At 44.1% G+C, this 71252-nt stretch overlaps 2 protein-coding genes across 5 annotated transcripts in view; one reads left to right on the top strand and one right to left on the bottom strand.

The window, feature by feature from the left end:
- FCGR3A (Fc gamma receptor IIIa) overlaps positions 1-5605 on the bottom strand; it is a gene marked incomplete at its 5' end in the record, with an annotated part of 8603 nt that extends 2998 nt beyond the window's left edge. The window contains 4 exons of the mRNA XM_082832948.1: positions 889-1143; positions 4038-4295; positions 4843-4863; positions 5557-5605. Coding sequence (XP_082689074.1) covers positions 889-1143; positions 4038-4295; positions 4843-4863; positions 5557-5605 — 583 coding nt within the window. The remainder of the gene's footprint in view (positions 1-888; positions 1144-4037; positions 4296-4842; positions 4864-5556) is intronic.
- Positions 5606-46580: 40975 nt separating this feature from the next.
- LOC309958499 (low affinity immunoglobulin gamma Fc region receptor II-like) lies at positions 46581-62987 on the top strand. Of its 4 annotated transcripts, XM_082834416.1 has the most exons (7): positions 46581-46757; positions 50820-50840; positions 52634-52891; positions 57136-57390; positions 57999-58118; positions 62332-62369; positions 62485-62987. In XM_082834416.1, exons 1-7 carry the CDS (start codon positions 46646-46648, stop codon positions 62572-62574), a joined length of 894 nt encoding a protein of 297 aa, XP_082690542.1. In that variant the 5' UTR covers positions 46581-46645; the 3' UTR covers positions 62575-62987. The 4 variants fall into 4 exon arrangements, with proteins under 4 accessions (XP_082690542.1, XP_082690543.1, XP_082690541.1 ...); XM_082834417.1 differs by lacking the exon at positions 57999-58118; XM_082834415.1 differs by having other exon boundaries at positions 62332-62559.
- Positions 62988-71252: the final 8265 nt, after the last annotated feature.

Here is a 71252-nt window from a genome sequence, read left to right as displayed (position 1 = left end):
AATCGCAGAAGATGTGTGGCTATCTTGCTGTCTTACTACATGTAAATTGCTTACAACAAACGTCTTAGTCTGATTACAGGTGGAAGTTTTGTGAAATTAGGAAGTCCAGGAGCACGGTGGCAGGGGATCTCTGACCCTGGAGGATGGTACTACAGAGACTGGAGATGTTTTCTAAGTGACTTAGTGGAATTCAAAATTCTGTCACAGGACATTGGCGCCTGTCCAATCCTTTCATTTTAACTGGTGGTTCAGTATACAGGCTTCGAATCTTTGCTGTGCCCTTGGAGACACATTAATTACCCCCCTCCCTTTTTTCCACCCAGTTACTTCATCTGTAGAGTCAATGTTACCGATCTCTTAATGTTGTTGTGAGGGGTTACTATGATCATCAGACTAGTTGCATGTGAAGAAGCACTCAGCACAGTGTCCAGCACATTGAAAGATGCCCAATAAAGGTCAGCATGTCTTTGTTACAGAAATGGAAACTGAGGTTCAGAGAGTCTAACTGGCCACAGTTACATGGTTTATTAGCAGCAGAGCCAGAACACAGGTTATGGGTCTTTCTGTGAGAAAGTGAGGCGCTACTGCCAGCTTCGCTTTTGGCTATGACTTGAGGCTTGGAGGGGAAAGGAGAACAGGTAATGATGGGCCAGCATGATAGAGACAGATAACATTATGGATATAGTTAGAATGAGGTAAGGACAGGCATATTTATGGGGGAGGAAATGTGACTTCCGCACCTGCTGTCACATTGCAGAGTGAATGACCCTTGTAAAGACGTCTGTGGGACGGTCAGCAATCTCCTCCCAACTCATCTTCCCAGTGTGAAGGCAGAGTCCCCACACATGGTGTGCTGGGCCCTTTAGATGCACTCTGCACATCTCTTACCTTGAACAGTGATGTTCACAGCCTCTGAAGACTCGTTTTTACTCCCGATAATCCCCCTGCAGAAGTAGGAGCCACTGTGTTCAAGTTTTGCTTCTGGAATGTAGAAGTCAGAATTCTGATAAGAAAACTGCTTGCCTCGGCCATTCTGGAAAAATTGAACCTTTTGTACAGTAGTTTTCTTCCAACTGTGACACTTCAGCTGAATGGGCTCCCCCACATGGACCACCGACCGAGAGGCCTGGAGCAACAGCCAGCCTGAAAGACACAAAGAGAACACAGGCCCAGGAGGCCTCAGCATTCAGTGCAAAGCTTTTGTGAAGGGGATGCTCACCACCCAGATCCTGGGGGATGATGGAAAGCCAGACTGGGAGCCATCCTTACATAGCTTTCTTTGGGAAAAAGCCAACTGGGCCCTGCAAGAGAGCTCAAGTCACACCAAGAACTTTTGTCTAATGGTGGAGAGGGAGAGACACACACATGGTCAAAACATAAGGTTAGAGCATAGGGTCTAAGTGATGAGGCAGGTGAGAAGCAATTTGCAGTGTCCTTAATGGCTACACTTGGATTTGCTATGGCAGGTAATAAGGAGCCATTGTAAGTTCTAGATCAAAGAGTAAACATTGTATTAGAAAATGATGATTTGCCCAATTAAAGGAAAGGTAGACTTCAGAAGGAATGGACAGTTGTAGGAATATTGGAAGACTGTTGCAGACAGTCAGGAAGAAGGTTACTGAGTGGCCACAGGAGTGGCTGCAGAAATCATGAGGGAGACCTCAATATAAAAGTCAGGGATGGGGGACTTCCCGGGTGGCGCAGTGGTTAACAGTCCGCCTGCCAATGCAGGGGACATGGGTTTGATCCCTGGTCCAGAAAGACCCCACATGCCACGGAGCAACTAACCCCGTGCGCCACAACTACTGAGCCTACGCTCTAGAGCCTGCAAGCCACAACTACTGAAGCCCGGGTGCCACAACGACTGAAGCCCGTTTGCCTAGAGCCTGTGCTCTGCAACAAGAGAAGCCACTGCAATGAGAAGTCTGTGCACTGCAACAAAGAGTGGCCTCCGCTTGCCACAACTAGAGAAAGCCTGCGTGCAGCCAAAAAAGAAAAAAATTAAGTTAAATCTTAAAAAAAAAAAAAAAGTCAGGGAGGGGAAACAAAAGCATGCGTGGTAGTGCTGATGGTAATTGGTGGTTCCTGAAGGGCCACAGCGTCTCAGCAAGGCCATCTTCATTACTGAGCACAGCCTCTGAGAGAGAGAATGTTATGTCACCAAGATACTTGTTTTCACAACTGCCTTGCCAAGTAACCAGGCTCCACACACACAGAGAGAACTTGAAATTGTGGTCAGGAAGTTGGTCTGAATAACGAAAAATGATATTGCATAGAAATTTTAAAATGACATGAGAAAACATTCATCAGACAATGTTAAGTTAAAAAGACAGAATACAAAAAGTATGTATGCTCAGAAAAAAAGAAAAAACATGGACTTAAATATTAACAGGGGTTACCTATGTAATCTTATATGTATATGTATGGTCTGGTTTCTTTGGGGGGGAACATTCTTGTTCCATTCTGGCTGTCATGGACTCAGTGAATGTCCATATGTACATTCGTTAAACTAATATTTTATTGAGCACTTACTATGTTGTGCAGACTGGGGATACCCAGATGACTAAGACACATCAAAGAACCTGTGATCCAGACATAGAAATAATTACAATACAGTGTGATAAGTGCTACAACAGGCTAAGAACAAAGGACTGAAGGACCAAAGAGAATGGAGCAAAGAAATTCTGCCCAAAGAAAGTAAGGAAAGCTTCTCAGAGAAGGAGATAAGTGAAATGGGTCCTAAAGAATGATCAGGAGTTTGCCTGCTGAAGTTAATGCTCTTGGTCACAGTTTAAAACAGTTCTCACTGATTAGACTTCTAAAGTCAGTTTCTAGAGCCAAGTTTAAGACAAGCTAATAACTACCAGATATGATTTGTCTATTGCTTCCTGTTGGTAATTCCCCATTTTATTTGATCATAGGTGGCCATCTATCTCTCACCTAGCTAGATAATAGACATTCCTCTTTGTAACTCTGTAGACTGAGAACAATGTCAGCTAAGTGACACAGTCAGGCAAAGAAGCCAAGAAAAGCAGCTTCAGATTCCATGGAATTCTGTTGCAGGTCCACCTTCATTAGGCCCTCCTTCCCCTCCAGACTTGTTCCACTCACATACAATATACAGATGGGGCAGCCATGAAAATAGAGTCAGGCTTAACAAGGTGACGCTGCAGGTACCGGGCTATGTGGTGTGATTTCAGGGACACCAGGAGAGATCTCTTGCCTCCAAAATACTTCTTCTACTTGCATCTAATGAGTGGATTCTGTTAATACACAAAGACTGATTCCATGATGAATATGCAGCCTGAATGTGTACATATATCTCTATTAGGAGAGCTATCACATGGCCAAATTTATGCTGAAGTGTATATTTTGAGTGTGGCATTGATGGGAAGAGAGAGAGAGAGATTGTGGTGAATTAGGGATGGCTTGTGGGGTAGCTTAGGGCATTGTGTGTCTGAGAGTGAGGAGACTGTGGTCCTAAAATGGATTCATTAATTTATTCAGTAACTATTATTGAGCATCAGTGTCATGCCCTGACCTTCAGATGACACCATTCATGCTGTATGTATTCTATGTGAATATTGATTCCTGGAACTGTGCAGTGTAGCAGCCCTGTAGTATATGCCAGGCTTTGACTTTTTTTTTTTTTTTGCGGTACGCGGGCCTCTCACTGCTGTGGCCTCTCCCGTCGTGGAGCACAGGCTCCGGACGCGCAGGCTCAGCAGCCATGGCTCACGGGCCCAGCCGCTCCGCGGCATGTGGGATCCTCCCCGACCGGGGCACGAACCTGTGTCCCCTGCATCGGCAGGCGAACTCCCAACCACTGAGCCACCAGGGAAGCCCCAGGTTTTGAATTTTTACCTAAGGCCTACTTATAGCTAGGACTACAATCTGATATAATTCAGTAGGACTACAGATCATCTCATCTTAGTTTTAAGCCCCAGGAACATCATCTTCTGGTGCTTCCCAAGTCTTTCAGGGCCTCGTGTTTTACCATTTATTGGTGATTTCCCTTTTCCCCTTCACCTACTCACCCATGTAGACTTTTAGCTGCACCGGGTCGCTGAGTGTGGAGAGGCCTGTCTGACACTTGTAGTCTCCACTATCCTCAACTTTGGCAGCTGTGATGAAGTAGCTGGAGGCCTGGTTTGGGATGAGAGTCCCATTGTGCCACCACTGTGTGGAATTGTCTCCAAGAGGGTAGTCCCCCTGGCACTTTAGAGTCACGTGGTCATCCTTGAGCACCCGGTCCCATTGAGGGTCTAGGAGCACCACAGCCTTTGGGAGTTCTGCTGAGGAGTCAAGAGAATGTAGATAAGGGCAGGAAATGAGCCAGCCCTACACTGGCATTCCCAGGGAGGCTCAAAACCCATTGCGAACCGAGAGTTGGCAACTCAGCCTCAGCATAGCACTCAGTCTGAGCATATTGGCTTGGAGAGGCTTGGCTTCCTTCTTTTTGCCTCTCACTGTTGTGGCCTCTCCCGTTGCGGAGCACAGGCTCCGGACGCGCAGGCTCAGCGGCCATGGCTCACGGGCCCAGCCGCTCTGCGGCACGTGGGATCTTCCCGGACCGGGGCACGAACCAGTGTCCCCTGCATCGGCAGGCGGACTCTCAACCACTGCGCCACCGGGGAAGCCCTGGCCTCCTTCTTGGTCTCTCTTTATCTTGAGCAAAATTGGCCAGAGAAGCATAGGGCCAAGCCCTACTGTGTTGGGGGAATTACCCCTGCCAGCCCCACATCAGCAACTTCCTATGCAAAGAACATTTCCTAATACCCTGTGGCTATTGCACATTTACATTCCTCACTTGACCCATCCAAGACGACGAAGCAAACTCACCAGCTTGCGTGCCCGCTGAAACTGTAAGAAAAAAGAGTGAAACAGATATTGAGTAGCAGCAGAGATCAGGGTGACTGGAGTGTGGAGTGAGTTTAAACTCCCCTGCCCACCTCTGCCCTGGGAGGCCTGTGTTCCCAAGAATCAAGATAAATATAGTGGATAGCTCTCCCATTGCCTGTCCTCTGGTCTCCGATGTCTGTGCCTCCTACTCCCTTGTCCACCCAAACCCCTGTTTTCAACACCATTCCCTTACTCTGTGGTCCCCGTTCGAACTCCCAGATTAAGGGTGCAGATCAAATATCCCTGAATCAAACCATAAAAACAACCTCACCCCAAGTCCCCTGGAAAGGGAGGAAATTAAAAGACTTAGAGAAGAGCACTGGAATGTGAGAATGGAAGAGACAGACCTTCAGGACCATCTAGTCCATACTCTTCAGTTTATAGATAGACAAACTGAGACCCAGAGGGGTGAAGTAACGGAGACCTCACGTCCCCCTTCACCTCCTGATTATGCCCAAATCAGGGCCAGCAATTCTCCACATCTCTAACGCTTGAAGCTTAAATCCTAGAAGTCCTAGAAGCTAAATCTAGATCTATAGACATGGTAAGGGGTCCTATCCCTTGGTAGGGGTCTCATCCCTTGCCTGAAAAGGGATGTCTGCTGAACCCAGGGCATCTTGAGCTCAACTCCCAGGCAGGGTGATTCTGACTTACCTAGAAACAGCAGAGCCGTTGGTGGTAGCAGCTGCCACATGTTGTGCATTGGAGTAGACAAGTCACCACAGATATCAGAGCCCTAAGGGGACCTAGTTGACTTGAAGAGAGGAAATAAACAGCCCTTCTCCCCACCCCTCAAGCCTATTACTCATCAGTTTCCTCTTCTGGAAATGTGATTTGATTCCTGAATCTGAACGCTGACAAATGAAACCCAACCTCTCTGGTTGGGATCCACCCTGACACGAACAGGACAACAGGACCCTGGGAATGAGACTCAATAAGGAGGACATTCCCTCAGGGGGTCTCTTGTTCTACCTCAAAACTTCTCACTCTCCTGCTTGGCCCAGACCCATCTCCACCCAGCCGGGGCCTGCTACAGAAAGCAGTCATTTAAATCATCAGATCATTAGAAGTGTCCCTCACCCCAATATTATCTCTACCAACATTTTCTTTTAAAATTGGAAATGCAGGCTCCGTCCTATAGTACTTCAGATGCTTATCTGGGAAACCTAAAACAGGAAGAGTACCTTCAGGGCTTTCTGTGATCTCCGAGGTGAAAGGTGGCTACCCCTCAGCGCTCTCTGTCGTTCATTGCTACTGAAATGGCTTTCTGCAACGTGATGTGGTGCAAGGCATTCACTTCAGTTTTCCTTCTTTGAGGTTTTATTTTCTTGTTGACTCGTTTCCTGTCTGTGGCCTTCAAATGGAGGGAGGAATTGCCAGCTGCTGAGAGGGTGGGCTAGGCAGGAAGGAGAGGAGGGAGAGCACAGGAGGACAGCAGAAGGATGGGAAACGTTCTGCAGGTTTTCCTGAGCAATCCTCCAGCTGAGTGTGTTGGGGTGGTATGTGTTAATTTTACAGTGATAGGTTAAAGTGCAAATTTTTAAAAGAAGGACAGATGGTCTTGGCCTAGTTTAGGCTGGAGTGTTTGTCTCCACGCTTGCTTTTTCTTTTCTCCCTCATCCTTTTCTTTACTCCCTCCCTTCTTCTCTTCCCTAATGTTGAAATGACAGCCACAGCACACGGTTCTGAGATTACAGAGTTCATCAGTTATCATTCCCCGGGATTTATAGCTTCTTAAGGGGAAACTACCAGATGAGCATCTGAAGTGCTTTAGGGATTAGGACAGTACTTCTGAAATTCTGTGTCTGCACGAAGAAGCCAGTGGCTAATTCTGTCTGGGGGAGGAGTCCACGTGGAAGACAGAACACTTTAATTAGATCACAGAAGATAATTATGTGTTCAGCAGGAAGGCTTTTGAGGGAAATAGTCGTTTCAGGCAAAAGGAACCGCATCAGCAGAGACTTGGAGTGAAATAGGCTGGCATGTTTACAGAGCTGGGTATAGCTCCACAGGATTCGTGAGTACTGCAGGAGAGAAGCGCAGGCTCTTAAAGGGTTATGAGGGCTGTGTTTCAGGTGAGTGTGGGATGGAATTCCGACTCCACTGTTTATTTAACCTGTCGAGGTCTCAGTTTCCATATCTCTAAACTTGGGCTAACAAAAATGGTACTAACCCCAAGGAGCTGTTGTGAGGTTTAAATGAAATAATGCATATAGAGTTGTTGGTTCCACCTCTGGAACCATACCGGTTGATGACTATTAGAAGTGCAACACAGGAGGTTGAGGCCTTCTCTCTTTTTCTGACTTAAGTTGTGACACTCCCATCCCCTGTACTCCTTCAGGAGCTTGTGCTTCTCCTTTGTAGTCCTCATCACATTTGTGGACTATAAGTTCTTTGAGGGTAGGGAATCTGTTCCTCTTGTTCATCATTGTATCCCCAGCATATTGCACAGTGCCTGGAATAGTCTAGTCATTCAATTAATATTTATTGGGTGATCATAAAGGACTTTGTATGTCACGTTGAACAACTTGTATGTTCTGGAACTGCTATCACAGTAGTTTTTACAGAATGTAAAACTGCTCATCAAGGTTTTAAGCTGGGAAATGACACAGTCCAAGAAACAGGTTGGAGGGGAGAAAGATTGAAGGTGGAGGGAAAATTTGGGAAGTTATTTTAACAGTTTAGCTGAAAGATAGGAGATTCTCTGATAAAAAAGTGAAAATGCAATGGAAGCATCTAGGAGAGATGTTAAGAAAGTAGAACGGACGGGATGTGGCTGAGTGATTGGCAATAAGGAATGATGGAGAAGGAGGGACTAGGTGATGCTCAGCTTTCTGATTTGGATGATCAGGAGGATGGTGACACATTTCCTGGACATAAGAACTAGAGGAAGAGGAGCAGGCTTTGGGAGAGGGAGATAATGATCTCAGCTTTTGACACTGAGTTGGAGGTTGGTGGTGATTTTAGGTGGAGATGCCAAGTAGGCAGTTGGACTTATGGCTCTGGAACTCAGAAGGGTCTGGACAGAAGAAGATTTAGGAGACACCAACATGGTTGATGTTTTAAACTTTTTTTTTTTTTTTTTGTGGTACGTGGGCCTCTCACTGTTGTGGCCTCTCCCGTTGCGGAGCACAGGCTCCGGACGCGCAGGCTCAGCGGCCATGGCTCACGGGCCCAGCCGCTCCGCGGCATATGGAATCTTCCCGGACCGGGGCACGAACCCGTGTCCCCTGCATCAGCAGGCGGACTCTCAACCACTGCGCCACCAGGGAAGCCCTGTTTTAAACTTTTGATAAAAGCTTTAGGCCCTCTCCCAAGAAAAAATGCACACATACACATCATTTTCCCTATAATCTAAGAAGCTGCCTGTGAAGCCCATCCAAAGATCCTAGGTTAAGATGAAGTATAAATATCATCTCTCTGATTCTAAGAGTATTGAGTGAGAAAAAAGGGGAACAGTGAGGGGAAGGAAGGCGAAAACAGTGAGGGGAGAGATGGGGAGGGGGAGAGGAAACCTGACACTCAGCAACTTTGACAGGGTGTGTAAAGGAAGAATAGCTGACAAAGGAGATTGGGTAGGAGGGGCTAAAGAAGCGAGGAGAACAGGACAGCCCAGGGAGGATGGATCTTCAAGGAGGGAGAAGTTAACAGTATAAAATGCTGTAGAAAAGTTCAAGAAAGAGTTCTTTCAATGTGGCAATCTGGGAACAATTCATGACCTTTCCCTGAGCAATGTCAGGGGCTGGGGTTGGGGGACAGGAACTTGATAACTTTTGGTTGAAGATTGAGTAGAAATGAAATAGTGTTTTAATGAGTTACTACTCCTTTTAAGAATCTCTGTTATGCTTTCATAACAGAGAAAGCATAACAGAGGGGATCCACTCCTTTCCCCCTTCTTATCAGCACCTCAGTATCCCTGGGGGAAGCCCCCACTGTGAGTAGTCCATAGAAAGTGGTAATTGCTTCTTACTACAGAAGCCAAAGGAGTCAGATCTCCCCTTCCGTCACCTTGGGCCCGTGTTATGGGCTAAATTGTGTCTCTCCTAAATTTATATGTTGAAGTCCTAATCCCCAGTACCTCAGAATGTGGCCATATTTTGAGATAGGGACTTTAAAGTTAAAATGAGGTCATTATGGTGGACTCTAACCCAGTATGACTGGTACAGTTATAACAAGAGGAGATTAGGACATAGACATACACAGAAGGAAGACCACGTGAAGACACAAGAAGATGGCTATTGCGGACTTCCCTGGTGGCGCAGTGGTTAAAAATCCACCTGCCAATGCAGGGGACACGGGGTCGAGCCCTGGTCGGGGAAGATCCCACATGTCTCGGAGCAACTGAGCCCGTGCACCACAAGTACTGAGCCTGTTCTAGAGCCCGCGAGCCACAACTACTGAGCCCATGTGCCACAACTACTGAAACCCATGTGCTTAGAGCCTGTGCTCTACAACGAGAGAAGCCACCACAATAAGAAGCCCGCGTACTGCAACAAAGAGTAGCCCCTGCTCGCTGCAACTAGAGAAAGTCCACGTGCAGCAACAAAGACCCAATGCAGCCAAAAAAAAAAGAAAAAAAGAAGATGGCTATCAGGACTTCCCTGGTGGTCCACTGGTTAAAAATCCATCTTGCAATGCAAGGGACGCCAGTTCAATCCCTGGTCAGGGAACTAAGATTCCACATGCTGCAGGGCAACTAAGCCAGTGTGCCACAACTAGAGAGCCTGAGTGCCGCAACTACAGAGCCCATGTGCTCTGGAGCCCGTGCGCTGCAGCGAAAGATCTTGTGTGCCGCAACTAAGACCCAATGAAGCCAAAAAATAAATATTTTTTAAAAAGATGGCTATCTATAAGCCAAGGAGAGAGGCCACAGGAAAATAAAACCCTGACAACACCTTGATCTCTGATTTCTAGCACCCAGAACTGTGGGAAAATAAATTTCTGTGGTTTAAGCTCTCCAGTCTGTGGTACTTTGTTATGGCAGGCTGAGTTGACTAATACAGAAAGTCAAAGAGCAGGCATGTGATCTAGGCTTGGCCAGTTTGTCTCTGGGATGTTGAATTCTGAATAGTTGAGACTTATTCACTCATAAGCAAGATTCACTTAGAAGAGAGGGAGATGGTTGGGTCCCATTCACCCCAACAGTGGGATAGGCTGATCTACCTCCCGCTTCCCCCACCACGATAAATTCCTTTCTTTCAACTGAATATATCCAGAATCTGATACAGTTGCTTATTATCAAGAGCCCTGAGTGATACAGTAAGAAAGGAGAATTAGAAGATGGTACTTATGAACTTCCCTGTTGGCACAGTGGCTAAGAATCCACCTGCCAATGCAGGGGACCCAGGTTTGAGCCCTGGTCCACGAAGATCTCACATTCCGCGGAGCAATTAAGCCCGTGCGCCACAACTACTGAAGCCTGCGTGCCTACAGCCTGTGCTCAGCTACAAGAGAAGCCACCGCAATGAGAAGCCTGCACACCGCAATGAAGAGTAGCCCTGCTCGCCGCAACTAGAGAAAGCCTGCATGCAGCAATGAAAACCCAACACAGCCAAAAATAAATAAATTAAAAAAAAAAAAGAAGATGGTAACTAGAGGGGGTCAAGGAAAAAAAGGGAGATTTTGTTTTGTTTTAAGTAAAGATTTGAACTTGTTTACGGGTCTTTGGGAAGAAGTCAGCAGAGTGGGAGAAGTTGGATGCGTGATAAGGAGGGAATACCTGATGAAGCAGATCCTAAAGACATGAGAATAGAACATGGGTGGAGAGCTGGTTCTGAACTGGGTATGGAACACCTCTCCCTCTGAGCTAGAAGCAGGAGGTGAGAAAGATGCACATGCAAATCTATTTTCAGATACTGAGTAACAACGTTAAAGTAGTTTGTATCTGCTAGCCTTGATTTTTTTGGGTAAGGGGTCGGTCATCTGTTGAGAAAGAGGGGGTGAAGGTGATGATAGTAGGGGGCTTAAGGATACCAGAGAAGGTTCAGAATGACCATTACAGTGAATAGGAGAAGGAGTTGACAGTTTACATGTAAAAGGATTGCCAAGCAATGCCAAGGGCCCAGCAGAGGTTGAAGTTTATGGATTTGTAGCTAGGCCAATCCTCAGTGTTGGTAACTTTTCTTCAGTAGTATTCAGGCCAACGGCTGTCTGACTAGCTTGCTGAGAGCAGTCCTGAGCAGGAATGCAGGTAGGTTATGCCACCTGTAGAACCTCCAAAGTGGTGCAGTTGGATTGCGGAAATACTAGAATGAAGGCAGGTAGAAAGAAGTTCAGTGAAGTCATCCAAGACACAGTCAGGAGAGGGAGTGTGCGAGGCAGGCTGGCCTGGTCATCTTTGGCGTAGCCCAGGACGAGAATTCCAGCTATCAACTGCTGTGTAACAAGCCATCCCAAAATTTAAAATAGTAATCATGATGGTGTAAAATAACTATTTTATTGTTCTCATGGATTAAATGGGTCAGGAATTCAGACAGGGCATGATAGGGATGGCTTATATCTGCTCCACTATATCTGGGGCCTCCCCTGGGAAGAATCAAACAGCTAGGGGCTAGCATCATCCGTAGGCTTTTTCTTAAAACTATGGGGGAAAACTGAGAAAGACAAAGGCGCTCGGAAAGTAAAAAATACTAAGAAAGATACCCAGGTTCACAGACACTGAATCTCAAACACAGATGGAAAATGCACACAGAATAAGACACACACACAGAGGTCTGGAAACAGATGTGAATATAGAAACACATAAAAGCAGTCGAGCTGAGAGAACAACTCCAAAAATAGGAAGAGACAGACACAAGGGAAGAAAACTACAAGGAAATGAAATAGATTTTGTGGTGTAACCTTAAACCACTGCCTGTACTTTAGCAGTGGTCACTGAAATAATATAGCCTATTGACGTGGAAGAGCTTTACAGAAATTTGATGTTATATGCAAATGCCCTACCTTGTTATCTCACATCAGAACACACTTAGACTCCTCCCAAACTTGCAGAATTTTAAGTTGGTGATGTGTTATGGTAAAGATACTGGTTGAGGAGGAAGGAAATCCAGGTTTTGGTTTCAGTCTGAGTCTAGCTGTCAAGCCACTTCTCTTTCCTAAAGTTCTATTTCCTCATCTGTAAGTGAGGTAATTGAGCTAGAGTAAGTCTAGTTCTTTCCATTTTAATATTCTATCATTTTGAATGCTGGCTTCCACTTGTAATTTCTAGGCATTGCAGAAAGTGAGGCAGGAAAGTTAGGGCCGAGCCCAAGGACAGCCTCCTCATGTATACGCATTAGGGAGAAGGCAAAGACACTTCCTTGTTTTGCACTTAATGAGGCCATGATGCATGGAGGAATGACTTCTAAAACAGGAGCATTGTAGCATCTGAATGAGAAACTCTCACCATGAAAACCGAGGAGCATGCGCAAAAAAAATGCACAGGTTGCCTGAAGACCCTATAGGAGCTTCCACCTGTGGGGCTCCATCGACTAGTACGGAAAAATTTAAGGGAAAACAACTCTTAGAGTGCATGTACGGTGGCTTCAGGTGACAAGTGCACAGGACCAGGAGCTGATGCAACCTGGTGCATCCAGGCCACACTTCAACCCTCCCCTCAATGAATATTCCACCGTTAATCAAAAAGACCCCCACCCATTCAAAAACCTAAAAATAAGATTAAAAAGGAGATCAAAAATTCTGCGGGGCTGGCCCACCTGGGACACACTCTTCTTTTCCGAGTGTGTAACTTTCGCTTCTGCCCTAAATAAACTGCTTCTTTGTTCTCCTTGCTCCTCAGTCTCTGTGTGTTTTTCTTTGTGTTACGTGTTCCTTGCCCACATTCTTTTGGATGAGCTGAACAAGAGCCTGGACTTTTTGATAAAACTTTTTCGGTATCAAAAGTAGTAAACTTTGTCTTTTGAAAATCCTAATGAAGGCCACTGGGCTATTTTTGAGAGCCCAGGGAATTTTCTAACAGAGCTAGCAAATTAATAGCTCTAAGATTTAAAAGTTAATTATAAAAATTGAACTCATGCTTTCTCTTCCATGCAAACCAGAAAAACCTACTAGAAGAATAAAAGTGACACTGAAAAGAAACCTTAATTTTGAAAGGGAAATGGAAATACTGTTTTGTTTTGGTTTTTCATTAGTGCTATCCCTTCATCAGTGGGAATGTGAGCAGAGCTCAGAACCATTCCTAGAGATTCAGTCCTTGTTCCTCTCACCTATATTTTGTGTTGGTGCTTTAAACAATTTTTTTGGAAACTACACACATTATCTATAATATATTCTTTCTGTTTCTATATTCTTCTAATTCAGAAGTAAATAAAGTAAAAATGACAGTGATACCTCTCTCCCCCAATTTCACTCCGCTCTTCAAGGATAACCACTGAGAAATTTGTTGTCCTTCCAGAACTTTCCCTGTACATTCATATTCATGTAAACACACATCTACCCTACATATTTATATTTTGTTCATTTTCGTTGTTATTGTTTACATATCACATGACATAATTATTCTGCAACTTGCTTTCTTACAATTCCACATACACATAGGCACACAAATGCACACACCACTCAATATTTTCCCTTTTTTTTTTTTGGCCGTGCAGCTTGTGGGATCTTAGTTCCTAGACCAGGGATTGAACCCGGGCCCCGGCAGTGAAAGCTTGGAGTCCTAACCACTGTGAGACAGGCTGGGACCTGGGACATTTTGCTGCAGTGCTGCAAGGCTTGCACCTGGACACACCTCTCCTCAAGCAACAAAATACAAAGAAACTGTATGGGACTAAAAATAACTGTGCAGGCACAGTTGGCACAAATTCTGGACCCAAAAGATACAAAGAGACCAAAAAATCCAACTGCAACTTTTGAAGAGCTTGGAGCAAAAACAGGGTGTCCTGAGCAAAAGCAGGTACTGAGCATGCTCCCTGCACACAACCCCACCTAAGAGGTGGGCAAAACACCTAAGCCACCCCTCTGTTCCGACCCCCTGGACACACCCCTACCCTTACCCCACATAAGGAACAAGCTTGCCTCCTCCCTCAGGGAGTGACCAAACAAGGGAACTTGTTTGTTCCCGCTACCCGCTGCTGCAGCAGGGGCCCCAATAAAGCCTTGCCTGAATTTCTTGTCTGGTCTCTAGTCAATTTCTATTGATTGGGAAAGGTCAAGAACCCTGGTTGGTAACATATTTTGTGGCACGCAGTGAGGGGGCGGGGGAGAGGATCTGGGCCCCTCCAGGACCACGAACACAGCTTCCCCGTGGGTGACAAGTGGCCACCTGAACATCTTGTTTCAGCGTCACCGCATTTGGTAAGTCTGCCTTCCTGGCCCCCTGGGGGCCTCATTACCCTCCTTCAGGCAACGCTTTCCCCCTCCCCTTTGTCCTTTTCCCCCCTCACCATTTTCCCTTTTCCCTCTCCTGATATCTCTCTACTCCTCTCTCTGTCCTCTCCTCTCTCTGTCCTCTCTTACTTCTGTCCTATCCTTCTGAGAGAGTGGACATAGGACAGCCAGTGTCACTCCTCTCAGCTTGTGAGACCGTGCTCCCTCTGACCAGCAACGGGGGACAAGCAGAGATGGGAGAGGCTCGCCTCATACCATGCAGACCTTGGTCCAGCGGCCTCTCCCTGACCGGAGATTTATGAGCGTAATAGAGGTTGAAACCTCATCTCATGTAGTGGTCCGATTGTCCCAATATTCTCCCCTTTATTTTCCTGCCGCCAAGAGAAGTCCCACTGGGAACGGGCTCAAGTGGTAGATTTCTATATACTGGGGTACGTGTGGGTGAGAGTCCCACCTGTGGGTTGGGGACCCACAGACTGATCTCGGAGGGACATCGGTGAGCGGTCCTGAAGAGACATCTTAGTTCCCTGCCCAGGAATTGAATCTGAGTAGCCTGGATGAAAACCAGGAATCCTAACTGCTAGGCCACCGGGGGCTAGAGGTTAGAAGTGAAGTGGCCCTGGCTCTTTCGCCAATTTGAAAGCAAGAATGTTTCAAGGAGGCAAAAACTGTAAAAACAGGTACAAAGTTTATTATCAGACACACAGCACAAGGAATGGGAGAGCACACAGAGAAGCAGTTTGTTTAAGACAGAAGCAAGGCAGAAATACACGCCCAGAGAGAAAGGGTGTGGGCGTCCTCTCTAAGGAGGAGCGCAGTAAAGAGGTGATTTAAATCCCTTGTATAGGACAGTTCTTCTGGGTCTCTGTTTACCTTTGGCCAATTATCTGGTTTCTTTTTTCACACCTGATTGGTCCCAGGACCCTCCCCAACACACGTGTGCAACGTTTTGCTAAGATGGATCCCACCGCAGAGGCGTGTGGGTGCATGTCCACACTTATTATGGGGTGGTGTCCCCTCCCTTTTTGACCCCCAAGGAGCCTTCCTGCGCATGTGCAGACAGGGAGGTTTTTCTTGACCTCAGGAGTGGGCACCTCATCTCTTTACTTCAGCAGAGCTCAGCTCTGCCACTGGCTTTGTCCTTGGAGTGTCTGGGTGAGAACAAAGCTTCAGTTTTACTCCACGTGACAAACGCCAGCTGTCCGGCCCAGGTGCCCATCCATCTCGTACAAGACAACGTACAAATTGTATGCATGGGTGAGAGTCCCACCTGTGGGTTGCAGTCCTGCAGACGACGTACAACTGGCTGGTTTCTGGGCTTGATCACCCCAGTGGGCGGTGGGCAGTGTACAGGGTGCTGCCTCCTTCACTGGCCCTTTCTGGAAGCGCAGGGGTTGGTGCCTGAAGAGACACCAGCAGGGGGCAGGTTTCTGTCTCTTTCTCTTTTTCAGTCTTTTCTGTCCCTCCTCCCTTTACCTCTCCCTTGGTCCTCACACCTGCACCCCATCCTCTTTATCTTGAAAACTTCTTGTTTGTGTCTTTTAGGTTTTTTCTTTTAAAAAAATATTTATTTATTTATTCATTTATTTACTGGCTGCGTTGGGTCTTCGCTGCTGCACGCGGGCTTCCTCTAGTTGCGGCGAGCAGGGGCTATTCTTCGTTGTGGTGCGTGGGCTTCTCACTGCGGTGGCTTCTCTTGTTGCGGAGGGCAGGCTCTAGGCGCACGGGCTTCAGTAGTTGTGGCACGCAGGCTCAGTAGTTGTGGCTCGCGGGCTCCAGAGTGCAGGCTGAGTAGTTGTGGTGCATGGGCTTATTTGCTCCGTGGCATGTGGGATCCTCCCGGACCGGGGCACGAACCCGTGTCCCCTGTATCGGCAGGCGGACCCTCATCTGCTGCGCCACCAGGGAAGCCCTGGCAGGTGGATTCTTAACCGCTGCACCAGCAGGGAAGTCTGAGCTGGTTATTTCTGAATGGAAAGAATAAGGGACAAAATATGGGTACAGAAAGTTATAGAAGGTTTGCAGAAGGGGAACATTGAGAAAAGAATTTTGAATGTAGTCAGAGTCTTGTAAGGTTGCATTAAATTTAATTAGGTAAATGGATTTTACTGAGAGTAGGCTGATACAGGACCGGATTTGGTTTTTCTCTCTCATAAGAGAACAAAGTTTTCCTGGGATACTTTTGATATCAGATTGTGTGAGTTTCTCTGCCTTTAAGTGATCTGTGTTTACTTTTGATATCGTTTTCCCCACATCAGCTCAAGGAATAATGGTTTCACAGCGACCTGTGATTCTTTCTGACCAGGTGTTTTAAAAGTTTTTCAAGTTTTTGACAGACTTCCCAAATATCAAATTCTAATTGAAATTCTCTTGACTTCCAGTTAACTTTGGGGCGCTTCAGGGGACCCCTGGAACATCCCAAAGAGAGATCCTAAACGAATTGGGTTAATCTGTAAGGAGAGGTTTGGCAGGTTCTCAGAGAACCCTGACAAGTTTAGGGATGAATTTATCACGCTGGGGTTGACATTCTCTCTCACCTGGCAGGACATCACAGATGTTCTGGCCCAGTGTTGCACCCTGGATGAAAAGGAGCGTATACTGAGAAAGGCCAGGGAACACGCAGATGGCCTGCTGGCCACCAATCCACGCCACCAAATTTATCGGGTGGGGATGCAATCCCAGAACATGACCCACGCTGGGACTATGAAGAATGTGTAGGCCAGGCTAGGATGAGACATTATATTACTTGTCTGTCAGAAGGAATGAGAAGGTGTATGGTGCAGCCTGTAAATTATGATAAGGTCCGAGAGGAAAAAGATGAAGACCCGGCAGTCTTCCTGAGCTGGGTGACAGAGGCATTCAGGAAGTACACCGATACAGACCCTAAGACCGCAGAAGGGAGGACATTATTGGCCATGCATTTTATCACCCAGGTTACTCCTGATATCCGGAGAAAATGCAAAAGCTTGAGGCTGGGCCCCAAACCCCGTTGTCAACCTTGGTAGAGCAGGCCTTCATGGTCTATAACAACTGAGGCTTAATGGAGGTGGCCAATAAGGATAAGAGGCTAATAAAACGCAGCTTTGGCTGCTCTGATTCACCCACCACCTCGAGGGGACCCTGGAGGGCTGAGAAGGCTGGACAGACCACCAAGAAGCTGCCTGGCCCGAACCAGTGTGACTTTTATCAGAAGGGGGGCACTGGAAAGGGGGAACGTCCTGAGCACCCTCCTGTGGGATGCCCGAGAGGCAACCCCAGCAGGTCCCAGTTCCTTGCGAATCTCTCGGATGAGAGATGCCTGCACGCTGACTGATAAGGCCTGAGCGCCTGCCAGCCTCCAGATCCCACTCGATCCATCCTCATTACTCCAGCGGAGCCTCGGGTCACCCTCCACGTGGCAGGTAGGAGAAATGAATTTCCTGTAGGCACTGGAGGCACCTGCTCTGTTCTGACTTGGCCAGCCTGCCCCCTCTCCAACCGTGACTGTACTGTGACAGGAGTTGATGGACAGCCAAAGGTAAGGTGATTTACGTCTCTCCTTGCCTGCAGAATCAGGTCCGTTATTATTACTCACTCCTTTTTGTATATGCCAGAATGCCCTGTCCCTCTCCTGGGGAGAAATTTGTTATATAAGTTAGGAGCTACTATATTCTTAGGACAGGGTGAAGCCCAAGGACGTAAATAATTCAAACAGAGAATGTGTCTATTAGTAGCCCCAGATGACCCACCTGTTGGTCATCAAAATATTCCCCAAGACATCCCCCAAGGAATTAGAGAAGGGGTAGATCCTACAGTTTGGTATACCTCGGTGCCAGGAAGGGGAAAATGTGTTCCCCCTATAAAAATAAGGTTAAACCTGGGGAAAATACCCCTGGAAGAGACAATATCCTTGTCCTTTAAAGCCTGAGGCCCTGAGGGGAATCCAACCGCTGCTCAGCAGGTTCCTAAAACACGGACCCTTTAGGCCCTGCCAATCCCCTTGCAGCACCCTGATCCTCCCTGTTCAGAAGCCTAACGGAGGGTATTGGTTCGTGCAAGAATTATGAGCAGTGAATGAGGCAGTCACCTCTATTCACCCACTGGTGCCAAATCCATATACCCGCCTCACCCAAGTGCCAGGGAGCGCTCAGTATTTCTCTGTTTGGGACCTCAAGGATGCATTTTTCTGTATTCTCCTACATCCAGACTCTCAATACCTTCTTGCCTTTGAATGGAGGGACCCTGACACCCCGGAGGCTACCCAGTATACCCGGACAGTGCTTCCGCAGGGTTTTCGGGACAGCCCCCATCTTTTTGGAAATGTGTTAGCAAGGGAACTGAGGGAACTGAGCCTTGAGAACGGGACTCTGCTACAATATGTTGATTTATTCATAAGTAGTGAGACCAAACAAGATTCAGATCAAAATACTGTTAGGGTCCTAAATTTTCTGGCAAAAAGGGGATATAAAGTGTCTCCAACCAAGGCTCAGATCTCACAGCAACAGGTTCAATATTTAGGATTTGTTTTGACCCTAGGGGCACGAGCCCTGGCCATAGATCAAAAAACAGCAGTTAGTGCATTACCATCTCCAACCACAAAGAGGCAACTCCGAGGCTTCTTGGGATGGCTGGTTTCTGTCATATCTGGGTTCCAAATTATGGCCTTAGAGCAAAACCCCTATATGAGGCTCTAAAGGGAGGAGAAAGGGAACCCCTTCCATGGAATAGGGACCACCAGCAGGCCTTTGAGATTCTAAAGACTGAGGTGAGTAGAGCACCTGCACTGGGGCTTCCAAATTTGGACAAGCCCTTCACCCTATATGTTCGTGAGAAGTCAGGGATAGCACTAGGAGTCCTGACCGAAAAGCTGGGACCGGATCAGAGACCACTGGCTTACTTTTCAAAACAACTGGACTCAGTGGGGCTGGAATGGCCAAGCTGCCTTAGGGCAGTAGCAGCCACAGCCCTGTTGGTTAATGACGCTTCCAAGCTCACTCTGGGACAACACTTAGATGTGTTAAGCCCTCATCAGGTACCATCTGTGCTGGAAGTCAAAGGACATCATTGGTTGACTGGAGGAAGGTTAACAAGATATCAGGCCCTTGTAACGGATGCCCCCGACATCACCTTAAAGGGGTGCCAAACCCTGAACCCAGCAACTCTGCTTCCAGCAGTCGAGAGTGGAGACTTGCTGCACCAGTGTATGGAGACCATAGAACAGACTCACTCCAGCAGGCCTGATCTTCTAGATGAGCCTCTTGACAGCCCTGAGGTCAGATGGTTTACTGATGGGAGCAGTTTTGTAGAAACGGGAACCCGATAGGCAAGGTATGCCATAGCTAGTCTAGATGAAGTCATAGAAGCCGAGGCCCTGTCACCCCAGCCATCAGCCCAGAAGGCTGAACTAATTGCATTCATGAGAGCTTTGCAATTAGGGAAGGATAAGAAATGAAATATTTTTATTGACTCTAAATATGGGTTACACATGCTACATGCTCATGCTGCCATTTGGAAAGAAAGAGGAATGTTAACTGCTAAAAATTCCCCCATAAAACTTAAAGATTTGATCTTGGATCTTTTAGAAGCAGTGCAGCTTCTGACCTAGGTAGCAGTAGTCCGCTGTAGGGGCCGTCAGAGGGATGGATCCTTTGTGAGCCAAGGGAACAGCAAAGCCGATCAAATAGCAAAACAGGCAGCTCGACTGCAGGAACCTGAACAAGTTATGGCTCTACTGACTGGCCCCCCTGAACTCCCTAGCCTTCCCCAGTATTCCCCACAGGAACAAGAAAATGCTGAGAAATGGGGCTATGAGAAGGGAAGCACAGGATTGTATAAAAAGGAGGCTAAGGTTCTAATCCCTGAGGCCCAACAATGGAAACTCACTAAGAGCTTACATGATGCTATCCACTATGGGAGGATGCGCTATGGGACTTGATGCAAAAGGCTTTTTCAGGGACGGGGCTTAAAAGAACAGAAAAACAAGTAACGCTTGCCTGTGATGTATGTGCCCGTAATAACCCACAGACCCATCCAATTCCCCTTTCGTTACTCAAGACAATCCACACCGAGGGACATATCCAGGGGAAGACTGGCAGTTAGATTTCACCCAAACGCCCCCACGATCAGGATATAAATATCTTCTGGTGTTTGTTGATACTTTCACAGGATGGGCTGAAGCCTTCCCCACCCGATCTGAAAAGGCTATGGAAGTCTGTAAGTCCCTTTTAAAGGAAATAATTCCTCGGTTTGGACTTCCAAAGTCCTTCCAGAGCGATAACGGGCCCTCTTTTATAGCCCAAATCACCCAGGGACTCACAAAGGCCCTAGGGATAGGATCTATGAGCTACACACCTCTTGGCACCCCCAGTTGTCAGGGAAGGTAGAGAAAATGAACCATACTTTAAAGAAAACCTTAGCAAAGCTCTGCCAAAAAACTCATGAACCCTGGACCAACCCCGAGAAGTGGTCTGAGGCTTAGTGCATTTTAAATGACCTATGGGAGGCCTTTTCTTACTACTGACATTCAACTAGATGAGGAAGTGAACCAGGCCCTGAGATATATTCTTAATCTAGGACAAGTTCAGAAGGCAATCCAGGATTATGCCCACAAGGCACTGCCAGCTCCCACTAAAACTACAGAAGAAGGAACCGTTCCTTCACAAATAAACCCTGGGGACCAAGTTCTTCTTAACACCTGGAAAGAGGGGTCCCCTTGAAGACCAACTATTGCCAAAATGGAAGGGCCCCTATAAAGTAACTTTAACCACTCCCACTGCTGTCAGACTGCCAGGGATATCTAGTTGGGTACATTTGTCCAGACTAAAGTTTTTACCTGCAGAAACCCCTCAGGTCACAACAGAACAATACACCTGTGAGTCAGTGGAAGATCTGAGATACCTATTCAAAGGACAGGCACCATCAACAGATAAGTAAAATGATGTAGTGGGTTGGCTCCTATGTGAAGCCTTAATGAGACTTGGGACCTCTCTTGTTTCCTTGGCTGGTGTGGTTCTTGACCACCGTCTGGACCTTGATTACCTTCTGGCCGAACAAGGCAGAGTGGCTTCATGATCTTGCCTCCCTTGTCTGGCCAGCAGTTAAGGAAGCCCAAAGTTAACCCTGGTTCCCTCCCTTACTAGGCCCTTTAATGGCTGTCAATGTTCTTCTCCTTTTTAGCCCTTGTTTGTTTAACCTTTTGGTTCAGTTTGTGTCATTTAGCCTCCAACAGTTTGAAGTAAGGCTCATGATGGCTCAGGGAATTCAGCCCATTCCAGCGGAAAGGGGCCCGGGTCCCTACAGGTCCTTGGAACAGTCAGTGAGGGACTTCTACACCTCTAGGGTAGGCTGAGGGCTGCGGCCCCTGTCCAGCAGGAAGAAGTTTCAGAAGAAGACAACTCTGGCCCCTTACCCCTTAAGAATAAGGGTGTAGAATCTCTCAGGGGGGAATGAGACAGGCTGGGACCTGGGACCCTTTGCTGGGACGTGGGACCTTTGCTGCAGTGCTGCAATGCTTGCACCTGGACACACCTCTCGTCAAGCAACAAAATACAAAGAAACTGTATGGGATTAAAAATAACTATGTGCATGCACAGTTGGGGCAAATTCTGGACCCAAAATGTACAAAGAGACCAAAAAGTCCAGCTGCCACTTTTGAAGAGCCTGGAGCAAAAACAGGGTACTGAGCACGCTCCTTGCACACAACACCACCCAGGAGGTGCGGGAAACACCTAAGCCACCCCTTTGGCCTGACCCCTGGACGCACCCCTACCCTCCCCCCATATAAGGAACAAGCTCGCCCCCACTCGGGCTTTGTCCTTGCTCCCTCCTGCTGCAACAGGGGCCCCGATTAAGCCTTGCCTGAATTTCTTGTCTGGCCGCTAATTTCTATTGGTTGGGGAAGGCCAAGAACCCTGGTTGGTCAGAAATGGACTGCCAGGAAATTCCCTCACATTTTTTTTTTTTTTTTTGGCTGCGTCCGGTCTTAGTTGCAGCGCGTGGGCTTCTCTCTAGTTGTGGCATGCGGGTTTTCTCTCTCTAGTTGTGGCACGTGGGCTCCAGGGCACCTGGGCTCTGTAGTTTGCGGCACATGGGCTCTCTCATTGAGGCACGCGAGCTCAGTAGTTGTGGTGTGCGGGCTTAGTCGCCCCACAGCATGTGGGATCTTAGTTCCCTGACCAGGGATCGAACCCACGTCCCCTGCATTGGAAGGAGGATTCTTTACTCCTGGACCACCGGGGAAGTCCCTCCCTCACATTTTTTAATTGAAGAAAACATACTAAAAGACTATGTATTTTTGAGGAGTGTGTGGAAAGGAAGAGACAGTGTTACTCCATTGACTTTCTTGTATCCTTAAGAGACTCATTATCAACTCTAGAACAGGGCTTTCTCCTGTACAGACCTTGCCTACTTCTCCCTTTCGTCCGGGCTGACAGAACCTGATTTTGTTCACATATATGGTGGCCATGAGCTTTAGAGAAGGCTAGACCTTTTCCCAGCCCCAGGAGGTGGTTTTTGGTTAGTCTAAGTCAGTGGTTCTCATATTTGAGCTGCATCAGAGTCATCTGGAGGACTTGTTAAAACACAAATTAGTGGGCTCTACTGTCAGATTTTCTGATTCTGGTGGGGCCCCAGAATGAGCATCTCTAACATTATGATATTAATACTGCTGGTCATACATTGAGAACCAATTCCCTTGCCAGTGATTGGCTTAGGACTGAACATGTAATACAGCTCTAGACAATGAACCCTCAGAGGCAATCTGCTTGGGGGGGATTCTGGGGCGTAGAAGTAATAACTTCTCTGTCAGTCTTTAAAGATGGTGATGTTTAAGGATGTGATGCTGGGAGCTGCTGCAGCCATCTTGCTTACAAGAGGGAAGTGGCTAACATGCTAATGATAGCAAAACAAAGAGAAAAATCTGGGTGACTGGTGACATTATTGAGTTATAGATTAACCAACCCTCGAACTGCCCTATCTTCAGACAACTTGATATGTGATATAGAAAAATATTTCTTGTTTAAGCCATCTGAGAGGAGTTTCCTGGTACTTGCTGCAGAAAGTCACCTAACTGAACATACACCTCTCTCAGTGCCCAGGGAGACTCCAGGTGATGTAGTTGCAGAGCGATTTACCTAAAGTCAGATTTTGGATATTTTTAGGTTTTTTCTAATTTTCATTATTTTCAATAGTGCTGCAAAGAACAACAGTTTTTCTTTTTCTTTTTTTAAAAAATATTTTTGCATTTTTCCAAAGGCCATTTTCCCAGAAGTGAAATTACGATGTCATAGGCATGCATATTTCTTAGCTTTTGATAGTATTTCCACATTTCTTTCCAAAACAATTGTTTTAGTTTACACTGCATTCAGAAATCTGTGAGAGGGACTTGCCTGGTGGTGCAGTGGTTAAGAATCTGCCTGCCAACGCAGGGGACATGGGTTCAAGCCCTGGTTCAGGAAGATCCCACATGCCGCGGAGCAACTAAGCCTGTGCGCCACAACTACTGAGCCTGCGCTCTAGAGCCCGCGAGCCACAACTACTGAAGCCCGCGTACCTAGAGCCCGTGTTCCGCAACAAGAGAAGCCACCGCAAAGAGAAGCCCACGCACCACTATGAAGAGTAGCCCCTGTTCACCGCAACTAGAGAAAACCCGCATGCAGCAAAGAAAACCCAACACAGCCAAAAAATAAAAAAGAAATCAATGAGAATCCACTTAATCACATTCTTTTTCTTAATCTTAAGCAATTAATAGACGAAAAATGGGGTCTCGTCATTTTAACTTGCATTTCTTTGATTTCTAGTGTGTCTGAACATTACTCTGGTTATAGCTTTTAAAGAGGTTGGAGGGAGTAAGACTGGGAGTAGAAAGATGAGTTAGGCTCTTGCAATAGTCCTGGTGGCAGATGAAGATGGCTTGGGACCAAGGTAATGGTAGTCGGGTTTGGATATTTAGCAAGGAGAACTGGCAAAATTGGATGTGGGTTACGAAAGAGAGTAAGGAAACCACAATGATACCTAGATTTCTGGCTTAGGAGGTGCCATTCCTTGAAGTGGGAAATATGATGAGAAGTTTAGGTGGGATGGAGTGGGGAGATGTAGGTTCAGGTTTGGCTATTCCGAGTTTGAGGTGCCTATGGGACATGCCAGTGGAGTGGTCAGGATCCGTTGGATAACTCTAAGGAGAAGTATGGGCTAGAACTAGAGACATGGCCTCGAGCTGAACTGTGCTTTAGGAAATTAACTGGAAGCCATAGAAGTGATTCCTTTATTTGCTAAGGCCTTGAGGTTGGTCTGTTTCCAGTGACAAGATGATAATTTTGAATCACTTAGAACCTCATTTATAGTTCTTCAAATGTTCGTATCAAATATTTACTTGCTGCTGAGCAGGGCAGTTTCAGCCCTCCCAAGGAACAGTTTCCAGCAACTCTCAGCATGTTTGGCTTAAGAGAGTGTTTCTACCCTCCTGAATCTTTAGCCTTGCTGGAGACCATGCATTTGATACAGTTAGACGGCAAGGCAGCCCTGATGGGGATCTTCTAAGCCATTTGAGTAGCAGACCCTAGATATTGAGATCTAATTCCTGGTTTTCTACTCCCGCTTCATATTGTGCCCTTACCACTAAGGGCCTAAAGCCAGAGTGCAAGTGAATGAAAGCAAGACGTTGATGCCATTGTCTGAGGTCAAGGGTCACTCAAGCAACAAGAGCAGAGCAGGTGGCTTAAAAAAGAGCATCCCCAGGTTCTCCTTGCTCCTGAATCTGACTCCCACTACCCCAGCCCATTAGCTGGCTGCTTCTTATGTTAAACCACTCAAATCTTTCTTTAGCTTTTTTTTTGAAAACTGGGTATTTCGTCCTGCAGAGGAGACTCACATTATCCACTTTGTCTCAAAAGAGGGCAGTAGAGGGCAGCAAAGCGCCTGCTTTCGTAAGCCGAGAAAAAAACGAAACAAGTCAGTCTACAACATTATCCCAACGTCAAGGTACCCAAAATACGGCACATCATGCTTCATGTGTTCATGAATGGGAGAGATCTTTGTGGAGGCAGGGCCACTGCTGGAGAGCCAGCAGCACTTAGGTGACTCCTCTTGCAAACAAGAGTTTAGCTATGTGCAACTTATGGTTTTATGGAGAAGGAGTCTGGTCTTGAGGAAGGAGCTCCAATTGGCAAAATAGCTCTGTTCACAGAAAACAGCGTGGGAGAACATATGGCAACACATGGCAAATTGGGGGAACAGCAAGAAATTTGGTGGAACATAGGATTGGGGTGGGGATGGCAGTGATAGGTGCACTCTCAGATGTTATGTGCCATCCTGAAGGGTTTAGATGTCATCTTGAAGGGCTGAACATCATTCTGAAGGCGATGGGAAGTCACTGAAGGATTTTGAGCAGAGCAGTGACCTGATTTGTTAGGCAATTTTGGTTTTCGGTTTTTGTTTTTTTAATATTCATTTATTTATTTATCTGGCTGCGCCAGATCTTAGTTTCAGCAGGCGGTATCTTTTAGTGCTGGATGAGGGATCTTCCCCTTCTTCCCCTCTAGGGTCTTTGGCTAACCTAATTATTAAATTATTAAATTGACATAAGACACATTAACAGGGGAAAATTAAATTTAATTTTGTACATTCATATGTGTGTATGGGAGCTCCACTAAGATATGAGACTCAAAGAAGTAATCAGAGCAGGAAGCTTTTATACCTTTCAGACAATGAAACAACAATTTTGTGAAGAATTGACAAGGGGGGGGGGTGTTGGGCTATGGGTAGTAAATGGTGAAGAATAAACAAGGTTTTCTTTTGTTTTTAATAAAATTATTTATTTATTTTTGGCTGCGTTGGGTCATACAACATCCCTCTCTTAGTTGAGGACCACTGGTCTAGTAGAAGCTATGTGTGTGGGTAAAATCATTTAGAAGAGTTGAGAAATATACAAGATCATGTTTCCCAATTTTAAAAAGTTTATTCTCAACCCTTTTAAACATAAAAATTTTCATCTTCCTTTAATTTTTTTCTTAAGTTTCAAAATTGATTTGTCAAATTGCAAGTATAAAATTGTATCTCAATGCTGAATAATCTTTTCAAACTACACCTCTACCTCTCTTTCCCCTTCCTATTCTGATATACCCCCTGGGGCAGTCTCTCTCCATTTAGAAAATCATTGGAGGAGAGAAAAGTACACTGAAGACAGAGAGATGAACAAGCACCAATATTTAATGGGTGGGTGAAGATAGAGGAGCATTCAGAGAAAGTAATGAGGCATCAGAGGGGCAGCAGAAGAACCCTGTCTTGATGAAAGAGATGCTGTACAACATCAAAGTATTTTGGCTCTGCAGACTGCAATGATACATTCTGCCACTGGGGTTCATAAGTTATTTCTTAGAGAAGCGAGAGGATTTTGAGTACTCCCTGGGCTTGGAATGAAGGGAGAGTTTTATGTGGCAGGACCCAAGGCAACATCTAGGACAACTCATGGGAGGAAGCTTGGAGATTCAGAAAGAAAACATACTTCGTCTTCAAGGCAAGAGATAAGGAAGATTGCAGAGCAGTCCCCTGGAGCCTGAGGAGATGACCTAAAATTTTCATCTTGAAGGGAAGACTAGAAAACAAGGTCTAGACACCACTGAGGTTCCCACCTATTTTGGAAGGACATTGTTGTATGGCATGCTTTAGAAACTGGGTTCTGACCTTCTTCTTTTTCTCATTTCCATTTCTTAAAAAAATGTTCTTTTTAAACCTTCTAGACGATTGTGAGTTGGTCAAGAGAAAGATTTAAATGTCTTCACATTTATGCTAATACAGCCTCTGCAGCAGTTATGCCTTTGGTGGCTGGCTATGGTGGTGGCACTGATAACATAGCTCTCTAAGATTTTAAAAAATTAAGATCTATTGGTGTTTTGATTATTTTTCTCTGGTTTCGGAAGTTTGGATATTATGTGTTTAGGTGGTGTGTGCGTGCATGTAGTTAGTCTGCTTATCGTTCTTTCAGCTTCTTGGATCTATGGTTTGATAACTTCTGTTATGTTTGAAAAACTCTTGGCCATTATCTCTTAAAATGTTTATTCTGCCCTGTTTCTTCTCTCTTCTTTGGGATTTCTATTACACATACATTATACCAATTTATAATTATTTCACACTTCTTAGATGCTCTATTTTCTTTCTTTTTTCACATTTTTTCCTTTGAATTTCCGTTTGGGTAATTTCTGTGAATCCATCTTCAATGCACTGATTATTTCTCAGCTGTATGGAGTCTACTGATGAGCCTATTGAACATATTCTGCCTCTCTCTTACCATGTTTTAACATTTTCTAATATTTTCATGTGACTCTTCTTATAGTTTCTCTCTATTGAAATTCCCCATCTGTTCATGCATGTTGTCCATGTTTTCTACCAAAGCCTTTAACATATACTTATAATTAGTGCCAACATCTAGATCATCTCTAATACAGTTTCTCTTGCTTGAATTTTCTTTTTTTTTTTGTGGTACGTGGGCCTCTCACTGCTGTGACCTGTCCTGCTGTGGAGCACAGGCTCTGGACGCGCAGGCTCAGTGGCCATGGCTCACGGGCCTAGACGCTCCGCGGCATGTGGGATCTTCCCGGACCGAGGCATGAACCCGTGTCCCCTGCATCGGCAGGCAGACTCTCAACCACTGAGCCACCAGGGAAGCCCAAGTCTTTTTAACAAATGGTGCTGGAACAGCTGGACATCCACAAGCAAAAAAAAAAAAGAAAAATCTAGACATCAACCTTACACACTTCACAAAAATTAACTCGAAATAGATCATAGACTTAAATGTAAAATGCAAAGCTATAAAACTCCTAGAAGATAACAAAGGACAGGGGACACAGGTTCGAGCTCTGGTCTGGGAAGATCCCACATGCTGCGGAGCAACTAAGCCTGTGCTCCACAACTACTGAGCCTGCGCTCTAGAGCCCGCGAGCCACAACTACTAAAGCCTGCACGCCTAGAGCCTGTGCTCCACAGAGAAGAGTAGGCCACGCTCAATGCAATTAGGGAAAGCCCGCACGCAGCAACAAAGACCCAAGGCAGCCATAAATAAATAAATTTATATTAAAAAAAGGTAACAAAGGAGAAAAATCTAGATGACCTTGGGTATGACAATGACTTTTTAGGTACAACATCAAAAGTATGATTCATGAAACAAACAATTGATACTTGACTATTAAAATTTAAAACTTATGCTCTGCAAAAGACTGTCAAGAGAATAAGACAAGCCACACACTGGGAGAAAATATTTGCAAAAGTCATTTCTGATAAAGAGCATCCTGTCCATTCCCCTCATTTCACTGAGGTCCAGGGAAGCAAAGTGCCTTGCCCAATACCACACTGTGGCAAAGATGGCTCTGAAATCTGGTCTCATCTCTCCCTTCCTAACCTAGGTCCTCAGAGATAAATAGCCCTCTGTTGTCTAAGCCCCTCACTTTGTCATGGGTCTTTGCTTCCTGAGAAATAGCCCTTCCTCTCTCATATTATTTCTCTCTCCTTTCATCAAAATTCTTCAGCACTCTGCTGTTCTGAAAAAGAGTGACTGGTGAGCAGATCCTCACTCTGAAGTTAATGATCAACAGAGCTTAGGGTATTTGCATTTCTAAAAGGCTGTTAAAAGCGACAATGCTTTAACGCAAAGACCTGAATTCCTAAAGGAAGTTTTCAGGCTGGACTGTGTTGATGCTAGTGTGTGGACCTGGCTGAGCCCCTTCAAACCAGAGCTTCTATAACTCCATCATTTTTTTTCCCCTCTTCCCTTCTGTGGTTGCCTTTCCTTCCAGACATCCTCCTCCTTTGGGGGTCAGCAGTTGATTGTAGTGTTGCCTGGGTGTCTAGGCTTCTGTTGCCTGGGTGTCTCAGCTGTTGAGGAAGTGGCTGTAACAAGGAAACCCTAGAAAGGACTGATAAACCAATTACAGAGATCTGCTGAAAGGGTGATCAGTATATTAAGAAGAAGAGAAACAGAACCCAACCAAGCAGAGAAACAAAGAAAAAAGCAGCTTCTAATTCAAGTGGCTGGAATCCGAGAGTATCTAGAGTGGGGTCAATTGAGTTTCTAGCATTTATCTGTCCTTCTCAAAGTGGGTCTGTGAACACCATCCCCCACTGGAAGCAGTGGACTAGATTCTCCTAGTCTTTTTTTTTTTTTAACTGACTATATGGCCCACACTGTACCTTTCATATCCATGACTCATTTATTTTGCAAGTGAAATTTTGTACCTCTTAGTCTCCCTCATCTATTTCTCTCTTTGGCACCCCCACTCCCCTCTGGCAACCACTTGTCTGTTCTTTGTGTCTCTGACTCTATTAAGTTTGTTCTTTTGTCCTGCTTTGTAGATTCCACATAAAAGTGAAGTTATATAGTATTTGTCTTCCTTTGACTAATTTCACTCAGAATAATACTCTCTAGGTCCATCCATGGTGTCACAAATGTAAGGTTTCTTTTTCTTTTAATGACTGAGTAATCTTCTATTGTGTATATACATCATACCTTCTTTAATCCATTCATTTATAGATGGACACTAATGTTGCTTCCATATCTTGGCTTTGTAAATAATGCTGCAATGAATGTAGGGGTGCATATAACTTTTCAATTAGTGTTTTCATTTTCTTCAAATACCCAGGAGTGGAATTGCTGGATCATATGGTAGTTCTGTTTTTAATTTTTTGAGGAATCTCCTCAAATACTGTTTTCCATAGTGGCTGCACAATTTGCATTACCACCAACAGTGTATGAGGGTTTTCTTTTCTCTACATCCTTAGCAACACTTGTTATTTGTTGTCTTTTGATAATAGTCATTCTGATAGGTGTGTGGTGATATTTCATTGTGGTTTTGATTTGCGTTTCCCTGATGATTAGTGATGTTGAGCATCTTTTTATGTGCCTGTTGGCCATCTGTAAGTCTCCTTGGGAAAAAAGTCTATTCAAGTCCTCTGCTGTTTTAAATTTTTATTTATTTATTTAGTTAGTTATTTTTATTTGGTTGTACTGGCTCCTTAGTTGTGGCATGTGAACTCTTAGTTGCAGCATGCATGTGGGATCCAGTTCCCTGACCAGGGATCAAACCTGGGACCCCTGCATTGAGAGTGCAGAGTCTTAACCACTGCAGCACCAGAGAAGTCCCATCTCTGCCATTTTTTAATTGTTTTTTTTTTTGTTTTGTTTTTGTTGTGCGGTTGTATGAGTTATTTGTATACTTTGGATGTTAACCCTTGTCAGATACATTGTTTGCAAATATCTTCTCCCATTTGGTAGGTAGCCTCTTCATTTTGGTGATAGTTTCCTTTGCTGTGAAAAAGATTTTAGTTCGATGTAGTCCCATTTGTTAATTTTTGCTTTGTTTCCCTTGCATGAGGAGACATATCAAAAAAAATATTGCTAAGACCGATGTCAAAGAGTGTACCACCTATGTTTTATTCTAGAATTTTTATGGTTTGTGTCTTACAGTTAATTCTTTAACCCATCTTGTATTTTTTTTTTGTATATGGTGTGAAAAAGTCCAGTTTGATTATTTTGCATATAGATATCCAGTTTTCCCAACACTACTTACTGAAGAGGCTGTCTTTTCCCTATAGTATATTCTTGCCTCCTGTGTCATAGATTAATTGACCATGTAAGTATAGGTTCATTTCTGGGCTCTCTATTCTGTTTCAATGATTTATATGTTTGTTTTTGTGACAGTACCATATTGTTTTGATGACTATAGCTTTGTAGTATAGTTTGAAATCAGGGTGTGTGATGCTTCCTGCTTTGTTCTTCTTTCTTAAGATAGTTTTGGCTGTTCAGGGTCTTTTGTGTTTCCATTCAAATTTTAGAATTATTTGCTCTAGTTCTGTGAAAAAATGCCATTGATATATTAGTAGGGATTGCATTGAATCCATAGATTGCCCTGGGCAGTATGAGCTATTTAACAATATTGATTCTTCCAATCCCTGAGAATGGTATATCTTTCCATTGGTTTGTGTCATCTGCAATTTCTTTCATCATCTCCTAGTCTTTTAACAGTAATGATAAAGACTAAATTTGTTTGCCAGATTCTGTATGAAACATTGTTAAAAACAACGGGCCCAAAATGGAATCACTTATGCTAAATACCACATCATGAAACTGAGACTTACTGCAGTTTTGGCTCTCCCAGAAATGGAATCTTAAACCCGTCAATCAGGAATTGCCTAATAAGCACACCAGTTAGGTAATCTGCCTGATAGACCCTTGCCATCCCTTAAAGGAAAGTAACCCTGCCATAACCAATCTGTTTTTTTTAGCCTAGTACAACTTCCTTGTTCCTGCTCCTATCTGCCTATAAAAGTCTTTCATTTTGTACAGCTCCTCAGAACTCCTTTCTATCTGCTAGATTGCAAGCTGCCTGATTCATGAATTATTGAATAAAGCCAATAAGATATTTAAAATTTACTGTGTTGAATTTTATTTATTAACAGCACAATTTATGGATTTTCTCATTTAATCTTCACAGCATTATATGGTAAGTAGTAATCTCCATTTTACAGATGAGGCAATGGAGCTTAGAAGGGAAGATTAATGTGCCTAAGATTACACAGCTGGTAAAGAATGAGGCTTTTGATCTGTGTCTGCCTGTCTACAAAATCCATACTCTTAATCACTGGACTTTTCTGACTTTTGAGTTATTCATACGTTTCCTATCTCCAGACATATATATTTTATTTTATTTTATTTTTTGGGGATGAAAGCGTTTCTATTTTTCTTTCACTTTTTAAGGATATTTTCACTGGATACAGAATTTCTAGGTTGACACTTTTGTTTTCTTTCAACACTGAAAAAATATCATTATATTGTCTTTTGACTTCCATACTGCCTGTTGAGAAGTCTGGGGTAAATCTTGTTGCTTCTTTGAAGGAATGTGTTTTCTCCTCTGGCTGCTTTACAATTTTTCTGTTTGTATTTGAGTTTAAAGCCGTTTTTTTATTTTTTATTTTGTGCCTAGATAGGCTTTTACTTCAGACGTACACATTTTATTTTATTATTTTTTTACATCTTTATTGGAGTATAATTGCTTTACAATGGTGTGTTAGTTTCTGCTTTATAACAAAGTTAATCAGTTATACATATACATACAGACATATACTATTTGTGTGTGTGTGTGTGTGTGTGTGTGTGTGTGTGTGGTACATGGGCCTCTCACTGCTGTGGCCTCTTGCGTCACGGAGCACAGGCTCCAGACGCGCAGGCCCAGCGGCCACGGCCCATGGGCCCAGCTGCCCCGCGGCACATGGGACCCCCCTGGACCGGGGCACGAACCGGTGTCCCCTGCACCGGCAGGCAGACTCCCAACCACTGCGCCACCAGGGAAGCCCCAGACATATACATTTTAAATCAAGCCGTTCCTTTTAAAGAATTCTCCTTTCTCATTGGCATATTTCAGTTTTGAATAAATAGTGTGCCCCTATATTCATAATCACTTTCTTTTAGAAACATCTTGTACTTTGTTCTTTCTTTAGTTTTGTTGTTGTTTGTTTGTTTGTTTTTTCCCCCAGCTCTGATGGGAAAGAAAGACTCCTCTTTCTGTTTTGGTTCTGCCAGGGAGGAAAAACAGTTTTCCCTCTACCCTTCTAAGGTCTTGGCTGAGACCTCCCCCCACCCTAATAAAAAAAAAAAATAGATTAACAGGAGAAAAACAGACAGAATTTTAATAATAGGCATAACTCCTGTATACATGGGAGATACCCAGGAAAACTGAGTGACTACCTGAAATGGCCAACGCCATCACCTTAAATACTATCTTCTGCTAAAGGCAAAAGAAAGATTTTGGAGTTGGGGGAGCCAGTTTGGGGAGGTTATCAAGAAAAGCGCAGTAAAGAATAAGGTTGTTATGCAGATTTAAGTATGTGACTTCTCCACTAATAAGATTTTCTTGTGATTTAGAGTCATCCTTCTCTTCCTGGTGTATATAGACACCCTTATAGTGGAGATTTCCCTTATAAATGTACATTTTCCTTACAACAGGTAACTTCTCAGTTTTCAGAACTTTTCCAGTGTCTGCTATTTCTTAAAAATAACCAGATCAAGATAATTCTTATGCCAAAGAAGCATATTTTGGAGTGGCATATTCTGCTCCCCTTCACAATGAATTACAAACAGCCAACTACTCTTTTCCAAATAATGCAAATGCTTAAGCTATAGCTAATCAAATAATTTCCTTGCGTGGCTGTCATCTTTTCTCTAAAAAGTCTTTCTCCAAGTTCCTGTTTGTGGAGCACTCCTAACCACTTTCAGTTCATCACTGCCCAATTGGAATTGATTTTTGCTCAAATAAACTCTTAAAAAATTTTTAATACACATCAGTTTGTCTCTCAATAGTTTGTGTGCAAATGAGGATGATGTAATTTACCTTCCAAAATTGTAAGTATTAGAGGTAATATATGTAAAGTGCCTCCTCCATAGGAAGCATTCATATGCTTATATACTAACTATTAATTTTGGTCTCTTAGTGTGTAAACTATATATTGCTCTTTGCTTTTGTCTTTTCAAATGACAAAACTAAAACAATTAAAGAACAAGTTTGATGATTTTTATTCAAGGAAAAGCAGTCTTTGGATTGGGGGTGTATAGTGCCTCACAAGAAGTGGAGCACATTTCCTGAGGGATTTTGGACAAGAGTGAGTTGTTTTCTTTTTTAATAAATTTATTATTTATTTATTTATTTTGGCTGCGTTAGCTTTCGTTGCTGCGTGTGGGCTTTCTCTAGCTGCGGTGAGCGGGGGCTACTCTTTGTTGTGGTGCGCGGGTTTCTCGTTGCAGTGTCTTCTCTTGTTGAGGAGCACAGTGTCTAGGCTCACGGGCTTCAGTAGTTGTGGCACGTGGGCTCAGTAGTTGTGGCTCACAGGCTCTAAAGCACAGGCTCAGTAGTTGTGGTGCATGGGCTTAGTTGCTCTGTGGCATGTGGGATCTTTGCGGACCAGGGCTCGAACCCGTGTCCCCTGCATTGGCAGGTGGATTCTTAATGACTGCGCCACCAGTGCAGCCCCCAAGAGTGAGTTTTATAGGGAATTATAAGAGGCAATGTGAAAACAAGGCATGATTGGCTAGGAGGGCAGGTATTTTCCTATAAGGCTGGAAAGTCCTATTTTCTAGGAAAAGGTAAGCTAGTTAGATTTGAGTTTGAAAATTCTAGTTGATGTATTTTAGTTTTCCTTGATAGGTGTTTTCTGTAAGTGCAGGCTAACTTAGGTTTAAATCTGTGATGTGGCAGGCCACTGGGGCAGCTGACATTTTTGTGGATCCCAGTATACTAATTAACTGTATCAATTCCCCCCATTTTGATCAAACTTTCAGTTGCAATTGAGAGATCAATATCAAAATGTAAGGTATTAGCCCCACTCTGAGCTATCACTTCTTGTCGATGTTGGAGTCAGGTTGACTCTCTCCATAGGTTTAGTATATGGAGGTCTCAGTCCCTTAGTTGGCTGTTTTCTTCATCTCATATTTGACATTCTAGGCAAAGGGAGATCATTTGTCTCATTGCCAGTGGCTACATATTTGCACTTAAAGCTTTTGAGACAACACAGCACACCAGGGAGACTATTAAAATGACTATAAGCAGAATAATTCCCACTCCAAAGCCACAGTCCCCATGGCCCAAAACAACTTAGATCAAATAGATCAAAGAAAGACTGCACTGAAGAAGACAATTTTTAAAAAAATTTTATTGGAGTACAGTTGATTTACAATGTTGTGTTAGTTTCTGCTCTACAGCAAAGTGAATCAGTTATACATATACATATATCCACTCTTTTTTAGCTTCTTTTCCCATATAGGTTATTACAGTATATCGAGAAGAGTTCCCTGTGCTGTACAGTAGGTCCTTATTAGTTATCTATTTTATATATAGTAGTGTGTAGATGTCAATCCCAATGTCCCAGTTTATCCCTCAGCACCCCCCACCACTTTCCCCCTGGTAACCATAAGTTTGTTTTCTACATCTGTGACTATATTTCTGTCTTGAAAATAAGTTCTTTTGTACCGTTTTTTTAGATTCCACATATAAGTGATATCATATATTTGTCTTTGTCTGTTTGACTTACTTCACGAAATATGACAATCTCTAGGTCCATCCATGTTGCTGCAAATGGCATTATTTTGTTCCTTTTTTATGGCTGAGTAATATTCCATTGTATATATGTACCACATTTTCTTTATCCATTCCTCTGTTGATGGACATTTAGGTTGCTTCCATGTCCTGGCTATTGTAAATAGTGCTGCAATGAATATTTGGGGGTGCACGTATCATTTCAAATTATGGTTTTCTCAGGATATATGCCCAGGAGTGGGATTGCGGGATATGGTAGCTGTATTTTTAATTTTCTAAGGAAACTTCATACCTTCGTACTCCACAATGGCTGTACCAATTTACATTCCCACCAATAGTGTAGGACGGTTGCCCTTTCTCCACACTCTCTCCAGCACTTATTGTTTGTAGATTTTTGATCATGGCCATTCTGACTTGTGTGAGGTGATACTTCATTGTAGTTTTGATTTGCATTTCTCTCATAATTAGTGATGTTGGGCATCTTTTCATGTGCTTGTTGGCCATCTTTATGTCTTCTTTGGAGAAGTGTCTATTTAGATCTTCCATGCATTTTTTGATTGGGTTGTTTATTTTTTTGATATTGAGGAGCATGAGCTGTTTGTATATTTTGGAGATTAATCCCTTGTAGGTTGCTTTGTTTGCAAATATTTTCTCCCATTCTGTGGGTTGTATTTTCATTTTGTTTATAGTTTCCTTTGCTGTGCAACAGGTTTTCAGTTTCATTAGGTCCCATTTGTTTATTTTTGTTTTTATTTTCATTACTATAGGAGGTGGATCAAAATAGGTCTGGCTGCTATGTATGTCAGAGAATGTTCTGCCTAGGTTTTCCTCTAAAATTTTATAGTATCCAGCCTTACATTTAGGTCTTTAATCCATTTTGAGTTTATTTTTGTGTATGGTATTAGGAAGTGTTCTAATTTCATTCTTTTACATGTAGCTGTCCAGTTTTCCCAGCATGTTTTATTGATCTATATTTCTGGTTTTGTGCCAGTACAATACTTTTTTTTTTTTTTTTTTTTTTGCGGTACACGGACCTCTCACTGTTGTGGCCTCTCCCGTTGTGGAGCAACAGGCTCCGGACGCGCAGGCTCAGCGGCCATGGCTCACGGGCGCAGCCGCTCCGCGGTATGTGGGATCTTCCCAGACTTGGGCACGAACCCGTGTCCCCTGCATCGGCAGGCAGACTCTCAACCACTGCGCCACCAGGGAAGCCCTACCATACTGTTTTGATGACTATAGCTTTGTAGTATAGTCCAAAGTCAGGGAACCTGATTCCTCCAGCTCTGGTTTTCTTTCTCAGGATTGCTTTGGCTATTCAGGGTCTTTTGTGTTTCCATACAAATTGTAAAATTTTTGCTCTAATTCTGTGAAAAATGCCATTGGTAGTTTGACAGGGATTGCATTGAATCTGTAGATTGCTTTGGGTAGTATAGTCATTTTGACAATATTGATTCTTCCAATCCAAGAACATGGCATATCTCTCTGTTTGTGTCATCTTTGATCTTTCATCAGTATCTTATAATTTTCTGAATACAGATATTTTGCCACCTTAGGTATCTGCCACAGGAAGCAAATTTTGAAACAGGAATGCCTCCCGGTAATTCTCAATTGACCTGTAATTTTAGTTGAGAGGAGCAGCCCAACGTGAAGCCTTGGTTTGATTGTGGACAGTCAGAGACATAAAGAGTTAGCTCAGACCATAGTGTCCCACCATTTCCCAATTACTTAAACATTGAGCTTCCCATGAATGAAGGGGCACTATAAACCTGGGAGGAGCACAGATGGCACTACCAAAAGAGGTATTCCATGGTGGAGAATATTGGAATAGGAGTGCAGAGTGATCAGCCAAGCCCTGGAGGTCAGATGAGTTATGATTTAAGAGTTAAGGGTCTGTAGACTGCACGGAGAGTATTGTTCTGATTTCTCTTTCTGTTAGTTGTTCTGATTTCTCTTTGTATTAGTTGTTAACTGGATGCAGAGAAATTGACTTATAGGGTCAAGGTTAGCAGTCTAACAGGATATAGAGGGTATTTCATTTGGTCCAGAGAAACTGAGGCATTGGAAATCAGGGAGACGTTTGGAACAGGCAGACTACAAAATCACCAGCATCATAGACCAACTGGGGTCTTTGGAGGCAAACCCAATAATCAAATAGGTCTTCCCCTTTGCAAAAGCCCCAGAAATACAGATGCTAGCATTATCTTTACAAGTGACAGAAAGAAAAAGAAGAGTGGAGAAGTAGGTACAAAGGGGAGAAGGTATTTCATGATGAGAGTAAAAGGACCAGGATTCTTGTTCCAAAGTCTCGGGTGGAAGCATTCTACTTCATGAAATCAGCAGCTTCTCATTCAAGTAAACTTGATTTTGAGCATTTGTACAGGACCACGTGTCAGGTGGACCCTTTTTCAGTTGTGAAATATGCATGCAAGATTAGATACCTTGTAATTTGGTAGCAGTGTCAGTGGTCAAGGATTCTTGGTAGAGTCCTTTCCATGAGTCTCACTTTTGCAAAAGCATTAGAGTAAAATAATAACTGTCTGTTAATGACAAAAGACTTAAAATGCCCGTGGATAAAAATCTGATAATTCATTTGATAAGGAAATGTAGTTAATTCTGTGTTATACAATAAGTTAGGATGATAATTGGACACTGAGTGTATTGACACAATTCTAGAATCTTTAAACAATTTCTGGATTACCTGTATCAGTAACATATATCCATACACATATAACCTAAGAAGGTTTATCATCGCTTATTTGACAATGCTTCCCATGTAATTTAGCATACCAAATAAATCTAATTAGTTCAACATCTCTCCTTTACAAGCTGAGACAAATCCCTTGAGAATTCCAAGGGGGTCTCTGGGAAATCTCGGTGTTAACTCTGAGGTAAAAAACGCTGCATTTAGAATTTGATTTTGGGAACGTGTGAAAATGACAAAAGGTTTGAACATTTGACTAAATAGGATCACAGATCATTATGAAATAATAATTATCTATTTAACTAAAGTGACAATAAAAGATTTTAAAGGCAAATGCAGAAGGTTGCATAGTTATGAACAAAACTTAGCTCTTTTAATATTGAGAAGACTGTGTTTTCTTAAGTAGTCAATGACCTGATAAAGGCAACATGAAGCACAGGAAATTATTTTGGTAAGACGCAAAATATTTGCTTTCCAGGTAGGTTATCAGAAAGATTAAAAAAAAATAATAATAAACTTTCACAGCCTTTTATATTAAGAGCAGACCAATAGTACAATAAAACTTTGTTTTTTTTAAGACAGAAGACCAAGTCTAATTTTGCCCCAGGATACTTTTTGATATTAAAATTCATTTAAAAAAAAGTTAAATAGATCCATTCCGATCTTAGCCACACCTTCCTGCTTGACTACACCCAAAATTTCTTTTCCAAGAATCCTTTTCCACAAATATTCTCCAACTTTTTATATACATTCTAGTTTTGTCCTGTGTTTTCTTTTTTTTTCCTCTTTCTCATTCTGAAATAAACATTTTACTTTAGGACAAAATTACTCTTTTTTCCCTAACAAAAACACATCTCCATGTCTTGCATAGAAATGTTTCCCTTATTATTTCTAGTAGTTTTATATTAATTATAATTGTTATCCTTAAGAATCCCTTGATTCCTAGTGAAAACTAAAAAGTAAGCAATTGTGCACTGTCACTTGCCAATTCTGTGGATTGGCAAATTTGCAAACACATTTCCTAATTTTGAGAAACATATTCTTCCTCATAGTACATTTTTTCAATGTGACACAAACCATGTTTACTAAGAGATCAAAATATCTTTAGTTCCTCTGTAAAAGGAAGTCAAAAGTGGATAAACTTATGTTCAGTACTTAATGTTTCAGAATTTTATCTTACTTGGAAATGATCTAGATATTCAACAAATATCCATCATTTAAGTTACCTTAGTGTAACTTTAGGATTCAAATAACCAAAATAATTTTGGAAACTATTTTTAAGTACATGTACCATAACACATAAAAATTGTTGAAAAGTTCACTTACAAACTTGTATCGTATTTACATATATTTAATTTACTTGTTCTGAACATTTATGTTTAGATTCCTCATGACAAATTAAGAGACATTAAACAGCTAACCATCATCATAAGTTAGCTTTCTTGCTGACAAATTCTCTAACAGAGATAAAGTGAGCTTATTTGACTTTTAGTAAACCTAGGTAAAATAAAAGTATTGTATTTAATGCTGGTAACTCTGAAGACATGCCTGTTTGAATTAAACCAACAAATTTAAACTAGCTTTATTTTACAGAAGCTTATCTTACATCATGTTACCTTGGCAAACATTTGGGTTAATTTCTGTATTACTGAGCGTATAGTTGATTTATATAAATGCTTAAATTTCTTTAGGCCAATTAAGTAGAGCTCGTTACAAATTAATTTTGGCAGTACCACCTGAAGGTAGAAAAAAACCTATGTATGTATGTATTATAACATATATACATAGACATACATAAACATACAGACAGATGCAAACAGAAGTCTTACAACTTTCATTTTAAAATTTTAGCCATGAAACAGCTATGATAATACAAAACTCAGTGGTTTATAAAAGAACAGTTGGGTCAAAATTGTGTTTCTGACAGGTGGAATAAGTTAAAACTACCTGCTCAGATGGCTTAAATTTTTTACTAATATTTGTGAAGACTGAAAATTTTCATGTATGTAGTTTCCAAATAGCCTTTCCTTTTTTTTTTCCTAGTAAGGATTACTTCTCTGAAGTTTGAATTTCAAAGAAATGGCACACGGAAAGAGTGCAAGTTCCTCCAAGAAGGACTTTTATTTTCTATATCTAGAATTTTATGATACCTACAAGCTTTTTGAGATGAATGGGGAGGTTTGGGAATTGGTAAAAAGGATAGGTTGGCTTTACATTTTTTCTAGAGCTGCACTTCTGATCTTACAGGACAAGGACAGTTTTTTCCTAATTAATTAATTAATTAATTTTGGGCTGTGTTGTGTCTTCCTTGCTGTGCGCGGACTCTCTCTAGTTGCGGTGAGCGGGGTCTACTCTTCGTTGCGGTGTGCGGGCTTCTCATTGTGGTGGCTTTTCTTGTTGTGGAGCACGGGCTCTAGATACGCAGGCTTCAGTAGTTGTGGCATGAGGGCTCAGTAGTGGTGGCTCATGGGCTTAGTTGCTCTGCAGCATGTGGGAGCTTCCCAGACGAGGGCTCGAACTTGTGTCCCCTGCATTGGCAGGCAGATTCTTAACCACTGCACCACCAGGGAAGTCCCAGGACAGTTGTTTTTAATTCCTCAAAGAATTGGGTTGCAGCCTGAATGATCTCAAAGCGTCGACCCACCCATCCAACTATACATTATCTTCATTTTGCTTCTTTATATCAGGGAAATCTTTAACTAAGATACAAATCAAAAGAACTCTATGTTCTACGTTTGTAGATTTTTTTTTTTTTTTGGAGTATTTTCTTTCATTCAGCTTAGGGGAGAAGGCCTTAAAAAAAAGGTCCTATCAGGCTCTGAATATCAGTTTCCAATCTGACCGACTTCTGACCATAGGGCTACTTAAAAAAAATCCTTTCAAATATCTTGTCAGGTTTCAGCTGGGAAAAATAGTAAATATTTCTGGCAGTATTGAACAACCCCATGAACCCAAGGGTGTCCTGAAAGACGGTACAAAAGATACGAACCCTCCCAAGGTCCAGAGTGACTCGCAGAGATAGCCACGAGAAAGAAGACTTAGACAATTCCCCTGATAGCTGGCAAAAGTCAGCAGAACCCCAGAAGCCAATGGGGTGCAACCCTGTTTTGTGCTGATCTCAGCCTACCAACAACCAGTGTTGTGGTTGGACCAGCTCTTGTGGTTCTTATAATGATTGCCAGATGCCCTTCAGCAATAACCATCGGGCAACTGAAAAAAGCAGAGGCTCATCACTTATAACACCTGGAAATTACACAGCACACCTGGGGCCACACAGCAAGGTCATGGGGAGACAGAGACTGCACGTGGGCCTGGGGTTCTGCTTTTATTGGGGCTGAGGGTGGGTCCTAGGGTTTTGGGGGCTCACTCTTTATTGGTGAATTTAAAACATAAGAGCAGAAATTTAAAGGACAGGATGGAAAAAAACAAAACCCATGTAGACCAATTGGTCAGTTATTTAAATCTACCAAAATCTCTAAAACAAAGGAGCCTCAGTGAGTGGAGGTGGCCTGGCTCTTTATCTACTTGTGTGGTTGGTACTGTGTTCAGCTGAGATAACCTTCTTTGAAAGGGCTGCCCCTTGGCAATCAAAGCTTAAGTCAGCCACTTGTATTGCAAAAAAGAAGAAAACCGTCAGGGCTTACACTACAAGCCCATGTTTCTGCCTGGCCATATTTTGGGGGCCCCAACCTGATGGTTGCCAAGTCAAGTTCTCAACACAAAATGAGACAAACAGAAGAAAATAGCTGTCCCTGGGAGAGAAGAATTGACAACCAATAGGTACCCCACGGCTTCCCTGGTGGCGTAGTGGTTGAGAGTCCGCCTGCCGATGCAGGGGACACGGGTTCGTGCCCCGGTCCGGGAGGATCCCATGTGCCGCAGAGCGGCTGGGCCCGTGAGCCACGGCCGCTGAGCCTGTGCATCCGGAGCCTGTGCTCCGCAACAGGAGAGGCCACAACAGTGAGTAGGCCTGCGTACCGAAAAAAAAAAAAAAAAAATAGGTACCCCAAAACCAAAATCCAAAAAGCCTGAATTTGGAAAAGAAAGGACAACATGAAATTTTATTTTCCTCTCTTGACCAGGCACTACAGAGATCTGGGAGACCTGACTGTGGTAAGAATTCTCATCCTTCACCAGCTTCTGCCAGTTTTTCCAGGATCCCTTCTGGAGGCTCTGGAGCATGAGGTATTTAGAGTGTAGCTCTGGTATCTATCAGAATTTAACAGGGGTTTCCGTTAATCGTAGTTTTAGTGTCCCCTTGGCTGCTTAAGGGAATAATTGGTATCAGTTTACCAGAGACTCCCTCAGAGTCTCACCAACCCTGAGAGGGGCCATTTGGTGACCTTCCTTTGAGAATAGATACGGGGTATCTGTGAGGCCACTAACTTGGCAGACTTTTGTTTACAGTTCTATAGCCTCTTCAGAGTGGAAAGGCAATTCAGACAGAGGATTAGCAGAATGTGGGTGCTCAGGTAAAGGAGGACAGAGGGGAGTAGTAGGGGTCACATCAGTCTTGTAGTCTTTTGTTTTAGGTACCTCTCGTGTCTTTACTTTCTCATTACCCTTTTGCGATGAATCTTTCAATGAAGCTCTCTGGGACTCTTGAAGCCTTTTGGAGGCATACCAATTAAAATAGGTATCCCATTCTGTTTGTTTGATTTGAGGACTCTTACTTTCAAGTGTACTGTTAAATGAGCCATCTTGTCTAACTGGAAGATTCCCTATAATGGCCGTTGTCATTCTAGGTTGTCTTAGTAAGATGTTGCCATTTTTGTAGATATCTATAGCTTCTTAGACCGCATTTATCAGACATAAGATAGGCAGGTGTGCCAGAAGGTGGCAAGCTTAATTCTTTGATATTTGAGGGTCCCACTTCTGTAGCTAAGCCTTGGATCTCTTAGAGCCAAATTAATGCTTAATAGGGATGTGCCACCAGGTTGGGGATTATGTGGTGTTTTCTTTTGGGTTTTTTTTGTTTATTTTTTTGGCTGTGTTGGGTCTTCGTTGCTGCACACGGGCTTTCTCTAGATGCAGCGAGCGGGGGCTGCTCTTTGTTGTGGTGCATGGGCTTCTCATTGTGGTGGCTTCTCTTGTTGCAGAGCACAGGCTCTAGGCTCATGGGCTTCAGTAGTTGCGGCTTGAGGGCTTAGTTGCTCCACAGCATGTGGGATCTTTCCCGACCAGGGCTCGAACCCGTGTCCCCTGCATTGGCAGGCAGATTCTTAACCACTGCACCACCAGGGAAGTCCCGGGGAATGTGGTGTTTAACAGTGTACCTTGGGGACTTTCCTGTTGGTCCAGTGATTAAGAATCCGCCTTCCAATGCCGGAGACTTGGGTTCGATCTCTGGTCGGGGAACTAAGATCCCACATGCCCTGGGGCAACTAAGCCCACGTGCTCCAACTACTGAGCCCCTGCACTCACCGTAGCTACAAAGAAGTATGCACGCCGCAGTGAAGAGCCCGGTCACTGCAACAAAAGATCCTGTGGGTCACAACTAAGACACGACGCAGCCAACAAATTAATTAATTAAAAACAAAAAGTGTACCTGGTTACATGGAAATTTTCATGAGGTTGGCATGTAACCTACTGTTGATCTAAACCATTCCTTGACCAACTTATCCTAGCCCAGAGTCTGAGAGTGAGGTGGTGAGCGCTCTGACAGCATTTAAGTGTTTGATCTGTGGCTACCAGTTTTGCTGCTTTGGTTTTCAAGTTTCCCATAGTAGTAGATCTTTATTCCTTTAACGAGAATATCTGTTTATAGTAGCAGATGCTGTAATGTCTTCCAACAGTTTGACTTGCCTACTTAGATTTTGATGTGCTTTTGGTCAAAATAGTCCAAATGTATTGTCTTAATTTAATTCCCCAAGTCCCTCAGCAGTTCATGCTGTGGACTTACCTCAAGCTTTGTGAGTTTCCTAATGGCTGCCATCATGCTTTCTTTTGCTTCAAGGGCTCCTATTTTCCCTCATTTAAATAATTCTCCCTGGTTCAACCAGACTTACTGTTTCTGACTGCTTGAGCACTGTTCCTGAGATCTGTCAGTACCTCTTGAAGGTGCTTACACTGTAGCTGAGATTGGGCATAAACTCAAATGTTGTGGCCTACTAGGTCTCACCATGAAATATCTGAAGTCTCTCACACCCCAAATTTCCACCTAAAAGGATTAGAACAAACAAACTTGAGCTCCAAATGGGAACTAGGTAGAGCTCGATCCAAGAGAAATTACCAGAGACACTGGAGAGCAGCTGGAGAGGTAGCAAACTAAAGTGGCTCTGTAGGAACCTTCACCTTCATCTAGGAGCCAACCCGGGAACCTTCAGTGGCTGTTTTCACATCACACCTCATTGACCATACAGGCTATATACCTTGCAAAGATTGCGGGTTCGCTTCCAGACCACAGTAATAAAGCCAATATTGCAATAAAATGAGACACACAAATGTTTTGGTTTCCCAGCACATATGAAAAGCTGTTTACACGATACCATAGTCTATGAAGTGTACAACAGCATCATGTCTATAAAACAATATACACACCTTAATTTACGATGACCTTATTGCTGAAAATACCAAAACAATTTCAATAGTAACATCAAAGATCACTGATCACAGATCACCATAACAGATGAAAAAGTTCAAAATATTATGAGAATTACCAGTGTGTCACTTTGTGACACAGAGACACGAAGTGAGCCTAAAGCAGTTGGGAAAGATGGCACTGATAGACTTACTCAAAGAGGGTTGCCACAAACCTTCAATTTGTAAAAATGCAATACTGCAAAGCGCAGTTAAGTTAGCACAATAAAATGAGATATGCCTGACCTGTCCAATGACAAAACTGAAACAATTTAGTTACAAGATTATTCAAGGGAAAACATGCCATGGATTGAGGTAGTACAGTTCCTCATCAGCAGTGGAGAACTCTTCCCAAGGGATTTGGGCAAGACCAGGTTTTATAGAGCTTTAGAAGAGGCAACGTGGAGACAGGGCATGACTGGCTAGGAGGTTGGGAATTTCCTTATAAGGCTAACAGGTCCTGATTTCTAGAGTAAGGTAAGCTGAGTTGGAGGATTGTGATTGGTGTAGGTTACGTCCTTGGACAGGTTTTTCCTGTTAAGTGCAGGCTGACTTAGGTTTAGATTTATGATGTGGTCTGGTCCACTGGGGTGGCTCCAATGTGTGGGTCCCATTATATAAATTAACCTTTAAAGTGTTATGTCAGCTCACTGGAGTCTTTTCAGTGGTTAAAGAAATTTTTTCACCTAAAAATCAGATAAGGGCTGGAGGTAGATTGGGGGTGGGAGGTGGGGTAGAACGGGGCCAGTAGAAAAGCCTTGGCCAGAGGAGTGGGGTTGTTGCGGTTTCTGAAGACCACAGAGTGTAAGAACAGGTTCCACAATGTCATTTCCTTGAATATTACAGCTTGCTTCCTCAGAGAGCTTTTGGGAGAGAGGCCCCAGCAAAGGGCCCCAAGAGAGATCCCAGAGCAACTCATGTTCTGGGGTTGTTGAGGGTGAACAAATGTCGATGAGGATGACAACAGAAAGCAAAAAAGGGAAACTAGCATTGACTTGATACCCACAATGCACTAGGGACTTCGCTAGCGCGCAAATTCTCTTTTAATTTTCAAAAACCTTGAGTGCAGTGGTTCTCAACCGGGGGCAATGTTGACCCCAAGAGAACATTTGCCAATGTCTAGAGACATTTTTATTTTCACAGCTAGAGGGTGCCCCTGGCATCTAGTGGGTAGAGGTCAGGGATGCTTCTAAACATCCTACAGTGTATAGGACAGGTCTTCACGATGAGAATTATTTGGCCCCAAATGTCAATAGTACTAAGGCTGAGAAACCCTGCTTGAAGGACAGGCATGCTAATCTTCATTTATACAGATGAGGAATCTGTAGTTCTGAGAAGCTACCTGTCATTCAAAATGAGATTTACACAGCTCTAAAGCCCTGCTCTTTGACCATACCATAGTGATAGGAACAGTGATGGGTAAGAAAGATAAAGAACCAGGGCACTAATTGCTGCTCAAAGATATTTGTTGGAGAAATGAGTACAAGAATGATCATCCTATTGCAACTCTGACACACATCTTTGTCTTTGTTCCACAATCTTCTGTTCCACAAACAGAGTCAGGGTTACGATAATAAAGAAAATCAAATGGTGGGGGCTGGCCTCAGGTCGCTATGCTCGATCTCAGGAGGAGTCTGATGCCAGTGTCTGCACCTCTAAATAGATGTAGAAGTACGGGGAGTCTGCTGACACACTCTCCTCCATCACCTTTTCTAAGCAGAGAGACAGACAGGAGGTTCTGAGCTGAGTTTGGGTGATCATTTATTACCCTCTTCCTCCCAGAGGCTGAGCCCAGCTGTGGCCCCAGAGGAAGAAGAGAATCTGTTTCCCAGTTTCCATATTTTCTGTGAATTTGGAGTGGGACTGAGCCAGATTGATTCTAGGAAACCCTGAAAGTTCTGGGATGGAAAAGTTGAGACGAAAGAGGGTGGAAGGGGAGGAGTCAATGACAAAAACAACACTTCTTTTCACTTCCTCTTTTGGACTCCAGAATTTGTCTGTTCTCTGGGGTGGGATCTGTCAAGCCTCCAGAGAAGTCTGTGCCTGCTGTGCTGGGCTGTCAGAGGCAACCTGCTCGCTCCAGGAGGTGATGGGGATCCCCTCATTCCTAGCCCTCCCTGCTGCCAGGAGTGACCGAGCTGCCTGCACATCCTGCCATCCTTTGGGCCACATGCTACTGTGGACGGCTCTGCTATTCCTCGGTGAGGCAGGGTCCCCAGGAGGGGCAGTGGAGCAGGGACAGAGGCAGGCATGCTTTTCTAACTCAGCTGCTGTCACCTCGGTTGGGGCTGAGCTTGGGCAAGGATGAGGGCTGGTGTGGGAAGCACGTCAGGAAAGTCTGGAGGGTGAAGGCAGGCTGATGAAAATCAGATTCTGACAACCTTGCTGGCCTTGGCAAATTATGAAATTGGCAGAGTTTTTTTTTTTTAATTAACTTATTTATTTAGTTTTGGCTGAGTTGGATCTTTCTTGCTGCACACGGGCTTTCTCTAGTTGTGGAGAGCAGGGGCTACTCTTTGTTGTGGTGCGTGGGCTTCTCATTGCGGTGGCTTTTCTTGTTGCAGAGCATAGGCTCTAGGCGTGCGGGCTCAGTTGTGGTGCATGGGCTCAGTAGTTGTAGCTCGCGGGCTCCAGAGCACAGGCTCAGTAGTTGTGGCGCATGGGCTTAGTTGCTCCACGGCATGTGGGATCTTCCTGGACAAGGGCTCGAACCCGTGTCCCCTGCATTGGCAGGTGGATCCTTAACCACTGCACCACCAGGGAAGCCCAGCAGAGTTCATTTTTTTTAAGTCTTTTGCCCAATTTCACTGTGCACCGAGGTCCCTGGTGCTCTGCCACCCGCCAGAGCAGAGCCAGCTGCGAGCAAAGTCTAGTGACCTAGACTTGAAGGACTAATGAGTGGCCAAGGTGTTTACCTTCCTTAGAAATTGTGTTTCACTGGGACCATATCTTAGACGGGAGGGCTAATGCTGTCTTAGGCCAATAGGAGGTGGGGGGAAGCAATAAAACACATGGTTGGGGGCAGTGGCTGTTCTCTTTGCCCCTGAAACCACTTCAGGCAGCAGAAGCCTATTCTCTTTATGTGAAAGGAGATTCCCCTGGGCAAAAGCACAGGAGGGTCTGGGTTATCCGGGGGATGGGGATCAGAGAATACATAAGCCAGGCAATTCTAGAATCAGTTGTGGGACCAGAGGAATCGTGCATGCCTCCTTGCACTGCACAAACATGGGGATACGTCCTGTCACCGATCGAATAGAAAGACAGGATCTTAGGCTGCAATTGAGCGCTCCTTTCTGACCATGTTCTCAGCTGTGAGCTAGGGACCAGGGACTGATAGTGCTGGTGGGTGGAAGAGTCTAGGGAAGACCAAGTAGGGAAGCCTTATTGCCAGGAATGTCTCCCCAAGCTCAATTTCTAGAGTATCTACCCTCAAACGTGCTTCAGTATGGTCCCAGAGGACATGCAGCCACTTTCCAAGTTATGTACTATGGTCGATAGTAAAATCTGTTCAGCTCTGGGAGCCTTGGCCCTCAATGCCGGATGATACTGGGACAGGAGGTGGAGGTGACGAAGAGAGAGTATCCTCCCACGAGCAGGATGAAATGGATGAAGCAGAATAGCATGAAAAAGGAGCACTGAACCACCTTATTTTTCGTATGGAGAAGCTGAGGCCTGGAGTAGTGGCATGCTTCCCTACCTCTGCTATAGTGATACCAATGTGACGCCTAGACAGGACTCCTGGGAGAGCCTTTTGGAATTTTTATCCATTTGCCCTTTTGCTAAGTCACAAAGATTGACTCCATCTTTTCCATTCTCATCTGGGCTGCCATATTTAGGTCTTCATTGCTCAGTAACTCAATTTTTTCTTTTTCTTTTTCTTTTTTTCTGTTTGGGGTATGCGGGCCTCTCACTGTTGTGGCCTCTCCCATTAAATAAATGCTCTGTGCTGGCTCTGTTCTAGGACTTGGAGATTTATCACTGAACAAGAGAGACAGCCTTCCTGACCTAAAGCACAAGGTCTTTGCCTCCCTCACAGTGACAGTACTATACTGAGTATGAACATATTTAATATTCACTAATATTTGTTGGATGAATACATGGAAGGTGCCTTCTCTCTACTTCTCTCATCTCTTACTCGTTTCTTCTCTTCCTCCTCCTCTTAGTCCTGCTTCTTTGCCCATTCCCTGCACTGCCACATTGTCACCCCTGCACACTTTGCTTTTCAGCGATCACTTCTGTGTCAATAATTTCCAAACCTATCTTTCTTGTTTGTGTCAAGTACAATTTCATATTTCCACCTGCTGGTTGGAGACCTCCAAATTGATTTGTCAGCTCAGAAACAAAACACATTCAAAATCCAGCTCTCATCTTCCCCTCACAAATGTCCTTCTCCTCCTAACATTTATATTTGTGTGAGCACAGCTAATGTTTTTCCCAGTCACCCATTTACAAGACCCCCATATCTCTTCAAGTGCCAAGTTCTCTCTCCCTCTTAAATTTCTCTCATGCCCGTGTCCTCATCTTTACGTTCTATTGTCAACGCAATTTTGGGCTCTCTTATCTCCCACCTAGATGGACTCAATGAATGATTTCCAGAGCATTGGCAAATAAAATTAATATGGCCACTGCTCTCTTTGAGCTTACATTCTACTGAGGGATAGAAACAGTAAATAAAGGAACACAAATGCATAAATATGAATTGGGAAATGGCAATGAAACTGTAAACAGGATACTCTGATAAGAACACTTGTTGCGGGGGACATGAGAGAACAGCCTACATTAACGGGGTGATATGGCAAGAATTTTCTGAGGAAGTGTCTTTTAAGCTAGGACCTGAAGCATGATAAGAATTAAGCCATTTGAAGATACAAAAGAAGCAGGTTTAAAGTAGAGGGATGGGCATACAGAAAAGCCCCAAGTTTGAAGAGGTCTAGTGTTATTGGAGCTCAATGAGTAGGGGACGTGTGGCTCGAGATGAGGCTGGACAGGTGAGCAGGGCTTGTGTCAGGTGTGGCCTTGTAAATATTTACATTTTATTTTCAGAGCAAAGGAAGAGCACTGAAGGCATGTAAGCAGGAGAGTGATATTATCTGATTTGTTATTTTAAAAATAACTCTAGCTTCTCTGTGGGGAATGAATTGTCGGGGGAGCAAAATAAGGGAAGAGATAAGTTGGGAAATGGGAGAAAGCTGCTGGTGACCTAAAATAGTGTGGACATGGACTGAAGCTGACACATTCAAGAACTAACTGGAAGCAGGATGATCACGATTTTACTGGTGCAAAGGCTGATGGGGTTTGGGAGAGAGAGGGGAATAAAAGAGGACTTGCAGTTTCCAGGCACGAGTACCTGGGCAGATGGTGAAGGTATACACTTATATGGGGGAACCTGGGAGAGAAATAGAACTGTGATTTGACATTGAGATCATTGGTGATTTTAACAAGAAAAGTTTTAGTGGACTGGTGAGGGCAGAGTTCAAATTGCAGAGAATGAAACAGTGATTGGAAAGAGAAGAAATGACGACAGCCTTTGTAGAAAAAGACTTGAGAAATCAGGCTGGGAAAGGGAGCAGAAAAATAATTTTGGAATTATGTGTGGTGTCAAGTGAGATTTTTTCCTTTCAGTGAAAGATCCTGGAATATATTTATGTTGATAGGAAAGGTCCAGCTGAGATCGAGAAATGGGTGAGGCAGAGGAGAAAGGGAATAACAGAGAGAGGAAAATCCTTGAGCGGGTGAAAGGGAATGTGACCCAGGACAGAGACTGACCACAGATAGGAGGAGAGATGTCCCCAGTGAAAACCGAGAAAGGAAGATGGATAGAGATGCAATAGCTTAGATGATTTAGTTGGGGGAAGACGCGAGACCTCCTGTCTAACTGCGTTTGTTTTCTCTGTGAAGGATAAAGGAAGGCGTCATCTTTGAGTGAGACGGGACTGGAGGCAGAGGACTGGAAAGTTTGAGGAGTGAGGAAAAAATGATTGTCCCTACCAAGAGCCGCAGAGCAAACATACTAGAGAAAAGTGTCAGACGGCACTTTTGAATATGGAGACAGTAGATTTACAGAGATACCAACCTGCCTGCTTATGTGGGAATTTCATTAACACACAGCTGCAGAAGTAAAGGCATGGACAACCCAGGTGGAACGTAATGCAGACAGAGACTGGCAAGAGAGTTAAGGGGATTTGCAAGGAGGTGATTATTTATAATGATGAATCATCATATCTAATGAGAAAGTAGGCTGATCTTTGCTTTCTCCCTTACAGCTCCTGTTGCTGGGAAACATGGTAAGTGCTCACCACATCCTCTCCCTCCCCCAGCTACCCTCTCTCTCTGCTCCCTGCACCGTCTCTGGAGGTGCTCTGGGTGCACCAGCAACCCAGGACTGAGGTAGAACCAGGAAAGAGTAATTGCTCCCACAAGATGCCCTGCCCCCTTCTCCTTCCTCCTTCCCTTCCTCCCAGGGAAGCCAGGGATGGGCAGCCACAGGGCACAGCCTTTCTGTTTCTGTTCCGGTGAGACCTCACAGATTCTGTCACAGAAAATAACTGTCTTCTGTCTCAGTTGCCTTCCTCTCTCCAAACTAAATCACGAACCCAGGCCATTTTAGTTTCAGCCACATGCAAAATCACATGATTTGCTTAGGTTAACCCCATGGGTTGATAAATCCTCTACTTTGCATGTATCTGAAGGCTTCAGGGCCTGTTGCCTTGGACACAAATAGGAGATACCACTGGTTGCAGCTTGGTGGGATGAACACGGCTGGGCACTGCTTTCTCTGCACCACTAACCTCTCCACCTCCCAGGACTGGTAGTGGGATGGGGCTCTACATGGGCCACTGAACGCAGGGCTCCCTAGACTGGCCTGCCAGCCTTTCTCCTCTTTCTTATTCTTCTGAGGCCACAGAGACTCCTCTGTGCTTGGGTGTCAGGACAGGTCTATTCTAAAGGAGAAAGAATGGGGACTTCCCTGGTGGTCCAGTGGTAAAGAATCTGCCTTGCAATGCTGGGGACGCAGGCTTGATCCCTGGTCAGGGAATTAAGATTCCCACATGCTGTAGGGCAACTAAGCCCACACAACTAGCGCCCACAGGCCACAAACTACAGAGCCCACCTGCCCTGGAGCCTGCGCGTCACAACTAGAGAAGAGAGAACCCACACGCCATAACTAGAAAGAAGCCGGCGCACCACAACGAAAGATCCCACGCTGCAAAAAATATCCCTCATGCCGCAACTAAGACCCAACACAGCCAAAAAAATAATAAATATGTCTTTTTTTTTTGTTCTGACTTCTTCCATTCTTTTTTTAAAAGATGTATTTATTTCTTCTTATTTAGAAATAAATACATCTTAAGGAAAAAAGAAACTAATAAGGAGCTGCTATATAAAAAATAAATAAAATTCTAAAATTAAAAAAATAATACACTGTAAGGATACATTGTACAACAGGATATAGCCAATATTTTATAAAAACTATAAATGGAGTATAACCTTTAAAAATTGTGAATCACTTTATTGTATACCTGTAACTTATATAATATTGCACAGCAACTATATGAATAAAAATTTTTATTCCAAAGAAAAAAAGAAAGAATGGAAGCAGTCAGAACAGAAACGTGGTGTCTGGCTCTCAGCCTGGCACCTCCACCAGATGTCCCCATTTGTCTTCTTCCAGCTGTGGAGAGAGTTTATCCACTAGTGTCCAAATGCCTCAGCTTACAGGGAAGGAAAGTGATTCCCCAAAGGATGTGTGTGTAGTGTGCGTGTGCATGTGTGTGTGTGTGTGTGTGTGTGCGTGTGCGTGTGCGTGTGTGTTTGCTTGCCCCCTCTCCCACTCCCCTACCTCTTGTCCTCTCCCCTGGGGAGGAGGCAAGCTCCCTGAGAGAACCTGGGTTCCTGGGGGGCCCCTGTTTGGGCTGCATGAGTTGGAGGAACTGCCTTTGGTTGCACAAGAGTTCTGGGTTGGGTTCCTCTCTTGATGTCTCCAGCATGGCCACAGTTTTCCATCATCTGAGATTTGGGGCCTGCTTAGGCCCTTGGGGTCCCTTTCCTCATGCTGCCTTCTCTCTCTGCCCCTCAGCAGGTCTCCCGAAGGCTGTGGTGAACATTCAGCCTGCGTGGATCAATGTGCTCAAGGAGGATTACGTGACGCTGATGTGTCAGGGGACCAGCTTGTATGAAGGCAACCTCACCCTGTGGTTCCATAATGGGAGCTTCATCCAGAGCCAGAACCAGTCCAGCTATAGCTTTAAGGCCAGCAGCAATGACAGCGGAGACTACAGGTGTCAGAGGGAGCAGACCAGCCTCAGCGACCCTGTGCATCTGTACGTGACTTCCGGTCAGTGGAGGAAGGCCTGGGAGAGTCTGGGAGAACAAGGATAGAAGACATCTGCTTACATGGCAGAGGTTTTTCGGAAAGGGGAATTGCCTGCTTACTGGGAAGCATGGCTGTGAGTTGTTTGAAGGGGTTTTGTCCACTGATTTCCCTTTTCATGCACCCCATTGTTTAGTATGTGTGGTGAGGTGGAAGTTCCTAAGAGATTTCTCAGAATATGTTGGGCACTGTTGTCTCGGTGCTGACTGGGCAAGAAGGTAACAAGGCCACTGACAGGCAGGTGGGTATGAGAGAAGCAGAAGGAAATCCCTAATTCATAGAAATCCTTCCATTTTTATGGCAGAGTCAAATGCACAGGCAGACCAGAACTGAATCCTAGCCCTGGAAATTATAGCCACGTAAACATGATGATTTCATTTACCTTTGAGCTTTGGTTTCCTTATCTGCTCAGTGGAGATACTCTGCCTCCCCCATCAGGTCCCGGTGAGAATCAGCATTTCCCTGCCCCCCTGACCTCTGTTCAACTTGAGGTGAAAGTTGTTTCTTTCTTTCTTTCTTTCTTTCTTTTTTCGGTACGTGGGCCTCTCACTGTTGCAGCCTCTCCCGTTGCGGAGCACAGGCTCCGGACGCGCAGGCTCAGCGGCCATGGCTCACGGGCCCAGCCGCTCCGCGGCATGTGGGATCTTCCCGGACCAGGGCACGAACCCATGTCCCCTGCCTCGGCAGGCGGACTCTCAACCACTGCGCCACCAGGGAAGCCCGAAAATTGTTTCTTAACCACCTTTTATATCCAGCTCCAAGCACGGGACAGGGCTTAATAAATGTTTGCTGAACAGATCAATGATCCTCCAAAGCTCCTGGTAAGAAATACGTTCTCCATAGAGAAGAGCTGCAGTGTGATTATGATGAACATTGTCAGTGCTATTCTTCACTTAGTCCCCTTCCCTCACCCAATTCTCAAATTCTCCTCAAAGGTATCTAGGCCCGGTGGGCCTGCAGCTCCAGGCCTGTTATCTCTACCCTCTGTGCTCAGCAGGAAAAGACAGTCCTGGAGGGAAGCCCCAGAGGCCTGGCAGGGCCTCAACCTCAGTGCTCCTCCTCTCTAGGAGGGGGTGGAGGTGAGGGATCCCACCCCCGAGACTGTGCAAGTTCCCACCCAACCAGCAGGTGCGTTGACAAGGAGCCCTGGCACATGAGGTGGACACCACCCTGAAGGACCCAGGTGAAGAGCTAGATGTGAAGGCCTGGAGCCAGAGCACCAGCCATGGGGACCCTGAACCACTGTCATGGAGACTAGAGTCAACAGAATGCCGACTGCACCAGTGGGAGTCCCGACTCAGGTGGTAGCGCTCGTTCCCAGACAGCTCAGTGCCACGGTATGAACAGCAGGCAGAGCAGGCCCTGCAGGGGCAGCTCCGTGGGCCTCAGTATCTCCAGCAGTTCGTGTCCAGCAGCAGCTCAGCAGGCCCGGCTGCACAGCCGGGCTGCTATCTAGCGGCCGCATGGCAGGCCAGCTCCCGCAGACACCAGCGCAGCGAGCAGGCCTCAGTCAATCTGGCCACAGCATCAGCCTCCCAGCTCACCAGCCAATCCCGGAGTGAACCCTCCCAGTGTCACCACTGTGCCCCAATCTGTGCTACTGGGGAACACCCCCTCCTCCCCCTCAACCTCCTCCCCCAGGCCCAGATGTATCTAAGACCACAGCTGGGAAACCTATTCCAGGTAAACCAGACCTTGGCCCAGCATGTGCCTCTAGCTTCTCAACTCACCCTGATGCCTATTAGGGCAGTGGCAGTAGTCCAGCAGGAGGGGCTGTCTGCTCAGGCTGCTGGGGGCCACGTAGATGCAGTTTAGGTGGAGGACTTGGCACTGAGGAGCAACAGGCTTAGCCCAAAGCTCCCCAGAAAGCCATTCCCCTGTTTAGCCTCCCCCAGGCCCTCCCAGGCCCTAGCTGCGGCTCAGGCTCCCTGTAGGGCCTCAGGCCAGTTCTTTAGCCTTAGTCCAGCTGGTGGGGGCAGTGGGAAGAGCAGGCAGAAGTGGCCACCCCCCTGGGCCTTTGGGTCAGTGGCCCTCCTCAGGAATAGGTGGTGCTTGGAGCCATCCCAGGAGAGGCACAGGAGTGGTGGAGCCCTTGCCTGCATCCCAAACATGGACCCTGCTGCAGCTCCTCTGCCATCACCCATGCTAAGATCCAGGGCAAGTGCCACAGGGGTCAAGAGGACTCTAGCTGGGGTTCAGAGAATTCCAGTCACGGTAAAGAACTCTCTCCAATGTCCCTGGGCCCTTATCGGTGAGAGCTGGACATGGGGAATGTGACCCAGGAACCTCCATCCAGCTGTGCCTACACCAGCTCTCATGGCATCAACCCTGTGTTCCTGTCCAGTAATCTTAGCCACTGGAGTGCAGAGGAGGTGTATGAGTTTATTGCTTCTCTACAAGGCTTCCAGGAGATTGCAGAGGAGTTTTGTTCCCAGGAGATGGATGGAAAGGCCCTTTTTTGACTTAAAGAACACCTCGTGAGTGCCGTGAACATGAAGCTGGGCCCTGCCCTCAAGATCTGCACCAAGAAATTGTCCTCGAGGAGACCTAGGTGGCCCTCGTGCACAAACCAGCCTAAGGCTGACACTTCCACTGTCCAGGTTACAACCTGGTACCAGTAGAGACTTTGCTGAGAAGAAAGTGCTGTTCCAATGATGTGCACCTTCAGTAGAGGGGATTACCCAGACAGGGAGGAGAACTGCAAGAATTGGTTGCTGGCGCTACATGGAAGCAGCTTTGACATTTTCTCCGGGTTCTACTTCATTTAAAAAAATCTTCGCGGGCTTCCCTGCTGGCGCCGTGGTTGAGAGTCCACCTGCCGATGCAGGGGACACGAGTTCGTGACCTGGTCCGGGAAGATCCCACATGCCGCGGAGCGGCTAGGCCCGTGAGCCATGACCACTGAGCCTGCACGTCCAGAGCCTGTGCTCCGCAGCGGGAGAGGCCACAACAGTGAGAGGCCCGTGTACCGCAAAAAAAAAAAAAAAAAAAATCTTCCCAATTCTCAGCATTCCCACCTACCCCAATCCAACCTTTATAAAAGAGGCAACCTAGGGAACCAGGACTGCTCACCTAATCCTGGAGTGGAATGTCTAGCCAGGGCCTGAGTTCCTCAAGAGGAGGGATACACAGGATGGTATGGGAGGAAATGGGTGGAACGCAGGGGTGCCTCCCCAGTGGGAGAGATGGGGTTTTCCAGCTTGTGTGACCCAAGTAGCAAGATCTGGTGCTCCCCACCTTCCCTGTGGATTGTCCCACTGTAGCCGTGGCCCAGAGTTTTCTCTTCGTTGTCACTCCCTCCCTCAGTATTGAGCATTTTCACCTGCACTTGCGGCAGGCTCAGCAGCCAGTGTAGAGACTGTGTTGGCATCATTCCGATCTGCTGAAGGGGCTGAGCGTGGTTGACTGGCACACGTATGGCTGTTGTCATTTCTTTCTCATGTCCCGACTCCCTTCCAACAGATCTGGTGTTTTCTACCCTTTCTTTCCAATTCCAACTCTACTCTGTCCTATAGCTTTAGGAAAAAGGAGTGTGTGGACTGAGGTCAGATTATAAGTACCCACCTTAACCTCTATTCCCTATACGACAAAGAAAGTAAATATCTTTTTCCTCAGTAAAAGGATGAAAATTGGGGGGAAAAAGTACACAGCAGGCTAATGGCCCACCTGTGTCACGGCTGCCAAAGTCCCTGCTGAAGTGAAATGCCATATTTACTAACATGCACCAAATAAGCTAACATTTGTTAGATGTCTGTGACTTTCCCCAAAGACACTTGACTCTGCTGTGTTCCCCCCACATGTTGCCTCCTATGTCAGACTGGGTCCTTCCCTCCCTCCCTCCCTCAGGGAAGGGACTGTACTCCTGGGTCTCCTGTATCCTTCCTGCAGAAAGAAGCCTGTTGGGCAGGACAGGAACAGGAAGACAAGCATATCCTGAGCACCTACTGTGTGCCAGGAACTACTGTAGATAGCTAATGGTGTTATTGTGACTCTTTTCACATACGAGGAAACGGAGGCCCAGAAGAGTTAAACTCTTTGCCCAAGATCACAGAGCTCATACATGATGGAGCTAGAATTACAGAGCAGGGGTGTCTGATTCCAAACTTAAGCTCTTCCCTCCACACACAGTGGCCCACCAGTAAGGATGGTCTGGGTCTTGTATTTGAGTGAAGACCTCCTGGGTCCTGGGGTCCCTTTGTGTCTTTCAGACTGGCTGCTGCTCCAGACCCCTAGCCTCGTGTTCCAGGAAGGGGAGCCCATCGTGCTGAGGTGCCACAGCTGGAGAAACAGTTCTCTGAATAAGGTCATATTCTTCCAGAATGGAAAATCCAAGACGTTTTCCCATCTGCGTTCCAACTTCTGTATCCCACAAGCAAACCTCAGTCACAGTGGCGAGTACCACTGCACGGGATTTATCGGGCAGACGGTGTACTCGTCACAGCCTGTGACCATCACTGTCCAAGGTGGGAACTCTGTGCAGATGAAAGGAGGGGAGAAGAGGGGTTAGACATTTAGGGGTAAGGTCACATGGACCTACAGGGAGATCTGAGCAAACCTGGGGTCTGGGGCAAAGGGCAGGGGCATGGCACCTTGCTAAGTGCTGGCCAGAGCTCGGAGCCCTCAGCTTCCAGGTGATAGGTGACAAGGCTGTTGTTCCTCTTTGAAATATAGGCCCCATCACACCAAGCCCAGCAGTGGAATAGAGCTCTCTCATTGGTGCAGAAGTTCTCTAAGCGCCTGGACATTCCTAAGAGCTGAGGTTTTCCTAATTTCTTCTCATGTCTCATGATATGTCCATTCACTCTCAAAGGCATGGCATGTCCTTGACAGTTCAAGGCTCTGCTGGGTACAGTGGTGGAAGCGTCAGGTTCACCCTCCCTGCCATCCCCGAGGGGCTAAGAGGAACCCTTCCCTCTGCCTTACACACTCAACAGCGTGCCTTCATTAGATTAGCAGAGAAACGTGGGTATGGGAGAGGCACAAGCCCAGTTCCAGAAATCCTGTGCAGGTGAGGTGGAGGGGGGAAGTGAGTGTTGTGCTGGAGGAGGGACAGGACGCCTGTGTTTCCCAGGGTCCAGCTGGAGCAACTCCTTGTCGGTGACGATCGCGGTGGCTGTAGTCGCTTGGATTGCTGCAATGGCTATTGCTGGCACCATAGTAGCCTGGTTCTGCCTCAGGCGAAAGATTTCAGGTTTGTGCCTCCCCTCGGTCCCTCTTGTTATCACTTCCTACTTAGTCAAGGCCCTAACCCCAAACATTGCTAGAACCCTTATCTTTGGGCTAGAGCATCCTTAGCATTCAAATATAGTCCCATATTTTATTCATGCATTCGTTTAACAGGCCTGAACAAACTTGCTTATGTGTCAAGCACTGTGATAGACTGTGGATGACGCCAGGATAAAGATGTTCAGTCTCTGCCCTCGGGGAGTTCATAATATTGTGGGGAAGACTGAAATGCAAATAGATCAGTATAATTAGAGGGGATAAGACCAGTATTAGAGAACGCAAAGGCTGTGACGGGGGACAGAAGAGCTGGCGCAGGCCAGCACGGGCCGGGGCAGTTAGAGAAGGCTTCACAGGAATGCAGTGTTGTGTCGTGACTGAAGCACCCCGGGTGGGGCCAGGCTGCCTGAGTTTAAATCCCAGCTCCTCGGCTCACCAGCTGGATAACGTTGGGTGAGTTAGGCAATATGTGGAGAAGATGGAGTTGGTGTATTCATTTAAGAATGTGCAGATCATGACCTGCTGAAAGAGGAGGCACAAGCCACCCACATGGGCTTGGCAGCTCCCTCAGCAACTGATTTCACTTCCCAGATTGGGGAAGTGAAAACCCCGGGGTCATTTTGATTGAAAGTACAGTTTCGGTACGCTCACGCAAAGGAAGCAGAGTCACAAGACTTGCTACTTACAGATCCCAGAAATGGGAAAGGGGGTGGCAGTCCTCTGTCCCCGGTCATGGGTGAGCAGGAGAGAGAGAGCAGTGTAGCAAGCAGCTAGTACTTATAAAGTGATTGGGGCGGAGGACACTATTTTGCGGGCTTAACGCTAAGGGGTTATTTTAAAAGGTGCCCCAGGAAAAGCAAAGCGAGAGCTTATGGCGGGAGTCCTAAACTCAAGTCCTTATCTCAAATGTTCCGATTCTGGGTGTAAGCAGGTTATCATGCTGTAAAACGCCTAGGCGGCAACTCAGGAAAACAAAGTTGTTTTTTCAGGAAAATAAACGTTGTTTTTCTCATCACATTCAACTTCTCTGTGCCTCAGTTTCTTCACCTGAAAAATGAGGCCACGAATAGAACCTACCTCACAGGGTTATGAGGGTGAATGAGTCGGCAGCTAGAGGACAGCAAACATCACATAGTATGCGATGTTATCGTTACGGAGGAGGTGATGTTTGAGGGTAGCAGTTAACCAGGCGAAGAGGATTAGAAGAGCATTCCAGGCGTGGGGGCCAAGACATGGAAATGAGAAGCATTGTGGCTAGGATGGGGATCATGGAAGAGTAAGGAGGTTGCTGTAGGCAGTTTGATGCCATTGAAGCCATAAATTACGAGGCAGAAAAAAGGAGAGATGAAGCAGGGCAGAAGGATGTATTCCAGGTCATGGAATCCACGTAGGCTACCTTTGAAGAACTAAGCTGTATTCCAAAGGGGTTGGCAAGAGCACAGGAGGGCCGTAACCACGTCTCCTTGTTCTGCGCTCTCCCCCGTCCGCCCCCCGCCAGCACCTAGCACAGGCTTGCCACGCAGCAAGATGGTCAATAAACATTTGTTCACTGACTGATCAGCTGAAGAACTTCAGCTCTCGGAAAGCAGCCTCCTTCCCCCTTAGTACTAACATTAAAGAGCGGAGAGAGAAGGGAAGGTGTCCTACAAATCTAATAAGCAAATGGTCACGATTCGTAACACTGAAAAGCTAGCTTGCTGGTGAGAGAAAGTGCTAAAGATATCCAGATACAGAGAAAGTAAAAGGGAGAAAAGACTCAGAGCCATTGACAAAGAGAAAATAATACTGCTAATACCTCACAAAGCACTTTGCAGTTGGTTCATAGCTAAGACCTCAGTTACTGATGATAAGTAAATGTAGAGATTCAGGGAGAGACACCGAGAGGAAGAAAGAGGTGTTTTTTAAAAGGCAGAGCAAGCTTAAGAAAGATGCAATAGAATGGCCTTTCTGACAGTCCCAGGAGTCCCTACTGTTAACCTAGCCAACTTACATCTCTCTAGACCAGCCCTTGTACAGGCTAGAGCAGTCCCTGGGGAGTGGGGAAGAGAGGAGGTGTCTGTGTGGAAGAAGGGTGTGTGTTGGTTCTAACCCAATCTTGCCTCTGGTCATCCTTGGTCCTGAAGACTCAGGTCCTACCCCATAATCCTACTAACCTCCTATGTGCCCCTCCTAGCCCTCCCAGGAACCCTTGAACACAGGGAAATGGGAGAGACCCTCCCTGAGGAGCCAGGTGAGTGCAGCTACCGCTCTGGGGGCTCAATGACACCCTGTCTTGTGCATCAGGAAGCTGCTTGTGTGAGTTCTGCTGGGAGCACAGGAGAGGGAGGGGGCAGTGGGCAGAGGGCAGGGGCTCAAATCTCTTGGTCAGTTCTGAGACTAACTCCTGGGCCTAAAGAGGACCTCACTGGAGACAAGGAGAAGATGAACACCTGTCCTAGATAGAGAGGCGAGGGCCTTGTCCGAGTTTCTGGGGTCAGAACTGCTGGGGATTTTTCCAGAGCAGGACATCAGAGATACTTAGGTCTTTCTGTGAAGCTTTGGAAGAGCTGGCAGAGGACTGGGGTTAGACGCTGTAAGACTAAGGCAAATAGAATTAAGGGGATAAAATTCTAGAGGAAAGGAGAAAGAGCCCTAAGGAATAAAACCTAGATTTGCTGCAGAGTCTGTCTCTGTGGAATGATTGGGTAAGGGTACCAGGGCTCAGCTCTTAGTGGAACATTAAGAGGAGATTTCGGCCTGAGAAAGTTCTGGGGTACCACGTGCATTAGTGGGCTTTACTCTGTGGGCAAATCTTGGTTCTAATGCCCACTTGTGTAGGCTTATTAAAACGCAGGCCTGACCCTAGCTCTGTCACTATCATAAAATGGAATCTTGAGTGTCATTCCCGCTCTTGGGGTCTAGTCACCTCATCGAGGAGATGAGTGGGTTGGCCTGGGTGATCTCTAAGCCCTTCCAGGCCTGACATTCTGAGAGTCAGTGACCATCCAAGCCCTGGCCCAAGTGGGAATGTGTTAAAGGAGCAGTAATATTCCAGGCGACTTCCTGACTGCAGTTAAAGCCAGAGCACGAAGGAAACGAGCTTTCTCTGGGGACTCCCAGACAGCAGAAACGGACAGGAAAAAGCAGCCTTCGAGGACTCCACCTCAGGTGGCTGGAGTATGACTCAGAGCAGAGCCAACAGGTTTGAGAGCTTGAGCAAAATGGCACAGCTGTCCGGCTGCGCTTTGAGCAAGGCCCCTATGTCCTGTGGCCAGGCCAAATGGGCATATGGACCAGAGTCTTCACCAGGGCCAAAGTGCTGTAGAAAAAAGTGCAAACACAAGTGGATTAGCCATGTTGATGTTTGCTTCTACCTACACTGGCATAAATATATTTCACAAGGCATTTATTTCACAGGAAGGCACTGGGGCTGATGGTTTCCCAAAAGGCACAGCTAAGTTGCCGGGATGGTTGAGGGATGCATTAGAAGGAGAATTCAGGACGTGGTTTGTTCCAGAAGCTGGAGCATGGCACACAGGGACTCATTGTGTCCTGGAGATGAATGAAGACACTAGATGCATTGTCTCAGACTCCCTCCCCGCTTCCTGAGGAATGCTGCTTTGCAGTTACTGAGGCTGCTTTTCGCACTGGCAAAGTGAGTTTATTGGCAAAAACATGAGGACATTTGGATGTGTTTTAGATCTTTACCAGGGAGAGTACTGGCTGGGTTGCTTGCTTCCTTCTTTCTTTTCCTCCAGCCTCCCTTGCTCACTCTCACTCTCATGCTTTCTTTATGAGATCAGGGAGTTTCAGATTCTTCAAAGTTCCAACAGAGATATACTACATCTGGCCAATGTGGAAAGGCCACCATCTGTGGCTGGCAAACATCTGGATTACTTCACTCTAATACCAACACCCCCATCTCCTCCCCAGTATATCTCAGGTCCCCGAAGCTGCCTGGTTGCTTTGAGGAAAACTCAGTGATCCTCTGAAATGAGTGCAGCACAAATGAGCGCCTCCCTCTGCTAGTGTGGCCGTGCGGGAGGCCATGTCTGGGATACCAAGGGTGGGTGGGGGATGAAGCTTTTGGCCTGCAGGCCTGAGTTGGGGATCAGTGGTCCTCGCCTCAAGCCTGGTCTGGGCCTCAAGCAGCAGCGTGGGTAGGCAGTGCCCACGCTGATCTCTGTTCTTTTTGCCCACAGCCAATCTCGCTGATGCTGAAGAGGCTGCCAAAATGGAGGTGAGACATCCCGGCCACATGCTTCTCCTTCTCCTTCTCCCCTGCCGCTTCTTCTGTTGCCTTCATTCTTGTGACCTCTCTGTGGATCCCCATTGCTCCTTTCTGCTTTCTCTAGGCTGAGAATACAGTCACCTATTCACTTCTCTCGTATCCGGAAGTTGCAGAGGAAGAAACAGAGTCGTCGGTTTACCAGAACCACATTTAGTTTTCATTTTCTTGCCTGGGACTTGGGGAAGAGAATCAGAGAGGCCAAGATGTGGTGTCTTCTGTCCTGAATTCCTCTGAAGGAGGAGAAGAGGATGCTGCAGTTCTAAAGGAGAATGACTCTTCCAGAGTTACCTATGTGAATCCTAAAGCTCCCTGTTTTGAAAGCCACAGACGATATGGTCTCAGACAACTGAATGCTGATTTCTTCTGTGCTTCAGCACTTCTCACCATCAGGACTCTTCTGTTATATATCCACAAAGCCAGCGAAAATTACCTTTATTAAGAGATTGTAGAAACATGGGAAATGCTTATGTTACAGGTTACATGAGAAAAATTAGATAAGTATGTATGATTTCAAAAATGTTGAGATAGACTAACATATGCCAATATATTAAAAGTGATTGTTTCAGGGTGGTGGAATTATTGGTGCTTTTCATTTTCTCTGTTAATTTTTCTGTACAGATCATATATTACTTTTATAATAAAATACTACACTAACAATATTACCTTTAAACACTGTACCGGTTGGAGTGTAGACTGATTCGGGGTCTGTTTCTTTTCAATGGTAAGAATCTTGGGAAGGTAGTAATGGGTAGGAAGTGAGGGAGAGAAAAGATTTGGAGTGTAGGACGAGTACCCCTCTTCTAAAAACTGAATATCCGTCTTCCAATGAATTTGTGTTCTTGTTTTCATGTCTCCTTCCCCTTCCTCCCACGGCAAATAAACACCAGTTCTTAGGAAGCCAAACTTCAGATGAGTCCTCAGTGGAGACTGCTGACTCTGCCCTGCTGTTCTCCTATTATAGTTAACAGAAGGATGTGAACTTCTCAGAGAAGTTCCCGGTAGGTTAGAAACGTGACTGACAGCTTCGTTGGGAGTTTGGTTGGTGCCCTTGGAGAGGGCTCCTTTTCCTGGGACTCTAAGAGCTTCACTGTGCAACATTCTTGCAATCAGGATTTAGCAACTTCCTTTGTTGGGTGGTTTCCATAGCTTTCTATAATACTCACATATTGTATTTCATACTCACATATCATTATAATAATAAGGAATAGTAATTGCAATTACTGGGTTATTGAGGAGCTTACTTTATGCCAAACTACATGCTTTAGAATTAGAGCGTTTAAGAGTATTAGCCATTCATAGTTCTTCTTTTGTGATTTTCTTGTTCATATGCTCATGCCCATTTTTATAGTAACCATGTATGTCCCTTTATTTATATATTACATGGTAGCAACTTATTTATAAGTAAATTATTTTACTCTGCTAATTTTTAAAATAAAATTAAAATACAGATAAGCAAAAAAGATAACTAATGTTACCTATAAATTCACAAATCAGAAAGAATCAATGCTAAGTGTTTTTTTCGGTTTTAATACTTTTTTATTGAAGTATAGTTGATTTACAATATTGTGTTAATTTCTGCTGTACAGCAAAGTAATTCTGTTATACATATATATACATTCTTTTTTAAATATTTTTTTCCATTATGGTTTATCATAGGATATTGAATATCGGTCTCTGTGCTATACAGTAGGACCTTGTTTTTTTATCCATTCTGTATATAAAAGCTTGCATCTAATGCTAAGGTTTAAAAGATGTCAATCCACATTCCTGTCTATAGCAATATGTATAAACATATGGATCACATTAGATTTTTACACATAGGCAAAAACTCATACTCATTGTGAGCATGAAAACTCAAATAATACAGAAATATAAAGAGGAAAATTGAGAGTTCCATTTTGTCCTTGCCCCCCATCCCCATTCTGTTCTCCCTTTGGTGGGTAACCACTGTCGAACATGTGGAGTATATTTGTGTTTTTTTTTTGATACGCATCTAATACATATTTATAGTTTTTTTAAGGCCATAAATGGGATCACACTTTACATATGCTTATGCATTTGGTTTATTTTGATTAATAGTTTATTATGGAGCTCTTCCATGGAAGTATTTTTTTAAGGTTTATATAGTATTCTATAGAACAATTTCTATGCTATATTTAATTTAACCAACATTTTAAATATTAGCACTTTTTCATTGTTATACACAATACTTCAATGACCAACATTCTTGGGTGATTATTTTGACTACACGTGTATTTCTGCAGGATAAATTCCGAGCAGTAGAATCATTGGCTCAAAGGATACTCTCATATTATCTTTAAGAAAGCAGTTTACATGTCCTCCCAAAGGAGGACATATTAGGGTACCCATTTCCTGACCCCCTTGTCAATGTTGAGTGTTTTTAATTTTTGCCAATCCAATTATAATGGACAGTGTTCCTATCCAGCATGAATTTCCCCTGATTCCAGTAACAGAACCTGATTTCCCTTTGACTAAATAGCTCTACCTCCCCTCAGTCCAAGTGGGTAGGTGGGCTGACTTCATGCCTGATTTTAGAGGAGAACGTGCGCCCCAAACTGGGTCAATCAGGAGCTGTTTCCCTGGAATTTAAATCTTGAGCAGAGTGACACTATGACTGAAAACAAGTGAAGTTCACTCATCCCAATAGCACTGCCCAAATGGGACTAACTTCCTACAGCCCTGAATTGGCCCTGTTTCTTATAGTTTCTAAGATCCTTCAACTTCCTTTTATATCAGTTAATTTAAATTTGATAGAATTCTCCTATAATATCCTATGGGCTTGATACCTTTTTTAGGATAGACCTTTGACAAACTTTTTTCCCTGTCATTATTTGTCTGATCAGGCTTTTCTATCTCTTTTGGAGTCAATTTTGAAAAATGTTACTTTCCTAGAAAATCATCCATTTTAGTGGTATGCAGCTGTACACTGTATTTTCTTCTATTTTTTGGTAATAATTTGTGTCTGTACTTACATCCCCCCTCTCGTACCTAGCTTTTGGGCTTGCTTGCTTTTTTGTCAGATGACTTCCGCTGGAAATAACAGGAAATCTGATTCAACTTGGCTTAAACAATAAGGAAATGTATTATCTCACACAACAAAAAGTTCAGAGACAGGGTGTCTCCAGTGCATCAGGACTCTGGATCCGCTTTTCTACAATCCTTTGGGCATTGCCCTTGGCCAAGTAGCATGATGATTATAGCAGTTCCAGGCCTCACTCCCAAAGATCTATAGGAGGAAGGGACTAACTCTCTCTTCTATGTGTCTCTTTCTTAAGAGTGAGAAAACCTTTCTCCAGCAATCTTCCCATCACATCATATTGGTCAGGAATGGGTCACGTGTCCATTTCTAAATCAATCACTAGAGGGGGAATAACCTACTTTAGCTTAATCATTTTGAGGTGGAATAATTTTTTGAAGAGTCAACCACCTTGACCATTATATCTGTTTACCTTAATCAGGCTTGCCAAATGTTTGTCTGTCTTTTTTGGTCTTGTCACAGCTTTGGACTTAATGATCAAGTCTTTGCCTTTTGTTTGTTTTCTTTTCTTTTTCTTTATTTCTTTTTTTTTTTTTGGCCACACTGTGTGGCATGCAGGATCTCACTTTCCCAACCAGGGGAAGGTGGAGTCCCCTGCAGTGGAAGGCGCCCCCTGCAGTGGAAGGTGGAGTCTTAACCACTGGACCACCAGGGAAGTCCCCTTTTTGTTTGTTTTCTAATGTAGTATTTCTTTCTTCTACTTTCTTTCTTTATTTTTAAAATATTTATTTATTTTCTTTATCTATTTTATTTTAATCCTTTTGGCTGCGTCCAGTCTTAGATATACATGGTATGCAAGATCTTTCCTTGTGGCGCGTGGGCTCTTCGTTGCAGTGTGCAGGCTTCTCTCTAGTTGTGGTGTGCAGGTTTTCTCTCTCTAGTTGTGGTGTGCAGGATCCAGGGCGTGTGGGCTCTGTACTTTGTGTCATGCAGGCTCTCTTGCTGAGGTGTGCGAGCTCAGTGGTTGTGGCGCATGGGCTTAGTTGCCCCACAGTATGTGGGATCTTAGTTCCTCGACCAGGGATTGAACCGGCATCCCCTGAATTGGAAGGAGGATTCTTTACCACTGGGCCACCAGGGAAGTCCCTCTTCTACTTTATTTGAATTTACTGTATAATTCATTTATTTCTAAACTTCTATTTTTAAACAAATTCACAAAAGGCTATAACTTTTCCCTTTATTGCTATTTTGGCCACATCTGTTAGATTTTCTTTTTTAACATCTTTATTGCAGTATAATTGCTTTACAATGGTGTGTTAGTTTCTGCTTTATAACAAAGTGAATCAGTTATACATATACATATGTTCCCATATCTCTTCCCTCTTGCATCTCCCTCCCTCCCACCCTCCCTATCCCACCCCTCTAGGTGGTCACAAAGCACTGAGCTGATCTCCCTGTGCTATGTGGCTGCTTCCCACTAGCTATCTATTTTATGTTTGGTAGTGTATATATGCCCATGCCACTCTCACTTTGTTACAGCTTAACCTTCCCCCTCCCCATATCCTCAAGTCCATTCTCTAGTAGGTCTGTGTCTTTATTCCCATCTTACCCGTAGGTTCTTCATGACTTTTTTTATCCCCTTAGATTCCACATATATGTGTTAGCATACGGTATTTGTTTTTCTCTTTCTGACTTACCTTACTCTGTATGACAGACTCTAGGTCCATCCACCTCACTACAAATAGCTCAATTTCGTTTCTTTTTATGGCTGAGTAATATTCCATTGTGTATATGTGCCACATCTTCTTTATCCATTCATCTGATGATGGACACTTAGGTTGCTTCCATCTCCTGGCTATTGTAAATAGAGCTGCAATGAACATTTTGGTACATGACTCTTTTTGAATTATGGTTTTCTCAGGGTATATGCCCAGTAGTGGGATTGCTGGGTCGTATGGTAGTTCTATTTGTAGTTTTTTAAGGAACCTCCATACTGTTCGCCATAGTGGCTTATCAATTTACATTCCCACCAGCAGTGCAAGAGTGTTCCCTTTTCTCCACACCTTCTCCAGCATTTATTGTTTCTAGATTTTTTGATGATGGCTATTCTGACCGGTGTGAGATGATATCTCATTGTAGTTTTGATTTGCACTTCTCTAATGATTAATGATGTTGAGCATTCTTTCATGTGTTTGTTGGCAGTTTGTATATCTTCTTTGGAGAAATGTCTATTTAGGTCTTCTATCCATTTTTGGATTGGGTTGTTTGTTTGTTATCGAGCTGCATGAGCTGCTTGTAAATTTTGGAGATTAATCCTTTGTCAGTTGCTTCATTTGCAAATATTTTCTCCCACTCTGAGGGTTGTCTTTTTATCTTGTTTATGGTTTCCTTTGCTGTGCAAAAGCTTTGAAGTTTCATTCGGTCCCATTGGTTTATTTTTGTTTTTATTTCCATTTTTCTAGGAGGTGGGTCAAAAAGGATCTTGCTGTGATTTATGTCATAGAGTGTTCTGCCTATGTTTTCCTCTAAGACTTTGATAGTGTCTGGCCTTACATTTAGGTCTTTAATCCATTTTGAGCTTATTTTTGTGTATGGTGTTAGGGAGTGATCTAATCTCATACTTTTGCATGTACCTGTCCAGTTTTCCCAGCACCACTTATTTAAGAGGCTGTCTTTTCTCCACTGTATATTCTTGCCTCCTTTATCAAAGATAAGGTGACCATATGTGCGTGGGTTTATCTCTGGGCTTTCTATCCTGTTCCATTGATCTATCTTTCTGTTTTTGTGCCAGTACCATAGTGTCTTGATTACTGTAGCTTTGTAGTACAGTCTGAAGTCAGGGAGCCTGATTCCTCCAGCTCTATTTTTCGTTCTCACGATTGCTTTGGCTATTCGGGGTCTTTTCTGTTTCCATACAAATTGTGAAAGTTTTTGTTCTAGTTCTGTGAAAAATGCCAGTGGTAGTTTGATAGGGATTGCATTGAATCTGTAGATTGCTTTGGGTAGTAGAGCCATTTTCACAATGTTGATTCTTCCAATTCAGGAACATGGTATATCTCTCCATCTATTTGTATCATCTTTAATTTCTTTCATCAGTGTCTTATAATTTTCTGCATACAGGTCTTTTTTCTCCTTAGGTAGGTTTATTCCTAGATATTTTATTCTTTTTTGTTGTAATGGTAAATGGGAGTGTTTTCTTAATTTCACTTTCAGATTTTTCATCATTAGTGTATAAGAATGCCAGAGATTTCTGTGGATTAATTTTGTATCCTGCTACTTTACCAAATTCATTGATTAGCTCTAGTAGTTTTCTGGTAGCATCTTTAGGATTCTCTATGTAGAGTATCATGTTATCTGCAAAAAGTGACAGTTTTACTTCTTCTTTTCTGATTTGGATTCCTTTTATTTCTTTTGTTCTCTGATTGCTGGGCCACATCTGTAAAATTTTGATATGTATTTCTGTCATTGCTATTTGTCTCTAAATAATCTATAACTTTTGTTTTATTTCCTTCTTAACTCAAGGTTTATTAAATGAGTGTTTCATTCTGTTTGTTTTCTTTCCAAGGGGAATGAGCACTATCTTTTTTGTTGTTATTTTCCACTTTTATTGCACAGTGATGTGGTCTGTATGATTTTTCTGCATGTGAATGTTTTAAATGTGTATGTGGAGACAATGCTTTCTTTCATTTTTAAATAAATTAAAATTTTTCTGTTAAAGTAATACACACATAATTTGAATTATATAACAGAATACAAGGCGTATAACAAGAAATAACTGGTTCTTGTCCCTTCCCTCACATCTCCTCAGTCCTGTTCCCCAGAGGCAATCATTTTCAACAAGTTCAGATATGTAGTCTGTTAATTTATCTCCGTATTTCCAAATGATACAATATGCTACGATTTCTTGATTTTAAATGTTAGATATTATTCATTTGATTTCCTACTATAGAATATGAAGACTGTTCTTATTATACCATGGTTACTCAGTTCCCACTTTCCTTACCCAGTGCTCCAATATAGTTTTATCACCATTTTATGGCTACTGTTCATTCCTGAGACAAATAGTATTTTCTGATTACGTTTCTTCTCCTGAATAATCTTTTTTTTCCATCTAGAGATAATTACTGCTTCATTTTTGTCACGTGCTTAGTTTTCTATGTGCCTATTATTAGGCTTTTCCAAATTTTTCAAAAAGTTTTTGAAGCAGATTAATGCTATTTCTCATGTGGGCAAATGCACCAAATAGTTTTTCATCTTCTTTTTCTTTCTTCTTCTTTTTCTTCTTTTTCCATCAGCAAGAAGTTTCTCCTGGAAATCTCTTTCTTTGACACTAATTTGGATTGTTTGATCTCTAGGCCCCCTGCACAGCTATTGTCCTGGGACTTCCCTTCCTCTGTTTTTTGTATTAAACCCCTTTTTCCTGAATTTTATGTATTCCCATTTCTTGATTTACTTGGTTGGAGCAAGTTTGCCATGTGTCCTGAGAAAGGGTGTGTGGGTGATATAACAGATGCCATTGATGCCCAACCTCATATTCACTCAACTCACCTGAGTTCACCTGCACTTGCTGGCTGGTTCAATTTCTCCTGAGAATTAAACTAAGGTAAAGGAAAATTAGTCACCTGGAAACACCTACTGCCCCTGGATATGAGAGAGGCCCTAAGTGTCTAGCTTCTCCTTTTATAGATTATCCAGCTATCCCCTATTTTCAAAATCATTCCTGATCCACATCTTGTGTTGTACCTAATTCCTCCAATTCCTGAACTTTTCTGGGAAATTCCAGGAAAATTGTTTTGCTTTTCAATACCATTCCCCTCATTAGGGAAATAAAGTCAATTCCCTATGACTCAATTTTCTATAACAGCATGACCAAGATTTGTGGTCACCCCAACATTGTTTCATAGATATTAAATAAAATATTATTGTTAAATGGTTGAATACTAAAGAGACAGCTTTATACCCCTGTTTATCTTAATCAGACTTGTCAAAGGTCTATTTCATTGGTCTTTTCACAGAATTAACTTTTGATTGTTTGATCAAGTGTTTTGTTTGCTTTTTATTTTGTACATTGAAATCTCTTCCATATTTGTAATGATTTTTACTCTTGAATAATATCTCCTTTCTTATTTCTAATTTTACATTTTTTAATACCAAAGAATATGTATAAAGCCATCTATGATATTTGCTCCACTAGTCTCTTGTTTATTGTATTCCTGTGTCCACTGGAATTAAATATTCCTTAATTTCTTTTTTATTTTTGTTGAAAAACACAATTTCATCAGAGTATTTAAATTATACACGTATTTATATCAACGAGATTACTTAAGACTTAACTATTAGTCAAATAAACTCTTCAATTTATTATTTCCACATATCCAATGAAAATCTCTGTCTTTTAATTGTGCGTGCTTTTGGTATCAAGTCTAAGAACTCTTTGCTTAGTATTAGATCCCAAAGACATTTCTCCTGTATTTTTGTAAAATTTTATTGTTTTACATTTTATATTTAAGTCCATCATCCATTTTGAGTTCATTTTTTTATGAGGTGTGAGACTTAAATTGAGGCTCTTTTTTTTTGCTATGAATTACCAACTACTCAAGCAACCGCCTATTTAAAAAGGCTTTCCCCATTGAATTACTTTTGCACCTTTGTCAAAAGTCTGTTGGGCATATTTGTGTGGGTCTATATTCTGTTCCATTAGTTTATATGTCTGTTCCTCTGCCAATCAAGTCTTGATTACTGTAGATTTATTTCTCTCACTTTATTCTTTTTCAACATTATTTTGAACTATTCTTGTCCCTTTGTCTTTCCATGTACATTTTAGAATAATATTG

Source organism: Leucopleurus acutus (assembly GCF_964270905.1).
Source record: "Leucopleurus acutus genome assembly, chromosome: 2".
Lineage (NCBI taxonomy): Eukaryota > Metazoa > Chordata > Mammalia > Artiodactyla > Delphinidae > Leucopleurus > Leucopleurus acutus.
The sequence above is the reverse complement of the archived record's forward strand: the minus strand, read 5'-3'. Positions and strand labels throughout refer to the sequence as shown.

Excerpts from the sequence above, each read along its gene's own strand:
- LOC309958499 (XM_082834415.1), top strand. The coding sequence starts at position 46,646 with ATGGGGATCCCCTCATTCCTAGCCCTCCCTGCTGCCAGGAGTGACCGA. Across the intron at positions 50,841-52,633 it reads TCCTGTTGCTGGGAAACATG|CAGGTCTCCCGAAGGCTGTG; the intron begins GTAAGTGCTCAC and ends TCTGCCCCTCAG. Across the intron at positions 58,119-62,331 it reads CCTCAGGCGAAAGATTTCAG|CCAATCTCGCTGATGCTGAA; the intron begins GTTTGTGCCTCC and ends TTTTGCCCACAG.